This window comes from Amphiprion ocellaris, chromosome 14 (genome assembly GCF_022539595.1).
Source record: "Amphiprion ocellaris isolate individual 3 ecotype Okinawa chromosome 14, ASM2253959v1, whole genome shotgun sequence".
Lineage (NCBI taxonomy): Eukaryota > Metazoa > Chordata > Actinopteri > Pomacentridae > Amphiprion > Amphiprion ocellaris.
This window is the reverse complement of record NC_072779.1, coordinates 19,979,718-20,040,665: the sequence shown is the minus strand read 5'-3', so window position 1 is coordinate 20,040,665 and position 60,948 is coordinate 19,979,718. Positions and strand designations below refer to the sequence as shown.

Sequence of the window (60,948 nt, the reverse complement as noted above, 5' to 3'; positions counted from 1 at the left end):
AAAATATGAATCATATTTCAAAATGGCCGCATTCCGTGGCTCGCCATTTCCCCGTCCTCAGACTTTTGCGGAGCGTTTTGATAACTTTTGATCACCCATGACTGGAGTACATCCTGGCCAAATTTCAGCTCTCTCAGGATTACGCTGTTTGAGTTTATAGATATCAAAAAATGTCCAAAAATGACTCATAATTCAAAATGGCCGACTTCCTGTTGCATTATGGGTAATGATGCAAGAAGCTTTTTTGTGCGTCTTGATGAGTTACATATGTGTACCGAATTTCAGAAGTCTAGGTCAAACACTGTCCGGGGGCTGAATTTTCTTAATTTTCTAGGGGGCGCTATTGAGCCATTTTGGCACGCACGTGTGCCATTTCCCTAAAATATCAAATTTTTCGCCGGTTCTGATGTGTGTGGCGATTTTCATGCGTTTTCGTGTATGTTTAGGGCGTCAAAAAGGCCAATTTCCCGGCAGACGAAGAAAAATAATAATAATAATAATTCTTAGGGTTTCATTAGGTTCCTCACACCACTTCGTGGTGCTCGGACCCTAACAAGTAAACCCTATGTCAGCTGCCTGCTGACAATCACATGATTGCGATCCTACTACAAATCAACCATTGCAGACTAATCGGGACTTATCTGTCGGAAATCACTCAAGGAACAATTGATTAAATTGTGGGGTTTTTCTGAGTCCCATTAATTCCCACCGCCCACTACATATTCATTCAAGTCATTTTGTTTGTGGGTATCTCTATATTAAATGGCCACCTTCTATACTGCTGTGATTTCTGCCACAAATTTTTTCAAGGTTTCAGCTGTGGAAATGATGCAACTGAGCAGCCTTGGCAGAGTACTGTGCTCTCTGAGTGCTTTTGTTGTTACCAATAAAGCAACATACTAGAAGCACATTGTGGAGTTCTAGCTGTTTGAGGTGCTAGTTTTAATTATTGTTATTATTATTTATAAATGTATTTATAGTTAGAAAGGTTAAATAGTTTCCAGGCTAGACGGGTGCAGGCCCCTCCAAAGCAGTATTATAAGTCTGAAACATTTTAAAGACATTTTTAAACTACTCATAGTTGTTTGTGACAACAGGTCTCACAGCTTTGTTGTAATTTTCCACATGTCAGAATGTTTGGAAAACACAAATCAAGTCCTTACCAGTCTTACCTTATATTTTCTGATATAAACCTTATAAAGTCTTAATTTGAAATTGAACTAGTAGCTAAAAATGTCAAATGCCAAATGCATGTGAGGTACAAACTACAATATTTTTCTCTAAAATGTAGTTAGATAGAAGTTTAAAATAGGTTTGAAAATAGTACAAAACCCTCAAAATTGTAATTAAGCACAATCCTTGAAAAAATGTATTTTAAAGTGCAACAATTGAGCTATTAGTTCACTATTAAATTTTAATGATCGCTTGATTTAGTTCAGCTCCATTCCATCTTGTTTATTTCGCGCCAATTCACAGATTATGTCCTCTTAATGCACTTATCTTCAGTTTGAGTCATTTCTGAAGAAAAAATGTCACAATTTTCTGATTCCAGCTTCTTAATTTTGACAGTAAGCTGAATATATTTGGGTCGTGGACAACATAAGACATCAGCATCTTGTGCTTTGAGGGTCAGTGATTTTATGGACCAAACAACTAATCAATTTTCCAAGAAAATGACTGACACATTAACTTATAATGACAATATTAATTAGCTGCTAATAACTAGTAATGAATGTAACTTTGTGACTACACTACTGTTGATCTTCTTGTGTTGTCTGACAAGCTTTAATGTTAATGTTTCTGAACTGACAGCCTAGCATGACAGCCTATTTGTCACTGGTGTATAAGGGAAATAAGTGGAATCATAGATTAAAAAAAAAATTGAATCTGACACTTTTGGATAATTTTGAAGTGACTTTTGATACTCATCAAAGACGATTCATTTTATTTTGAAAGGAAACCTCTGACGTTGTGTTGTTTCATTAGCTTGACGGCTGGCGTTACCGGTAGTCTTTTGCTCTCCGCATAACAATCTGACAGGAAAACACCGAGTTTATGATAAAAACTTAAAATGCAGAGTCAGTGCGCTGCGCCAAACTGTACCAGCGGAAAATCTGAGGTTCAGCCGCTCTTCCGGTTTCCACGTGATCCCGAAAGGTAACTAATGCTAGCAGCGATGCTAAAGCTAAGACAAACAGTAGCTAGTAAGAGACAACAGTTCGCAGATGAAAATACAACAAGGCTGCACGTTTAACAGCTAATTATGACTGAACGTTCAGTGCAGTTTGTAATATTTAAACTGTGCCCCGCCCTTTTTTTTTTTTTTTTTTAAATGTTGCTTTTTACCTTCATTCAAAACTTTGACAGGATCACGTGTCCTAGTGTTTGTAAAAGCCTATCTGGCTCACGGTACGATCGATTTAGGAAATGTTTTGATAAAGCTCGTGTTGTGTCAAAAAATAATTCGTCTGCCAAAACCTGTCTTCCCTGTCTACACGTACAGCTGGGCTTTATCCGAATCGAAAAGTCATGAAAAAATCTTGTATTTTGCCAGCATCCTTATGTCTCTGCTTTATTTGATCTGCTCTGTGCGCAAAACTAGTACCAGTCCAGTTGTTCGTAGCGGTTGAAATAACTTTAAAGAACCAATTCGACTCATAAAATGCAGTTTTACAGAGGTGTCAAACTAATTTTAGTTCAGCCCAATTTGATCTCAGGTGGACTGGACCAGTAAAATCGCAGCATAATAGCTTATAAATAATAAGATCTCCAGATGTTTCCCTTTGTTTCAATGCAATAAAGTACAATCTGAAAAAGTTCACATTAAATGAACTTTTCACAGAACATTGTGAACAACCTGAAATCTTTAAAGAAAAATAAGTGAAATTTCAATATTAAGCCTCGGCCTCATTTGTGTATCACAACTTATGGATCACAGTGTATCTACAAAGTCACAAAACATTTAGTCACAGATATCTGGAACTGAACAATATAGTATTTTATAACTTGTCAAGATCTAGAAATTATTCTGAATTCCCATTCATTTCCACATCTGTGTAGTAATCCTGACACTCCACACCACACCACACAAACTAAAGTGGGAGCTATTAAAGAATAAGGTTAAGTTGTCCCCCTATCTTGTAAATGTAGAAAATTTATACATAAAAATGCATAAAAGTTGTGGCAGTGCATCAATAATAGGGTTGAACTAAACAAAACTCAGTCATACTGATGCTGCTGACTCACATAATATTGCACAATGTTCAATGTCTTTAAATATTTTCACAAGAAGTCTTCATTTTCACCTCTGTAATTTTTACACTTTGCAAAGTCATCCTGCAGGCCGGATTGGACAACCTGGTGGGGCGGTTTTGGCCCATGGACTGAATGTTTGACACCCCTGCTCTATGTATTTGAGTGTTCTGACTGTTTGATCCACATAAAAACAGCTCTAGAGGTCCATAAACAGTGCGAGGCAGCTTTTAGAAGGTGATCACTTTTTGGCAGAGCATCACAGTTACTCACAGACTGAATGTTACTAATGACATTTATTATGGCATCTAACTTACAGTATATACATATAATGAAGGACAAGCTCCAACATCTTCATCAAACCAGAATCTGCTTCAGTGTTCTTTAAAAAGACACGTCCATAACCATTCGTTTGTAAATGCCAATTCTGGAAACCTGAGTGCGTCACTGTCTGTATACATTTGGCTGCTTGGGTGACTTCTGTTAAAAGCTCCTGTATTTATTGATCATTTACAATTTGCGTTAAAAGCTTCTGTTTGCGAGTCAGACTCTTTTCACTACTAATCCATTAGAACTGCGTGTGTTTTCTGAACAGTTTATTGTCCTCTAAAGAGACATCAGTGCACTGGTGATGTCCACACAGATGAGCATGTATCAGTTAGACATTACTGTAGAGCAGGGGCGTCAAACATGCGGTCCGCGGCCTAAAAGCGGAACGCTAGATGGTCCAATCCGGCCCGTGGGATGACTTTGTAAAGTGTAAAAATTACAGAGAAGATATTGACTGCAAATTGCAAATTTGTAAAACTGTAAATTTAAAGTAATTCTCAGATCATGACAAGTTGTTTTGGTCATAAAGTAAAATACTAGATTGCTCATTGTTCTTGTGTCGTTTTGTACCTTGTAATATTTTGTCTTGGTTTTGCTGTTTTTTGTCTTGTTTTTTGTGTGACATTTGTCATTTTGTTTCTCGTTTTTGTCGTTTGCGTCTCCTTTTTGTCTCACTTGTGTCGTTTGTCCATTTTTTGTCGCTTTGTGTCTCGTTCTTGTAATATTTTCTCTTGTTTTTGTTGTTTTCTGTCATTTTTTGTCTGACTTTTGTCGTTTTGATCATAAAGTAAAATAATATATCATTCAGTTCCACATACCTGTGACTAAATGTTTTGTGCCTTTGTAGATAAACTGTGATCTATAAGTTGTGATGCTCAAATGATAAACTGTGGCATGGTGTTTTTGAAATTGAATTTATTTTTCTGAAAAAATTTCAGGTTGTTCATGATGTTTTGTATAAAGATAATTCCTTAAACGTGAACAAATTCTGAATGCACTTTTTTGCACAAGACAATGGGAAAAATTGGAGTTGTGGTTATTTATAGGTTATTATGCTCTGATTTTACTGGTCTGGCCCATTTAACATCAAATTGGACTGAATGTGGCCCCTGAACTAAAATAAGTTTGACACCGCTACTGTAGAGGATTATTTTACATAGTTCACACTTTGAATAGTTTTTCAATGTGTTTGTCACCACACTGCACTTTCAGCGTTACAGGCATTTCAATATCTGCAAATGTACAATACTTTGTTGAACTGATTAACAGTGAACAACAGCTGAACCTCAAAGCCAAAAACAAAATAGTGTTTTTCCTTTCAGGTCCAAGAAGTGGGTTGAAAAATGCCAAAGGCAAGACCTCATAGACAAACCAGCAGAGCAGCTGTACAGATACTACAGACTTTGTGGAAAACATTTTGAAACATCTTTGATTGATACTGTAAGTAATGTTCAAATGTTAAGTTTGTACCGTTTTGGACCAATTTGAAGAGGATGATGTGAGCCCAGACTAAGCTTTATGTAAAGTGCATAAGGAATTAATTCAGTCCTGCATTTTATTTCCCAAACTATTATATAGGACATTGTGTAGTGCCTAGTTAATACATGTATGTTATGTAGGCTTTAATGAAAATTACACATAGGTCATATTTTCTATTGGGTCATCTGCTTTGTTACAGGAATGTGAGAGCACCGTATTGAAGGATGACGCTATACCAACCATTTTTGATGTGCCAAACAAACCTCAGAGTGGACAGATGAAGCGCGGTAAAGAGCCGGTGGGTAAAACAAATCAAAACTGTTTTAAATCAGGGGTGGCACTCTTCACAAATTTTGATAAAGGAGTACGCTTAGATTTTACTGTTAGTGCTTGTGTTTGTTATATGACATTGCCAGAAACTTGATGTAACAATCTGCCAAAAAAAACAAATGAGAAATGAAAAGTGGGAAAAAAGGTTAAAACCATATTAGATGTATTTCCAACACAGACAGAGAGTGTAAAGCTGTCTAATCTGTTCTGTGGCTCACAGGGTGGGCGCTGCTGTGGAGCATTGAAAAGCGTATGACAACAGCAGACTGAAACAAATGCATGAAAGTTACTCTAGTGGCTTACAGTTAAAGTTTATATGTGTCAGTGAGGAACAAAAGAAAGGAGTGTTAAATCTAAAGAGTTATTATGAAGAATAAAAAGAAAAATCGAAGGCTTTACCTCATACACAGTAAAAATTAAGTGTTCATCGCAGATTCAGTGTATTTCATTTTTACTCCACCAAGGAACACGGCAGAGTTATGTGACGATCAGCGTACATTTGTCTGTCCGTCTGTTATTCCGTCTGTGCACATTACTCAAAAATGGACTAACAGATTTGTATGAAATTTTCAGGCAAGGTTAGAAATGACACAAGGACCAAGTGATTAGATTTGGTGGTGATGTGGCTTATAATCTGGATCCACAGATTTGCTTAGGATTTCTGTATCATTGTGAGATAGCTTCACGGCATCACTGTAACTATGACAACAAGTGAACGCTACGTCAGCTGCCTGCTGGTGATCACATGATTGAGATCCTACTACAATTCCACCATTGCGAACTTATCAGGACTTATCCGTCAGCAATGATACAAGGAACAATTGATTAAAATTGTGGGGGTGTTTCTGAGTCCCATCAATTCCCGCTGCCTGCTACATATTTAGGTGACACGATTCCATATCTGTACATAACATAGACATGCAGAACACATGCCTGTTTTCAGCGCAAGGTCATTTTGTTTGTGGGTACATCTATATTATATGGCTACCTTCTATGTCGCTGTGATTTCTGATCATCAGTAACTAATAAACAAATGCTGCATTTCTAAAAAAAAAAATGCTGCATTTCTGACAATGGTATATGCGGGAATGAACAGCCTTGGCGAAGTACTGCGTTCTCTGGTGCTTTTCTTTTTTTTTCCACAATATTTTTATTTTGTTTTTCACAGCAATGGAAACATCTTTACATTGTATAGAAACTTGAATACAAACTGTTTTGCTACTTTTAAAAAAAACAACAACAAAAACAAAAACAAACAAAAAGTAACAGGTGCAGAAGCTGCATGGTCCATCAATCACTCGTCAATCTGAGGGTCTGCTAAATCTTGATCTTTGACATACTTCACAAAGGGTCCCCATATGTTTTCAAAGACCTGCTGCTTGTCTTTCAAAATGTAAGTTATTTTTTCTACAGGGAGATTTGACAGCATCTGTCTCAACCACTGGCTGATACTTGGTCTACTCATTGATTTCCAAAGTAACGCAATACACTTCTTAGCAGTAAGCAAGCTGAGGTCTATAAAAGCTCTTTCATGTTTTTTATATTTGGAATTTTTTGGATACAGTCCCAGGAGGAAAAATTTTGGATTTGTTGGAATTTGTTTTGAAATAATATTTCCGTTGTTTTCCTCACCTCCTCCCAAAATGGGCTTATTTTCCTACATTGCCAGATACAGTGAAAAAAGTTCCCTTCGCATCTATGCATTTTGTGCAGATGTCTGGAATGTTTTTGTCATATTTATTTAATTCAACTGGAGTGATGTAAGTCCTCATTAACCATTTGTAATGAATTAACTTATAGCGTGTGTTTATAGATTTGGTGTGTGCTTCAGCACAGGCCAAACTCCAGTCTCTATGGTGCTTTTCTTGTTCAAAATGTAAACAAATAGGCTAAAAAATTAGGCTCCAGTTTCAGTCCAGTCTATGCATACTGTTTCTTTAGTATCAAAATAATTTGGTAATAGTTGTTTGTACATCTGGTTGCACATAGCAAAAAGGAACTGTTAATAGCTAATTTGGCATACTTAAATTTCCAAAATATGAATAATATACCCTAAATTTGAAATTAGAAGATATTCCCTCTTAATTATGAGGTAGAAAGTCAGAATTATGTGATAGAAGTCTTTTTTTGGGGGAGTGGAATGGCCTTCTGTACAAAATCACATCGCAAGAAAGTTTCCTAAATAAAAAGTTAATAAAAAGCTACCAAATTCAGAACAAAACAATGAAACCAGAATGTATCCTGTGAACCACATATGTATATGGTCTGTATTATAATGGTTAATGTCACCTAATTTGAAATGGTAATGAATAATGCGTATCATTTGTGTGTAATCACATTAAATTTACTTCTCCATTTTTGTAGATCAAAGATAATGAAGTGGAGAGTAAAGGGAGGAAAAGTAAGTAGAAACACTCACACATCTATTACTTGACAGTGTAACAAGAATCTCACAGCCACATTTATCACAAGATGAATCACTTATTGAGGGTCTGTCTTACAAGTGTTTCTTTTTCAGAAGTCAAAAAGTCTCAAGCAGAGACGGCTAAAGAAGATGTCCAGACAGTATCAGAGCAGGACGAATACGAAGAGTATCTCAAGTCATTATTTGAAGTTCTTCTGCTGTTGGGAGAACAAAGCATTCCTCCTCCAGGGCCTGCTCATAATAAAGAAGAAGGTCTCGGGTCCAGCAACTTTCAGGCATTGCTAGAGTATCGCATGAACTGTGGAGATGAAGTCCTGAAGAAGAGGTACGATGTGAATAAGGAGTGCTGCTCCTCTGAGGAGCTCAATCAGCTGATTGAGGTGTGTGAAAAATACATCCGCAGTAAACTGGTGGAGGAAGTTAAACAAAACAGCTTCTTCTCATTACTTACCGATGATCTGGTGAAGATCTCTGGAGGATGGTTCCTCCCTGTCTTTCTCCGGTACGTGGACCAGTCTAACTGCCAGCAGGAGAGGTTTGTCGGGTTCTTGAGCTTTGAAGGACATGGAGACGCCCTGGCAGAGAGGCTGCTGTCTGAAATGACTGACAGATGGGGTTTAAATATGGAACAGTGTAGAGGTCAAGCCCACTCCTGCTCTGCAACACATTTTAGCCAAATAAAAGCATTTGCTTCCAAACTGATGGAGAAGTATCCGAGGGCAGTGCTTACATTGAGGGCTACTCAAACCTTGAACATGTCTTTGGCCAACAGTATGTCTTTGTCAGGAGTTCAGCTTGTCATGTCCACGCTTAAGAAGATCGAGTCTTTCTTCAGTCAGTCCTCTTTGCTGCAGCAGGAGCTTGAGCACGCCATTTCAATTTTCTACCCGGACAAAGAAGAGAAAGCCAATGAACTGAAGGAGATCTGTCAAACCGGCTGGACCAGGAGAGACGATGCATTCGACACGGCAGTGGAAATCTTAGAGGCACTGCTGCTCTGTGTGGACAGCGTGCATGACAACGAGGACATGAGGTGGGACGATCAAGTCACACACGATGCCTTAGAAATTTCAAAAGCTCTGGCTGATTTTGAGTTCATCATGGCGTTGATTGTGCTCAAGAATGTTACGACGCTTACCCGGGCCTTTGGGAAGAACGTACAAGGTAACGCAACAGATGCTCATTTTGCAGCAGCCAGTTTGAAAGCTGTATTGCACTCCCTGAAAGAAGTGTCTGACAACATTGATGTGTATCACGAGTTCTGGAGCGATGAGGCTGTTAATCTTGCCACTGCCATGGAGGTCCCAGTTAAGGTTCCTCGGTCGTTCTTGAGGAAGCATCAGGCAGAATCTGGAGTCGTTCGGCTGGAGAGCTACTACAAGGAGCACCTGTCTGTTCCTGTAGTGAACCACATCTTCAGAGAAATGAATGAGATCTTCAGTGAGGATCACCTGAAGACTCTGAGATGTCTGTCTCTGGTCCCTGCTGTCATAGAGCAGCACAAGTCCACAGAACCTGAAGAGGAGAGCGTGCAGATGTTTAACAGTGACATCCCCAATGCAGGCACCCTCTCTGCTGAGCTGCACTGTTGGTGGGTTAAATGGAGCAAAAAGGGCAAAGGCGAGACATTGCCATCCAGCCTCCATGAAACACTGCAGCTGGCTGATGTGAAGTTCTTCCCCAACATGCTGGCCGTGCTGAGACTTATTGGCGTCCTGCCTACCTTGGCTCTGCAGGACAGCTGTGATGTGGCGTACAGGCGCTTCAGGGTGTACATGGAGAACACGCCTGACACATTTAAATCAAAAAGCCTCGCTCTTCTGAACATGAACTACGACGTTGGGTTTGATCTGGATTCACTGGTTGAGATCTACATGAAGACATACCCTGACAGGGAGGAGGAGCCTTAGTTGTTACATGCTATTTGGGCCTCTGTACAGATGAGGTGTTTCTTACTTTGTAGCCCTCAATGTAAAGTAGGATCTTTTGTTGGCTCTTCTGTTTTTGGTGTAAAAATGTAGAAATGCTGTTATTACAGACATGTCTGAACTGTTCGTTACCCCTCAACTCACTCCAGTAGTCACTTCTCATGATGTTTATGCTGTGTTCGAAATATGTGACATCAGTGAATGAACTCCTTACTGGAGATCCCAGCAGGCTTACTACCTTGTTCTGATGTGAGTTGCTGAAACTGTTTTTTTACTGTGTCACCCATAGATCTGCTGACTTTTAACAAGAAAGTAAGGGGGGGCAGCTATAACTCCCAGTCTGAATGTGTGAATAAAGAGGAAGAATCTTTGAATTGTTACATTTTGTGGTCCTCATTCTATAATGAATATTTTTTTAAGCTTTTCTCAACACAACTCTAAATGGTCATCCAGAAATGTTGTTTTTTATATATATATATATATATATATATATATATATATATATATATATATATATATATATATATATATATATATATATATATATATATATACACATACATATATATAAAAATAAAAGTAGGAATAAAATGTGGTTTTTTAAAGTGGAGATCAGGAGAAATGTACCACTATCCACCTCACATATCATCTATGACTGGAGTCTAAACTTGTGACCAAAGAGCTGAGTCACTGTCTGTCCTAAGGCTCAAATTTCCACTATAGTGTTTGGTGTTAATGAAATCCAATATGACTGAGGACCAACTGCCCTACCTACAGTATTAGATGCAGTTGGCATGTCTCCTCCACTGTATATATCAAACTTGCAGCCAAATTTGTGAGTTATTGAATTGTTTCTTGTTGCTGTCGCCTATGTTGAAGAGGAGGGCCTGTACAATGCTCTGACCCTTTAACTCTTGTGTATTAGGGAGCTGTTGTCATCTGTTGTTTTGCCTCCAGAGCTACACAGTATGTGCTCACTACTGAGGTCTTTAAACGCATTTTATGATTGTGATGCATTAGGCTTCTTTAGGACAGTAAAACCATGACATGATCCAGCAGAATTATTTTTGTTGTTGTATGAATTAAAGCCTTGCCACTGTAATATTTTAAATCACCACAGCAAAAAGAAAAAAGCACCAATGTGATTAAAAACAAAGATAGTTGTTGTGTATCTGCTGTAGGCATCATTCTACACGTTTTTCAGTAGTCAAACTTATTTACACAGCACATAAATTTAACACATTCCATCCACGTAAATGAACACAGACAAATCAATGAATGTGTTACTGAGAAAATTTAATTTAACAGACAAGTCATATTGAATTAGACTAATCAAGTTGTGGGTTCCACTTGGTGTTCACATTTTTTCTACTAAAACATATGGTAGCATGTATAATTTAATGAATGACACAGGATGTGGGCTGATAAATGAATTTAACACACAGACGGGACTGAGCATATAGGATCGGACAGCTTTAAATGGTGTATCCTGGATGTGTGGTAGGCAACAATAAAACACTCAAACGAACTAAATCTGCTTTAACAATGTGTGGAGAATAGGAAGCGGCAAGTCTAAATCAGAGAGTATCCAGTCAGCAAGAGAACACCTGCACTTCCGTGTGTTTCATAGGCTGTACTGCATATTATTGTGTAATGCAAATACTGTATATGATGTCAGGTATGACTTTAGTGAATCTAGATAGTTAATTAAACCAGATATTTCATTCATAGTATTACTGGCGTGGGGGAAAAAAGTTACGGTGTTTCTACAACAGCCACTAAACAGCATGGCTCTAGCCCATTATTACATTGGTTAATTTAAAAAGGGGTTTTTATTAAAATCATATTGATTTGCCATAATGTAACATAAAAAATATTAGCAAAGACTGCTTTACTGGCTAGGCAACAGCAAATAGCCTATTGTTAATTCTCTTTTGCTGTGTCCGGTGACACCCATAGACTGTATGACACCACAGCGGGGTGTGTATTATCTTGACATAGAAGTTCTTTGTCCAGGCCCGCTGGTGCCGCTCTGCCCTCTGCTGGTCAACACTGTGAGCTGCACCGACTAGTTCCTGGTTGATGGGATAACACGCTTTCGGCGACTCTTAGCTCGGCACGGAACATCAACTTTTGAAAGCATGGAATTAGTAGGTTCTTAGTTTGCCAAAGAGACATTAAGCGAAAGTATCCTTGGAAGTCAACTGTGTGGGTTGCAGGTTTGGTCTCAGGCATGACTCTGTAGACTCTCCTGCAGGTTTGCTCACAGTAGCCTTGCCAGCTTGCAACCGCCAGCTAAGCTAGCTAACTTGCTTGCTAGCTACATTGCAGTCCAAAATGACTGACTGCTGCGCCGCAGCCAACTGTGATTACCAGCTGCAGGAATCCGAAAGCATCACTCCACTCTTCAACTTTCCTTTGGATCCGGAGCGGTAAGATCTGCGCTTATTTCATTGAGATGGGGCTCAGAAATGAGCCTCGGAGCATGCAAAATGAATGTGTTAGCTGCTAGCAATGGCGTTAGCTTCACATCATGTTGGCTAATAGTGACACAACTCTGTGGAAAATGGCGCAGACTTACGTTACTCTTGAAAGAAAAGTCCGTGTGAAATACACACTGTTCACTCATTCAGCCTCGGAAACCGACACAGACGTGTGTTATCGACTCTACCAGCTTAGCTTTGTGTTCAGCCATTTCACACGCGAAGAGAAACAATAGTTAAAAACTTTTTTTGTGGTGTAACAAAAATCGCCGTCGGTACACGACACCTACCGTCCCAGTAGTGTGGTAACGTTAGAGGGACTGACGTTAGCTTAGCAGAATTACAACAGCCCTCAGTCAGAGCTGTTTTGTGTTGTTGTTTATTCAACTACGCAGCTTACACTGAAATTCAGCACTGGAGCTCATTGTGTATTGTGTAAATATAAACTTTATTCCCATATCTGAGCTCTGGCGTTTTAACAGGTGATGACACCATGAATAAATGGCAGCTCCTTTTATCCCGGTGTGATCCTGACTCATAACCAGCGCTGTGTTTTCACGTTGACATCTCGGTGTTGTGCCAGCAACTGATTGTCTGCCATATACCTAATGCCGTCAGTGGGAGCAATTATTTAACCTGCTCCGCGCCCTACATTAGAACCAGTCCAGCTGTTTTTACTGATTGAAACGGCTTTAAAGGAACAATTCAACTCGCATAATGCAGTTTTTCACTTGACAAAAAGTGACTGTAACCGTTACATTGGGACTAAAATGTTTTTAATGTGTGTAAATGATTTCACTTATCAGGGTAAATTTTAAAGATTATAGGTCCACAGGATAACTGAAAAAGAAAAGATAATGTCTTTATTTTATATAAATATCTGTAAATCATGTTAATTACAGTCGAAACGTTGGGTCAGTTAATCAGTTACAAGAAACAGTTTTTCTATTATCAAGGACGTAATGTTCTGTGTATGTGCACATTATGACTGATCGAGATAAAAACAGCTGTAGATGTATATAAACCGGGTAATACAGCTTTAACAAGAAGTGCGCCATCAGTTTTTGGCAGATGATTGCTTTTTGGCACAAAACTGGGTGGTAGTGTGCAATGATATGAATGCTGTCTTACTTGAAAACACATTCAGCGGAATTAATTTCAGTTCAGTAAGTGAATGACAGACACAGTTCATCTGGCTGACTCAGGAGGCTGAATCTGAAGAATCAGTACAGGAAATCCTCCAAGCCAAAGGAAAGACTGCCTCCTAACAGATCTAGGTAGTCGCTAAATATTTCATGTACACCTCAGTACCAAGTTTGCCCCCAATCCTTTCCCTCTCTGTGCCTGTTCTAAAGTGACACCCATCTAACACTGGATTAAATTTAGGAAGTAAACGAGTGGGCAAATCAGTTCTGTGCCTGCACCAGTAAAATCATTTGACTGAAACAGAGAGAGAGAAAAGGGGAAGTGTAAGGGACGATAGGATGGAAGCAAAGGGCTATGTTATACTTTAGTCAGCAATCAGCTACAGCTCTATTCATTCTGGTTTTAATCATTGCCACCAGTGTTCAGGGCATGGCTGATAGGTTTGTTTTTTAGGACTGATATCGATTTGGACTATTAGTAATCAAACAGACTGATGTACTGAAATTTACAATTGATGTATATTTGCAGTAAAAATGAAGATCTTGACATCACAATTTAGAATTAAACTCCAACAGAGAGTCTGTTGAAATTTCAAGTCTTGGTTTATTTATGTATTATATACACTACCATTCAAAAGTTTGGGGTCACTTAGAAATGTCCTTATTTCTGAAAGAAAAGCAGTTTTTGTCTATGAAGATAACATTAAATTAATCTGAAATACAGTCTAGACATTGTTAATGTGGTAAATGACTATTCTAACTGGAAACGACTGATTTTTAAGGGGAATATCTACATAGGGATACAGACTCTAATTTCCATCACTCATGTGTTCTAATGCTACATTGTGTTAGCTAATGTTGTTGAAAGGCTAATTGATGATTAGAAAACCCTTGTGCAATTATGTTAGCACATGAAAAAAGTATGAGTTTTCATGGAAAACATGGAGTTGTCTGGGTGACCCCAAATTTTTTTAACAGTAATATATGTTTGACTAAAACGGAGACTTTAAACTTTTATCATTTGTTGTTGAAAGACTGTTACGTCAGATGTGTAACCAAACATAATGCTGTGTCAGTGAGACATTGCTTGAGACTGGCTGCATTAGAGCCAGAGTATCACGGTATAAATGAACCTTTTCAGATAATGATACCAGTCATCAGAAAAATGCTGAGTATTGGATCCGATAATTGGTCAAACCAATTATCGGGTGACCCTAGTTGTGTGGAAAATTATATCATTGGCTGTGTCAAATTGATGTAATTGCTGCAGATGAGACCTCTTTCAATATCACAGTACCGTTTATGTGATTTGAGCAAAAGCAAGCCATTGTCTCTTTGTCTAAAACGCGCATGATCTTGCGTTTTTTTTTGTGTGATGCCTTGAATCAACATTTACTTGCATTTGATTTTCACAAAGTAAGAAAATTGAACTGTGTGGTGGAAAAAAAATGCCATTTCCGATATTAAGCATTTTTCTGATCATTTGTATTGCCGATTCTTAACCAATTTCCACTACAGTAATACATATATTTCTGAATGTGTTACTGAATATCTGTAGTCGCTCCCCTGTGTGCTCAAGAAAACTTACTAAGGCACTGAAAATCAGTTTTGTTGGAATTTGTTATTCTAAATTTTTGCTTCCAGGATTTTCAATTTTACTGTACCTGTGTTTCTCATCCAAATAGAGGTTATTGGTCTCCTTCTATCACCCTGATCAGAGCACATTGGTAAACCTCTGCTTTGCAGTAGTGAGCAGAGCTTGGTGATCTCACCTCCTGTCCGAGCACACAAAACGCTTGAATTTCATGCAGCCCAGCCGGCTCAGTCTTGACTGTCGTTTTCTAGACAACGATGATTCGTAACTGCTAGCTGTGTAACTAGCTTGCGACACGTCAAAACTATATTGGTTGTGCTTTTAGTTTAGCATCTAGGGTCGCACAGGAGGCAGGAACCCAATACCACGTCTCCACCCCCAGTCACTACTGCACAGACTCTGGTTAGAAATTATGCCATCAGCGCTCATTTCCACAGGATTTTAACTTCACTTCTGTGGAGCTGTCATGTCGTCCATCCTTATGCAGAGCCTATGGGTGGCTGGTACATCACATTGAGCAAGGCTAAAATTTCAGTGAACTGTTTCACACTCAAAAATAAGAAGAGTTCTCAATGCTTTGAGAGCTCCAATTTCTGTTTGTGTCATTATTTAGCATTTTTGCTATTGTCCACATAAATCCCTAAGTCTTTGAACGTGGCCCCAAAAACTGATGCCTTTTCCTCCTGTATTTTGTAGCTGCCAACAATGGTTGAGCAACTGTCACCGTCAAGATTTGGCATCGGAACCTCCTGAGCAGTTGCATAAGCTGTACAGACTTTGTGCAAAGCACTTTGAGCCCTCAATGATCTGTTACCAGGTAAGAAACAAATCTGTTGCTCATTACCTTTTCTGTTTGTTAACCTATTAATAGGAATTGTTTTGCTTTCTTTTGATTGTTATTATTGTAGCATTGGGCAATACTACAGACTATTTCTTTTGCTGCTTTCACATCTGCAAGGATATATTAATTTCCCAGTTTATTAGGTACACCTGAACTATCTGATGAAACATACACACAGAAAAAAAATTGTGCAGTCACCATAGTGCAGTCAAATAAAACTACAAAGAAAATCCTACAGAGCTGTATCAACACCGCTTTCAGACACCATCAACAACAACTGAATATCTCTAAGCTAGAGGTAAACAAAAATTGGTGTGTGTACACAAGGAAAAATAAAAACTCTGCAGTAATGACATTAGGCAGCTTTCCACTGCAGAAACTTGTGGCAGATTTGAGGTGATTCTAATGTTTACAGGAATGGCCATGTTATTGGCCCTTTCAGACTTTCTGTTAATTCCAACAGTGGGATCCAAAAGTTGTGGCCACAACTTTAATTCAGAATGCGCCAAAGCAATGACAAATAGCAGTTACTAGAAGTAACTCCAGTTCTATAGAACAATGCAGGGTTCGTTATGTTAGCCTGTGTAGCGAATTTTACGTTGTTGATGGCAATGTTAGAAGAGGACTACTTCTTGATGAAGACATTGAAAGGGCAAACAGAATGGGGCTTGTTTTACCTCTGAGTTTAACCAACCAAGTCCCAAATCCTGCCAGCAGTTTTTTCAGCACTGCTCAGAAGACCTACGCTGGGTAGTAGGTCTAAGGGAGTGTTTGGAACACATTCAAAGATTCAGGCCGCAAGTTCCAGCAGTGAAAAACCTGCCTATTGATTAGACTGTGTTGGTGTAAAATTCCATCCATTATCTACACACCGCTTAATCCTCAATAAGGGTGGTGGAGGGGCTGGAGTCTATCCCAGCTGACTTAAGGTGAAGGCAGGGGACACCCTGGACAGGTCACCAGTCTATCACGGGACTACATATAGAGACAAACAATCACATTCACATCTAAGGACATTTTAGAATTATCAATTAACCTGAGCATGTTTTTGGATTGTGGGAGGAAGCCGGAGTACCAGGAGGAAACCCACGCATGCACAGGGAGAACATGCAAACTCCAAGCAGAAAGATCTTGGGAAGGTTGGGACGTGACCCAGGGGTCTTCTAGCTGCAAATTCAATAAAGAAAAAAATATTTGTAATCAAGTATCACAGTGTTTATAGTGGTTTTATATTACGACAGTTTAAACAAGAAAAGCACTGCGAGAGCACAGTACTCCGCTGAGGCTGCTCAGTCGTACCATTTCCAATGGCTGAAATCTTGACAAAAGTTGTGTCAGAAATCACGACACTGTAGAATGTGGCTATTTAGTATAGATGTACCCACAAACAAAATTAACTTGCGCTGAGCACAGGCATGTGTTATGCATTTGTACGTTATCTGCGCATACCGAATCGCATGACCTAAATATGTAGCGGGTGACAGGAATTGATTGGACTCGAAACACCCCCACAATTTAATCAATTGTTCCTTGTATCATTTGGAACGGATCACTTGTCCTTGTGTCATTTCTGACCTTCCCTGAAAATTTCATCCAGATCTGTTAGTCTGTTTTTGAGTAATGTTGCTAACAGACAGACAAACAGACAAACCAACGCTGATTGTCACATTACTCCTTGGCGGAGTAATAAAATAGATTTCTAAATCCTTGTATGACATATATGTATAGGGAGGAAAGTAAAAGAGTGATCTGCTTTTAATTTTCAGAGCGCCTCCGGTTGTGTCTTAAAGGAAGATGCTGTTCCAACAATATTTGACTTGACATCTGTGAATAATCAGTCAAGCTGCAACAGGAAAAGAGCTAGAGACCAAGTAAGTGTTTATTCAGTGCTTAATATTACACTTGTTTTTATATCAAACTTTAAAAACCTCTAGAAATGCAAACCTGTAATTACGCTTTCACTCTACCTAGTCAGGAGAAGAAGCAACTGCTGTGAAGAAAACAAAAGGTACAGTAAATGGTTTTATTTATTCTTTTAAAAAATCTGGATTTTTTTCTCATTGGTTTAGTGTATGTTAAAATATGTTGCAAATGTTGAGTAACTGACCGAGTTAGCAGTTTTTCAAATCACCTCAACCTTTCAATCAGTACATATTCTTTCATCTCAGAAAATGCAGCAGCTGAAGTGCCAGAGGAGACAAAAGAAGCATCTGGAGAGAACAGTGCAACAACTGAACTGCAAAAAGACAACCAAACCCAAGAGGATGTAGCCAGCTCCAAAGCAAAAGAGACTCTGAAAGTCTATTTTAAGGAAATCCTGGCACTGACTGGATTCAGCATCAATGGCGCAAACATCAACACTGATGAGCCGATTGGAGGTGCCAGGGGTCAGCAGACTCTCAATCGTATCTGTGTGGAGAAAATTGACAAGAAGGAAATTCTGCAGTTTAGTGAAGACCTCATGCGGGAGGAGATCCAAAACAGCCTCAGACAAGCACGATTCTTTTCCATTTTGCTTCAGGATGTGACGAGCATAGAGGGAAAGGAGCAGATCCCAGTGTTCATCAGGTCTGTCACAGTAGCTGGGTTTCCACAAAAGCATCTGGTTGGGTTTTTACCGTGCGACATGGATGCAGAGAATTTGTTCTACATGCTTCTCTCCGAGCTGCGAAATAAGTGGGGGCTGAGGATGGAGCATTGCAGAGGACTCACTTATCTGGTGAGTGGAAGTATGTGTCAGAAAATGCGAGATCTCACCTGCAGGATTCTGCAAGAGTTTCCACAAGTAGTTCTGTCACCAAGTGACCCATATGCCTTCAACATATGGATCATTCGCTGCATGCCTGTGCCCTCAATCCAGAAGGTTGCAGACACTGTCGAGGAGGTGGCCTCATTACTCAGGAGAATCCCAGAGCTGTGCAAGCGATTGGAAGGAAAGATCCAGATGGCATATGGACATATAAAAGGGGAAGTGGACAGGATCAAGGCAGCTACCAGTGGGAATTGGGAGTATGGCACTGACGCCTTTCAGACCATGTTAGATATTTTGGAGCCATTCCTGAACTGCATCAATGAGATAATTTCAAAGGTAGATGAAGATACTGCTGAACAGATGGCCAAGCTCAAGCCAATTTTGAAGAATTTCAATTTCATCATCACGCTTGTTGTTCTAAAGAACACCTTGTGTTGTGTGAGCATACTAAACTCAAGTCTCAGGGGAATCATTAGCATCAGCAGTACCTTGCAGTACACAATTTCCAATGCCTTAAAACTGGTAAGCAAATACCAACAGGAGCTTGCAATATTCCACAGGAAATGGTTTTCAGATGCAGTTGGCCGAGCAAAGAAGCTTGGAGTGGAGGTCACTAAACCGGAGACAGATCCTGGAAACACAACTGAGACACCACTGGAGGACTTCTACAGAGAAACTCTGAGCCGGCCTATCTTGCAGTATCTTGTTGCAGAGGTGAAGAGAGTGTTCAGCACAGAGATGGTGAGGATTCTCCGATGGTTGTCATTAGTGCCATCTTACATGGCTGACCACAATTTCAGCATCCGCAGAGATAAAGTAGCAGACGCCAACTTGAACAACCTTGCTCGGCCTGACACGTTCTACGAAGAGCTTGGTTGTTGGGAAGTGAAGTGGAGGCATGCAAGTAAACGCAGAATCCTACCAACCACAGTGTTTGCAACACTCAAGATTCCAGACATTGGGTTTTACCCAAATGTGCAGAGTTTGCTGAGGGTGTTAGGAACTGTTCCTTGTGTAAATGCAGAGGCAGATGTGTATGGCCAATACCATATGGTACTGGAGCGGTGCCACTCCTACCTGAGAGCCACACCAGAGGACCAAAGACAATGCAGCATGGCATATATCTACGTGAACCAGGATGTGCACTTCAGTGTTGAACAAATGGTGGAGTCCTATGTCCAGAAGCATCCAGACATCCTGCAGTTGCTGCAAATGGTGAGTAGACTTTCATAAACCAAACACCACAGAAATTTTATAACCTACCATTTTTCCTAAAATGACATTGGATTGTGTGGTTGTTTGTGTATGTTATAGGATGATGACACCAAGGAAAAGCCCTCACAAGGTTAGAGGATTTACAAGTTATTTATTTTTCATTCTAGCATGCTGCGGTTGTGGTTAATCATACCTCTACTGCAACAAAAATATACAGTCAAATTAAATGTAATATGAAAGTAAATGCAGCTGTATACACAAAGATAAGCATCATACCAGATCATGGCTACATTACAAATATGTTTTGGAACTGAATAACTCTTGAATGTCAAATAACGTTTAATGATATTTTTGTTAGACTGCATGTGCAGTCTTGGTTATTTACCACTGTGTTTAACTGTAATCTCATCAACAACCATTCCCATCTTTCATTTCAGTGGTAGCCCATGGAAACCATGCTGAAAAGGACACTGAAGAAGAATTACAGTTCATAAACCTAGAGATGGATGCTGAGAGGCTTGTAGAGATGAAGTGTGCAGAGACCGATAGAGAAGCTCTTAAATCTGCTTTGCAGGCTGCAGTGACAGCTGCATACAGCAGTCAAAGCAGGCTTCACAGTGACGCTTGTCCTTCTCAAGATGGAGAGGTCGAATATGTGACCAAGTCTGAAATGAAAGAAGTTCTCACTGTGTGTGAGAGTGCTGTCAGGGAGGGAATCCTCATGGAAGTGGGAAGTTCATTCTTCTCCTTGTTCATTGACCGTGTTGTGAAACTTGGGGAGAAAGACTATCTTCCACTCTTCCTTAGATTTGTAGACAGTTTTGATGTCATGCGACTGGAGTTGATGGGGTTTCTTGAAGCAGATCTTGATTGTGATGTCATGGTACAACGTCTCATGGAAATAGTAACAGTGGAGTGGCATCTTGATTTGAATAACTGCAGAGGTCAAGCATACCTAGGTTCTGGTGACGTTTCCTACAAGTTGAAAGCCTTTGCCTGCAAAGTCCAGGAGAAGCATCCTCTTGCTATAAGCACACACTGTTCTTCTTACTCTTTTAACACTTGGTGGTCAAAATCCATCCCAGTGCCTGCTGTTAAAAGAGCCCTGGATACATTTGAAGAGGTGTTGATGTTTTTTGGCAGCAGTGCTGCTCTTGAAAAACAGCTAGACCATGTGATAGACTTTGGTCTGAGAGAGAGCTATGAAAAGGTCCAAGAGTTACAAGGAAAGTTCTGTACACTTTGGCAAGAAAAGCATGATTCTTATGAGGTGTTTGTGCAGATGTTGGAGCCTCTGGTTGAATGTCTGGAGAAAATCAAAAACAACCCCCAAAGATGGAAAGCTGTTGTGTCTGAACAAGCGGGAGCACTGCTCCGCAAAGTAATGGAGTTTGATTTCATCATTGCCATGGTGGTCTTGAAGAATGCATCTTCCTTTACCAGAGAGCTGAGTGCTGGTATTCAGAAGGACCAGTTCAGTGCTGCATCCCAGCTATGCCAAATCAGTGGTATCGTGGCCACTCTGAACAGAGTGAAAACAAATATGAAGGTGTTTCACCAGAACTGGTTTGATGAGGCATGTGCGATGGCTCAGAGTCTACGAGTGCAGATTGAAGTGCCTGAAAACTCTTTGCCAAGGGATGGCATGATAAAGCCAGTCGGTTTTTACAAAGATGGCTTAAGTGTGCCTCTAGTTGACAACCTTATAAATGCTGTGAAGGATCATTTTTCAGAAGACCACAAAGAAGCTCTGAATTTCCTCTCCCTGGTCCCATGCTCAGTCACAGTTAGTTACATGTTTGAGAGCTTGAAGTCAAAGCCTCCGCTTTATAGCAGTGATCTCCCTGATGCTGACAACTTCTTCACAGAGCTGTGCTGTTGGAGAGTAACGTGGAAGACCAAAGTGGCATCCGTTACAATCCCAAGTTCAATATTTCACACGTTGCGTTTGCCACTCATGCAGTACTTTGGGAACATCAATGCACTGCTGAGGATTATGTCTGTACTACCCAGCACAGAACTAGAGGACTGTGGTGTTGTAATGCGCCACAAGAAGTTCCAAGACTACCTGAGAAGCACAAATCCCAAAGACAGGTCACCGTGCTTAGCTATGCTGCAGGTGGGCACAGACTTCAGCAGAGACCTGGACCGCATGGTGTCCCAGTGTTTGAAGGTTACGCCACAAGCTTTGGAGGGCATCTGTCTGGTAAGTGCTTGTATTTTTCTAAATAGAAATAACAGTGCGTTGCATTTATGTTTTGTTAATTCATTTGTTATATTCTATTAATCATATAAACATCAGAATAATTTTATATACATTTGTGTTTTTGCAGGACAAGGAATCCAAGAGTTTCAACAAGAACTCAGAAAATAATATGGAAGGTATGGTCATTGACATCATTTTTTATTTTTATCATGCTCTGTTTTTTCATTGTTTTAATGTTTGTCATAACCACTTTTGTTTTCCCCGTTTTATCCCTTGATGTATTTAGTTGATTGTATGAAGGAGGAAGCTGAGGAGCCCAAAGTACATCAATCTCCTGACAAGATGGAAGACCAAGAGATGAAACCAGCAGATGAGAATGGGCACACGGGGGATAATCGTCAAAGTCTGGCTACGGTTTTCAGGCTGGCTGCAGTACTGGGGAAAAAGAACAGCAGTCTCTGTGACCTCTCAGACGAAGAGAGAGAGCTTTTTGTCCAGGAGATCAGGATGTGCCACTGGTTTGGAAGTGTGAGCAAAAGCACGCCTTCTATAGGTGATGAGGAAATGGTGAAACTCCTCATAAATGGAATCAGAGATGTGATCGTCAAAGAAATACAGGAATCTCCGTTCTTCTCACTTATCACAGACAAACCTGTTGAAATTGCCGACAAGACCCATATACCAGTTTTTGTCAGGTATGTTGGAGAATCTGCTCCAAAAGTAGAGCTCATGGGTTTCTTACCATTTGATGAAAGTTGTCATGTTGATAGACAAGCGAATAACCTTGCAAAGATTCTCACTGAGGACTGGGGTTTACCGATGTCGCAGTGCCGAGGACAGGCCTTCATGCACTTGGGCTCAGGTTATCAAAGTCTGAAGAAAATGTCTTTGGATTTCCTCAAGAGTTATCCACTCTGTATTGTAACACCCAGTGAGTCTTGCGGCCTTGCCCATTGGCTGGCAGGAAGTGTGCCTTGCCCCTCAGTAGCGAAAATGCTGGATATCACAGAAGACCTGCTGCTGTTCTTTGATGAATCTCCTTGTCTGGAGGGACAGTTGGCACAGGCTGTTGATGGGCTTTTGAATATGCCAAGAGAAGCTCTGGAGGAAATTCCAGAAACATGTTGCTCGAGGTGGAAAAAGAGAGAGGACTTCTTTGACATACTTGTTGACACATTAGAGGGCATTCTTAGCTGCCTCGATGCTGTAAGCTCCAGTGCCACAGGTGCCAAGTCAATGCATGCTCAAGTTCTCTCTACAGCTCTGAGAAATATGGATTTCATTGTCACCCTTGTGATTTTGAAGAATGCTTGTGCTCCTCTTCGTAACTGTAGCACTGTCTTCCGCTGTGGAAACCCTGCTGATATTCTCTGTGAAGTGGAAAAAATCCCCTCGATCATAGAGACGCTTAACAAAATGTTAGAAAATGTGAGCACTGTGCACACCACTTGGTTTGAGCAGGCATTCCAGCTAGCAACTAAGGTTGCACCTGAACAAGTGTGCTTCTCAGAGGACGCCAACAGCTATGAATCTCCTGAGATATATTACAGAGAAAATCTCAGTGTTCCTCTCCTACAGAGTCTTGTTGATGAAATGAAGTACAGCTTCTCAGACAGCCACTTAAAGGCCCTGTCAGTCCTGTCGCTGCTTCCTTCATGCAATCCACAACCGATACTGTCCGAGTCCACAGACAAGCCTTTCAGTCTCTACCTTGCGGATCTTCCTGAGCCTGAGGCAGCCGAGCAGGAAATCAACACCTGGGCTTCTGTCTGGAGAGAGAAATACCAGGATGTCGCTCCTCCAACATCTATTGCTGAAACACTAGTCCATCCTGAGTCCAAAAGCCACCCAGCTGTTGCGCTGCTGCTTAGGCTAGTAGCTGTCCTGCCTAGTGTCAGTATGGAGTGTGACCTGATGAAGACCACTCTGAACTCAATGAGGGATCTGTTTAGGAACACTGTATGCAAAGGCAGCCGAATGGATCATGTGATGCTCCTCTCTCACTGCACAACGCTACAGAGGCTGCCAGAGGCCATTGAGAAGTGTATGGAGGTTGATCCAGAGAGCAGTCCATGTCTGTCTCAGGTAAATTCAATGCAACTTCCTTTGGATCACACTAGAGCCACAGCAATTGGTCATCCTCATTTAAAGTAAAATGTGTGTGGTTCCAATTTCCCAAATGGCAATAGTTTTGATTGTGAAATGAGTAGATTGGGCATCACACTGTTGATCAGACAAGAAAACGTCATGTTGGACTCTGAAAAAATCTAATAGGAATTATTTACAATTTGCAGACAGCCCAAACAACTAATGACTTTAAAGGGAAATTAATGAATAGTTTAATGCCTAGTTCATACTATCTTTAACCATGATGCTGTATAGGAAACCAAAATTATATTGTTTTACATTGGAATCAGTCCTACATAACTTAAATTGTTGTACATGTTTTTCAGGTGATGGGAACTGTACAAAGACTTAAGTTGGACAGAGGTAAGTACATTCATGGCAGCTTGATAAAAACATCACTGTTTATAGTTCTGGTTATGACAAGACAACAAGAAAGTAATTATCAAAGGTAATATATTTACCTCTGTGTCTGTTATCAGCAGGAATTGATGTGACAGAATCACACCTCCCCACTGATGGAGAGGTGAAGTCAGCTGACACTGAAGTGATACTGGAGGTCATTCAAGGACCAAGAACAGCAGTGTCTTTCTATGAGCCACAACTGCGTGAACAAATCCTCAAGGAACTCTGGGACTCTCAGTTCTTCACAGTTATAACTGAGCAAACGGTTGAAATTGACAGTGAGCTCTATGTCCCACTGTGCATCAGGTACTTAAACAAAGAGGACATCCAGTGTGAGGAAACGCTGGCTTTCATCCCTTTCGTTGAAGACCCAGCTGTCCTTGCAGATGCTATTGAAACTGCCCTGTCTGAGAAGTGGGGACTCAACATGGAGTACTGTAGAGGACAGGCCTTGCTGAGTGTTGGGGAAGTAGGAGCTCAGATGAGGGCTGTAAGTTTATCTATAGCTAACAAATATCCGCAAGCTGTTAGAACTGTCACCTCAGCTTTGTCTCTTAATGTTTGGCTGGCTAAATCTTCTGATGTTGAAGAAGCTGCTGACGGAGCAGCCCTTATAGGCAAACTGTTGCATTGGCTCACAGAGGATGCAGAACGTCAGAACACATTGGAAGACATGATCATTCATTTGTTCCAGCACGATGAAGGAAAGGGCAACGAGTTGAGGGACAAGCTGATCAAGAACTGGGACAAGAGTCATGACATGCACGAGGTGATGGTAGAGATTTTAGAAGCAGTCATGCTCTGTTTGAATGAGCTGAAAGGGGATGGAAGTACTTCACACCAGCAGCAGGCATCACAGTTCTTTGATGCCATCAGAAACTTTGAGTTCATCCTATCAACAGTGGTGCAAAAGAACGTCTTGAGGGTAACTAAAAAGCTAAGTCAGTCTCTCCAGGGCAAACCCTTAGATATGCTGCTTGCTGTGAATAAGTTGCCTGATCTGAAAGCATCCCTCAGTACACTGAAGAGCGACATTGACACCCATCACAAGGCCTGGTTTGAGGAAGCCGTCTCCCTGTCTTCTAAACTCCATGTCACAATGTTGCATTCAGTGCTCCTTGAGCCGCTGAGTGTGTTTTACAAGGAATCAGTGAGCATGAAGGCAGTAGAGCACTCAATAGCAGAAATTGACGATCTCTTCACAGAGAAGGTGTTGGATACCTTGAGGTGCCTGGAGATTGTGCCTTATGCAATGTCCAAAGTAGAAACCAGCATTCTTAGTGGTCTTGTGTACCGCCTATACAAGGAGGACTTGCCAGATCAGGGCTCCCTTCACTCTGAGATGAAGTCATGGAAGGAGAAATGGTTGGATCCTCTGGCAGGATATCTCCCAACTACTGTGCTCGATACACTCAAGACATCACAGATAAGAAGTTTTAGTAACATTGAGACTCTTCTCAGACTTCAGGTCATCTTGCCGTTTTCAAGAAGGGAGAGCAACTTCAGGCAGGGAAAAAGAAGCTTACAGGAGTTTGTTCAGCAGGAGAAGAGATCCCTCACTGAACTCCATCCTCTGTAAGAGTTGCAGGTCTTCCGTCACTACTAGCAGATCTGAGCAATGCGTTTGCGAGTCAGTGCGATGTCACCACCACTATACTGAGCAACTAATGTGTTCAAACCTTACTGAGGTCCCGAGTTATGAACTTAAGATTTGTCTGTACATTATTGATCTAAATACTTTGAGATTTCCTTCGGTTGTTATCCTGCAAAGCCCTATCTTATGCTTTGTTTTTTTTATTCTGTAGTTTGTACAGTTGTACTGCCCAATGGGACCAATATTTTGGCAAAAACAATGGCAATGCTCCACTGACGGTTATCAATGCTTGTGTGCCTTGATGCAAAACTAATAATTCACCCCATGTATCATGATATTACAGATGTTTGAAAATGTCCCATTGGCGTTTGAAACAACTCTATTTTTGTCATTACCAGAAATGATCAGACTGACTTCTGTATCACTGTCTTCAGTTGATTCTAATTATTAAACTGCACCCTTACCTTTCCTGGGCACAAATAGAAATGGTTAGTTCCATCATGTCTTCTGATGATTTCCCATGTTTCCTGTCTCTTTGCAGGAATGAATTTGCTGTAAACGTATCTTTGAAAGAATGTTTCCTTAATAGGAAAACCTTCATATATATTTGTCAAAAAAGTAATAAAATGCTCCAAAAAGATATTTTGACTTTTGGACTGTTGAGTTATATGGCAGAGAACTTTTGAGTGTTGCTAAATCTGATGTCATGTCTGTAAGGTAACAGAAGATGGCGCAGTGAGACTGTAATTTGCCTTGAGAGGAATTGACTCAATCTGGGAAGAAGTTGCACTCCAAACAGGTAACTATACCTGTAGGGTTTGAGAATAAAATGCATTTCTTAAGCCTCCTAGGATGAGATTTAACAGCAGCTATTAACCACGAAAACTGTTCTCCAAAAATTCGACATTCCCACTGATACTATGTTGGTAAATGAAACTACACAGCCACAGATGCCATACATGATGGCACTGGATACTTCGATACATACAGTAGCTGTGATTTGGTTATGCCTAATTTCAAGCCTACTCTCTTCTCAAAGTGAAAAGTCACAATCCAGGAAGCAAGAGTTAATGATTGCACTTGATGGTGTATTGAATGTAATGTCTTGCATAATTCCCTTACTGATCAACAAGGATGTGGGTTTAAAGGGAGGGTTATTAAGGTCACACAACCACTAAATAATCTCTAGATCTCAGCTAAATATTTGCTTTAAAATTGCTGGTTGTAGTCAAGTAATGTAATGCCACTGCAATGCTGGGTAAGTGAGGTAGACAGGTTTGACATGTATTCACCAGTGATGCAAGTCATCGCTTTTGAGCTCCATTGTTGCCATTGTGGTTTGGTTAATATGTAATTTCGAAGAAAAAGTGCATTCTGTGAGCTTTTCTTGTCAATTATTTGCAATGGATTCCCATCTGGTGTAGAAGAATTTACAAGAGGAATTTCTATAATAATTCCCTCGACTGACAAAGAGGCAATATGCTGTAGATGTTATCATTCAAGGCTTTACTGAAGCCCACAGTTAGTCATTTTTTATATAGAACTATTGAACAATGATCGTATTATTCTGAATGTTAATATTAAGTTGCATCGCACAATATTTGTCTCTTCTGGTTTGCTCCAGTTTTCCTTAAGGTAAGACACTAAAGACAAAACATTTTTTGTGCACTGGTCACTTTTGAAGTTTGTGATATTTTGCTTCTCTAATGTCTTCTTTCAGATGAGTGGAAAGAAAACATCCAAAATACACATTTATGTCTTTATTTTACTATCCTTTGTCTATTTGCTCCTGTAGATTTCAATTACAATACATGTCTTTAAAGGCTGTGTTCTCAAAATGAGTTTTTTTCTCTGACTGACCTGGAAATCTCCACACAGTACTTTCTGTTATTGAGTGACAAAAAGATATTCAAAATCTTTGTTGACTGTCAAATAACTGAAAGTAAAATTAGAAATTTATCCAATGTTTAGATTTCCATGAAATAAATATTCTTAGATATATAATGCCACATTTGCATGTTAAAAATAACATTCCAAAAAATGTGTCATACACAAAAAAAACATACTATGATTTTAGCCTGTTTACATGTAGTGTTTCCCCTTAAAAATAACAGATGACAATTCTTAAATGACTAAAGCTTCAGTGACACAATATTCCAGGATTATTTAAGTACTTTTAAGTTAATGACCTGATCTCAGTTTAAACAAACACAAAGTTTATTCAGACCTAATTTCCTCTGAAATATCCAGGTTTCAGGAATAGTTAAAACCTGCTATTTGCATACGTTTTGTTTGTTTTCTTGAAGGCATGCTATCTTTTAACACTGATAACCCCACTGAGGGCACTTTTTAAATTGACATGTATTCTTCCTGTGAGCTGTAACAGCAGATGCCTCCCTAACAAAGCCCTGATTGTCGATGCTCAGCTCAGTGTGAAAGGAGCATCTCCGTGTCCCCTCTCAGCTGCTGAGCAAACGGATCTGCCTCCGCTGTGGGCCGCCGGCCGCAGGGTCCACAGGCCTCACAGCAGCACCGGAGCACAGCGGCAACGCCATCTCTGCACATTCTGCCCGGAGCAATACGCCTCCTGCAAGCTGGGTCTTATTTATGTGCACTTTGAATGTCCAAGTGGATGTTAAGGTGCAGCCAGAGTGTTTGAGCATGAAGAACACATCCTCCGTCTCTAAGCAAAACAAGGTATTGCCATAATTGACCCGTGCACCAGGTTTCCTGCTGGAAGTCAAGGTTCTGGACTGATGTAAGACCCGTGGCACTCTGTAATCATGTCCATACACAGGCATGATTTAACTACACTCTGGAGGGGAAGACAGAGGGCTTAAGTGGATTTTAGTTCAAGGTTACCTTACAGGGAAAATTGGCAGCACAGGCCACAATTCAGATCCTCCCAGTACTACTAGTCAAGTAAAACTTTTGGTTTGAATTATTCAGATGTCAGCTTGTTGATTGTACTCTTGAAGAGCACTTCATTTTTATTGTAAACCTACAGGATGAGAAGCAGTAGGTGAAGGATTGTCCTTGCGTACGCCTCAGCACAGTAAGAGATTATCCGATCATGAGGCAGTGAATAACATTTATTTTATGATTGCTCACACGCTTTATTGGACTCTGGGATGACTCCTGACTCCATGATGTTTTTGGAGACCGACGGTCATGCAGTTTGGAATTTTAAACACTTCTTTTAATCCTTACAGAAGTAAGCTTTAACCATTTATCAGGAGGCTTTAGTGCTCTTACGCCTCCAGCAGTCACAATCTAAAGGGCGATATTCATAAGAACCAGATGTATCTGCACAATTTATCTATTGTACTGTTTAGAGGCCTGCTGCCAGGCTGGTGCCTGTCCTTGGGATTCCTCTGTCGCTTTCGACTTGTGTTTACCAGGAGGTGCGGGTGGAGAGACGTTTGTGAATGAATGGAGCATCCCAGACTGCTGAAGTCATCACTCCACCCACATGGTTCACCTCAAACCCCTCTGTCCTCAACACCTTTTGCTCCCCTTCAGCAACACCTCTTCAGATGCACTGACATGGCGTCATACACTGTGATAGAGGACTTGTGTAAGACGGCGCTGCCGCCCTTCATGCTGGAAGAAGTGTCTCTTTTTAAAGGGAAAATCAAGCTAAAAATAGAATCCCCATATGTTAATTTTTAAGGGCTCTATAGTTGTGTTTTAATTTATCACTTGGACCTTGGCTGAGAGTCAGGCTGCAGTGGTGACATAGCCTGCAGCTGCTCCATAGACAGTAAATAATGGAACAAATCCCAAGACATTCTGATGGATTATAGACACATCTTCTAATTCACAGCTGTACATGTACATTCAAATATAACTCACTTTGATGACAAAAAGTGTGGAAAAAGTTCTACTTTTCTGATGACATCAAGTTATGGCATGATATTTTTATTTCTGTTAACAGTTTGTGTTAAAGCGACTTATTCTAAAGTGTACTAAAACTTGATTTTACAGTGAATTTTCCCTTTCAAGTGAGCACACTTGCATGTCATGGACTCATTTAACTCTAATTTATTATTTTCTGGTGATATGACAGCACTCGCTCTTTTGACTGGTTAACCCCTAATGCTGGCAACTTTTGTGCTTTCAACTCAGAGTCAAGCAGCCATGGTGATTTTGCTGTTCAGCCATGACCGTGCAGCTTTGGTGGACTCCTGGTCAGACTCCAGAATCATCGTGGTGAACTGCAGTCTTGAGGACCACATGACGTGTTCAAAAGTGGCACCCATCTGTTACTTGAAAGGGCTCCGTCCTCAAAGCACAATACAGACAGAGGCTGTAAACAAATGGTATTTAAAAGACGTGGGCCAAATCTCGTCCTGCGGGGCGCAGATTGGACGTAGCTTGTTGTTTCTGTGGCGATCCCCACTGTGAGGTGTGGCAGCTTTCACAGGAGGGACACCAGAGGGTGATGGGATTCTCACCTGGCTGACGTGGAGCTGTCACTGTCCCTCCACAGGTCCAATCTGAATCGTTTCACCCGTTAGAGGATGCTGCTGATAGAACAGAATGTTCTTGTTATTTATTAATATTCAGCTGGCAGCAGAGCCCTGTGCCGCTCAGTGTTTTGTTGAAGAGGCAAAATGAAAACTAACCATTACATTTGTTAATAGCTTCCATTTGAAAAATCTCTTTTAACTTTTTTGTTTCTTTGCATTTGTGATGGCTGTTAATCAAACTCCTGGATTTAATTTTGATTTGAAAATTATCTATGGTCAGAGGAATTTGGCTGATAATAAAGAACAGGCAGAGATGAGCGTACCTCATCAGAGAGTTAAACCCCTATTAGTTTATCATTGTGGTTTTGCATGTTGCTGTCATTTTATCAAACACTGACAAAATGAAAGGGGCCACATTTAAGAAATAAAAGCAAGGCAGTGAGATTAAATTATTCTGTTCTTTTCCCGAGTGCGTAATGAAAGTTTGACATCAAAACATAACTACCAACTGTGCTTTATTGTCTTTTTTTCATTCTCCCTTTTAAATCATCTTGAAATATTTATAACAATGCAGGGATTATTTTGTAGTTATCATGAAACCTTTTCATTTGCAAACTGAGAAACAGATACGCACATTTCCATTGCACTGTTTGTCAGAGCACGGTTTAGTTTTGTAACCTGCAGGAGCATGGGAGTATTTTCCAAGGGCATAATAGTAACTCTGCACCCATTCAGTCGCTGATCCTCCTGGGTGAAAGTTGAGTGTCCTTATTCCCTCCCCCAGTGAGCCTCCTGATTCGTGATATTGGCTTGATCCTCTTGAGATTCGGAGGACAATGGCCCAGCGCTGGGAGGCTTCACCATACATTAACACTGTATTCAGGCAGAGCAGAGTTAACTCCGTCCTCCATTCATCATGTTTGGAAAATCTTTCCTAAAACATGACACTTTGGCAATAGTTCTGCAGCACGATAATTGTGAAATATAACTTTCACCAAACACTAATTACAGTGTCTATTTATATGCACTGACAATGTGAGTTTTTGAAGTATTACACTGGGTTTTACTGATATCCCCTTATCTTAAAAGTCTTATCCCATTTACAGGTTGACTCCTTTGAATATAAATTTCAAGCTGAGACTCAAACCACATCTGGGTTCAGCAATAGCGTGTTATAAATGCCCATTCCGGAGACTTGGAACTGTAATTATTTTAGGTATTTTGTTAGACACATTGCTGCTTGCTCAGAAGTAATCTGCATGTCTAAAGCTGATTATAGTGACAGTTAAAAAATACAGCTCAAGTGTAACATTATCTCCTTGAAGCTGGTTTTCATCCCAGATGTAGATTATCTATCATAAGTCAGCTCTGATTCTGTTATATGACATGACTTATTTCATTATCATGAACTCCAGTGGCTCTCTTATCCCCCCTCGTCAGAAGGTGTCCTCCCCCTCTGTGCAGCTTGGAGGGCGAGATGTGAAGATCAAGGGGCTGCGTGTTGATCCTAGCTCAGGAATGGAGAGCCTGTGTGTAAAGAGCCTGTCTGTAGACGGGCCCGGTCCTGCTGGAAGCTCCACAACTCCCACACATGCACCCACCCTGTGCCCATTCACAGTTGACTGCCATGTAAAACACATTGGAACTGGGATCGCAGCCCCACGTACTGTAAATAAGATACGTACATGTGCAGCTATTATATAGAGAACTCTGCTTGGCAAACAGATTTGGACACAGGATCAGGGTGTTCCCAGTGGAAGAAGGCTTGTTGTGTGCTCCAGAGGCTGCATGACAACACCTGGCCTGCTGGTCCCACTGGAGCAGCCAGCAGTGCACCAGTCCAGCCCTGTTACCTATACCAGCCCCAAGGTCAAGGTCTGGACAACAGCTCAGTGTTGCCTTTTGTCTGGAGGTGCAGTGGATTCTGAGGGAAACTATACATTACTTTCCCACAGCTGGCTCGGCAACATATCACTTACAGTGTAGGTAATATTTAAGGAAAACAGCCAGTACAGGAAAACTCTGTGTAACTTTAGGATCCTTTTATTTGACTTTAAGAACACATGTTGGATAGCATTTTGTGTGTATGTGTGTGTATCTGGAATATCATGTTGCACTGTGTTATAGTATATAGATCATAGCTATTATATGGATTCCATATTAATAAATAAAATGTGTTTTAGTGTCACAGTGAATTCAGAGCAGCATCTACCCTTTCATTTTAGAGAAAAACTGTTTCATTTCAGGGTGTGTCTGTGACGCAGACACTTCATTTAAGCATTACTAAAAGAAACATTTTCTGTAAGGGCAATTTTCTTCCAAACAAAAGAATAATCAAGCATACATTCACCACAGCTGCGTCCTTGTTTTGTTTTTGTTTGTAGTGAGCGCAAAAGAAAATCATGCAACATGCGCCTTAAGTAAAACGTAGTTTCTGAGTAGATTTTGATGAAAAGCATGGGACACGAACACTTTCAGTAATTATATTAAAACACTTCCTTCAGTCCGCATGTTTCTGCAAGGCATGGACTTTTGAAATCAGCAAATTCAGAACATCTCTTGTTTGATTTTGGTGTTTGGAACCAAAACGCCACTTTTGTACAATCAGTTTGAGTCACTTTATAAAATCAGTTACAAAACATGAATATCTTATGGCCTTTTAACTCTTATCATTATAAATGATAGTAATTGTTGCATAGCTAAATCCAATAAAGAACTACTTCTACAAAATAAAAACATTACTTTTGTAGATTGCCCTGTAAAAAAAGCAGCGTGACTCTTTACAATAGAATAGATAAATATAGATAATATATAAATAGCTGCTGCTGGACAGTGCACTAATAACAAGCTAAATGAAATAACAATAAATAATACAATCAAAAGTATATATATATAGCAAGACTATATTAAGAATTACAACATATGCAAAAGAGGTACAATATATACAATACAGTGTGGGAGGTAAATGAAATCAAATAAAAACCATAAAATAGAATGGATATGGGCAGGAGATTGCACATAAGCAGCATTAGAATCATTAAAAGTGACACTGAAGAAGAAGATAACTGAGGGGCAATTTGTTTTCAATCTAATCCAAAAACATAATTTACTCTGATTTGATGTTGCAGAGCTCAATAATACCTTCACAGTATTAGTGGTGAAAGGAGAACCCTGGTTATTATGGAGCTCGATAGGGAACTTTGAACCTTAGGAATTTATAATGGAATTTTATGGGATAATGATACCAGAGAAACTGTAAAAAATGCCTTTTAAATAAGGTCATTGTAAGGACTATTCATCATCACAGACACACTGTAAGTCACTGCGGCTCCCAACGGGGATATTACGGGACTGTTCGGGAGTATTTCCACTCGGATATCAATCCAGCTACATTGCATTATATCCCCAGTCGTGCTGCTCTGGTCCCGGCGCTGCCTGCTTTCTTATGCTAATGCTGTTCTGACATCAGCAGTGAGATCAAAGCAGGGCAGGGGTACTTTTAGAGCTGAGTCTGCCCCCACTCACACTCACTCACTCACTCGCTCTCCTCCACTCCGCGACCTCCCTCTCTCTCTCACAGAACTCACACTGACCGACACACCATGCGTACCTGTCCGGAGCTACTCTACCAACCCGTGCTGGATTTTACGCATTCATCTGGCTGATAGCGACACAGACAGCAGCTCTCTGAAAGGATCTACTGAGATTTTCTCTTTTCTTTTTGGTCTTCTTTCTCCTGTTGGTTTATTGAACAGAGGAAGCGGAGCGCCGCGGCAAAGGTGAGGAGAAGTTTGGTTTGGCTGCAGCCCTGACGGCGCGCTGCGTAAAAGTCTAGGATCGGAGGAACAGGAGTTGTTGCTCTTTTGTGCTGGAATAACAATATTGAAAGAAATTTACATAGAATAATTTAAGACAGGAAAAAACGCGTGATTGCTGTTTAAGTCCACATAATTATGATTATTAAGCGTTTTAATTTTCGGGTTAAAATCACAACTTCAGCGCATCAGATTCGGACACTTTTGCCTTCAGAGTGACTTTAAACATTTGTCTGACTTGCAAACAGTGGTGTTGCAATATTAATATATTTATGATAAAATGTCAGTCCGACTCTGCATGTTAGACTGCACCAATCCGAGTCCACTGATCGTTTGGAAACATGACCGAGCTTATCTAGTTTGAGTCTTTATCGGCAAACAGGAGCTGCCATTAGAGCCACTTAAGCCAAACACAAAGCAGTAAATCTGTTGGAGCTGCAGATAGGAGTGTGTGAGCAAACACAGCGGCAAAACACTCACATTCTGTTTAAGTCACAATAAATAACTTCTTTTTTTTTTTTTTTTAGTATTTTACCCTAGAGTTCAGCCTCTGTGGTGCTTGTAAAACGGTGACAGTGCTTTCAGCTGGGCTCACTTGACTGATTAATATCACACAGTTTCGAGCAAAGTTTCGGCCAATCAGCGCCGAGGAGGAGCTGCTTTCTAACAGGCACATTATCAGCTACCTGCGGTGTGAAGGAGCTCACTTTAAGCCGCCTTCAAAGACGCGTTTTATCTGCACAGATCTGATAAAGCTCCTGATGCGCTGCCCGCAAACTACCGCCTTCATCCGCGCTCATCCGAAATTCTTTCCATTTTTTTTTCCAGCTGAGGTGAAACTGAATTACAGGCGCTTTCAAACGGACTACTTTGTGGAGGGAAATAGGCCATCCTCGGCTGAATGAGTCTGCCCCAAAGTTTAGCAGAAACTGGTGTGATTGTATAACCTGTAACCTAAATATTTCATCCCCGTAAAGCTCATCCAAATGTAATATCCAAAATATAACGGTAAGAACCCAAATCTATCACATCTGATGTAATGACTAATTTAGATCACAAAACAACATAAAGTAGAAAACATTTGTGTCTGCCTACAGATACAGAATGAGTGACTAAACAGTCAAGTAAAATGTGCTTTTTGAAGGTTTTACTGCAATTACTTTTGTCTCCAGTCTGTTTATTTGCTTGCAAATAGAGGCTTTAGTGTTGTATCAATGTGGATTTTATTTCGCGCATGTTTGAACGGATGTAACACTGTAAGAGAAGAGTTCAGCAACTATTTCTGAGGAAGCTTATTTGAGTTATTTTCTCTTTGTTATTTAATGTGTGAGATTGTTGGCCTAGGATTGGGATGCGATTACTGAATCAAGAATTCAGATTTTTCTTTCATTCTTTTAACAAATTGAAAGTGCGGCTTGGCCTGTTTTTAAATGAGGTCTCGACGTTGTAAGGTTTTCAGAGCTCACACAAAAACTTACACTGGATTATTCACCCAACCGCAAAAAAAAATCGTTCAGTTCTTCAAATGTTACATCTGGCCCGCCGTAGCACAGCTGAGTCATTGATATTATTTCTATGATTTAATACAGGATCTTGCAGAGGAGGCCGTGCCATGAGAGCTGACCTTTGAGTCTGAGCCAAGAAGCCCACCAGCCCTTCCTATCTGTGTCCTGTGTGAACCGGAGCCACTGTCCAACCATGAGGAGCAGCTCTCATGCCCTGCCTCTTGGTGTGCTCACGGCTCTGCTGCTGTCTCAGGTCTGCTCCGGCATCAAATGGCTGTAAGTATTCTGAGGAGTGCTGCCGTCTCATTCTTTTGCCATTTTTACACTGCTTTGCATTTGAACGGTGTCAAAGCAGACGACGTCATAAAGATACACGGTATTGCGTGGCTCTTCGCTGCCTGTTTTATGGAGTGGTGGACCCATGGCAGCTTTAAAACGGGCCCCAACATTCTTCAAGTTGCTCCTGATCAAGGGAGAGACTGTGTTCTGTACATGTTCATCTGATGGAGGGGACGGCAGATTAGCTGGCGCTTCTTAAGAGCCAAAAGTGCTTTGTTTTTTTAATTTTAAAGTAAAAAGAGGGGGTGTGTGAGTTTCAGTTCACAGATCGAATTTATCTCCTGCCATATTATAATAAGAGAAAGAACCGAAAATAAAATCGGGATGACAAGGCGTCATGGTGGCACAGACAGCGCCACTGATGTCACTGCTTTCCCTGTGTAGTCTAGTGAGGCCTCAAATCCTAAAAACAGCGGCTGTAGTAGGAAATCGAGATGCTGCAAATGTTGACAAAAATGTTGACTGCTCATACGGAGTACCACACTGTTTTTTATGGCAGCGTAAACGCAAACAATAATTTTCACCATAATTCTGGAAAGTCCATAAAATTCCCAGGTCGCTATTTTTTTGAATTTGTGTATGTTTCAGTTGAGTGTTTAGTATTCCTATAAACCGCTGGCGGTTTTCTTCTCAGTTTGCGTGTTATGGTGTGTATTTGTTTTATCCCCTGTGCTGATCACTGGGAAAACATACCTTTCCACATTGCGGCTTCTTATCGGAATGAGAGGTCGTAATACTCGCAGTGGGAACACTTGAGCAGATGTGCCCATGAAAGCTGGGATGGCATGTGCTAAATCTAGGTATGAAGTCTTACAGTCTTGATAATTCACAGCGGTGCAATACAAAACAGATGAGGCTGTAAACACCTGTGAGTGCTGGGTTACTACGAGCCCAGTGGAGTCACAGCTTATCATTGGGCACCAACTGGCGGCCCCTCAGCCCCTAATGCAAAACAGGCCAAGGTGCAGGCGGCGTAGCCTGGTTCTCACGAACTCTGAACACAGTGCAAAATACTGAAAGCAGAGATCAGAGCTAAACTGCTTCGCCTGTGGTTTATCTATTTAGTTAATCCCTAGTAATTTCAAATTGTTGAAATCAAAGTGTTCACCTTTTAATAGTTGGAAACAAATGATTCACGTCAAACTGAGGCCACCGAGGGGAACGTTCCCTGTGGTGGAAAATTCAGATGCTGATGGATCTATGCACTTTTTCATCTGACTGTGGACCAGAATTTAGTAAGGATTTTGTTTTTTATTTTTTGGCATATCTTGAGGCCTCTTCTGTGCTTTAACAAAAGAAAAGTTTTGTGCCAAGAACGTGTCACTTGTATTTTATAAATCCGCAGCTGACTTTCCTTTGGGATTTTTACTGTGATAAGATGGCTCTTTGCTGCAACGCACGCCAAAATATTTCCCAGCCTGAAGCATTATCTGTTTCGGTTTTTCAATCTTTTGTTAAAATGTGATGTCTTTCACGGGCTTGAAATGCGCATACACTACAACCCCGAATTTCTAAAACAGGGACTGCAAATAAAACTCCCAGCATACTTTGTTTTTCTGTAAACATGACAATTTCACAAGTCGTGAAACAAAAATACATTATTACGCAATCAGCACTGTTGCCGTCACCGCCATAATTAAGGGAATATGGGCTGTATAATGTTTACTGACCTAAAGCTTCTTGCCCTCTTGCAGAGCACTATCACACACTCCTGCATCTTTACACATCAACCAGACCCAGCACTGTAAGCAGCTGCCCGGCATGGTGTCCTCACAAGCTCAGCTGTGCCGCAGCAACTTGGAGCTCATGCAAACCATCATCCAGGCTGCCCGAGAAGTCAAGAAAACGTGTCAGAAGACCTTCACTGACATGCGCTGGAACTGCTCCTCCATCGACATTCCCGTTGATGCCCCGAAGTATCGGCCAGACCTTGACCGAGGTATACTAATGGACAGTTTATTTATGCGTACATGTTAGCAGGACTGCTGTCTAAAGAACTCTGATGCAGAAATATGCTGCTTTCACAAATGATTTCTGGTTTAGGATGATATGTTCTCATTTTTCCACTTTTCTGCTGCCAGCCAAATTATTCCATCATTTATTTCTGAGGAGCCCTCGCCAGGGACTTATACTGAAGCTGTTAAGTGACATCACCCCTCTGCTCTGCTCCAACATATGTACTTTCTGTATGTTATAATAATTGGTTTGTAATTTCTCGAATCCACAGCATTTTCAGATTGCACGCCTGTTTGCATTGCAGTCTGACTTAGCTTTTTCCTTTGCCAATATGACCTTGAATTAGACAGAAGCAGTTGCTGGGTTGTGGGTGGGGATGGGGGGTTGCTCCCCAAAAAGGACATGGCTGCTATTTGCCAAATGAACAGTCTGCACTGAACAGGAAATGGCTCATCTCTGTCCAGGGATGGCTTTGATCTAACCAGCCCACGGTCATACATGATTTCTTCCCTTACTTCCAATTGCTCCTCGGCTTTTCACATATGTGCTTTCTATGTGCACACATCACTACCAATTACATCAACGCTCGCTCTGCATTACAACATTAGCAGTGATGTTTGATAGATACGTTTTGTGCCCTGGGTCAGTTGTTTTTTTTTCTCAGAGACAGAAGACAGGCAGAGAGCGAAATGGAGAAATAGGACAGATGGACAGCAGAGGAGCTGATTATGAAACAGAAGTAATTTGAGAACTTTGAGTGGATGTTTTGATTTTTTCATTCAGTGTAATAATTTTTCATCACTGGAATCCACTGTAACCAACATCTGTTAAAGCTGACCTCATTCATCGCCACGCTAGCACTTTCGCATACATTACAATAAGTGATAGTAGTAGAGCAGCAGCTTGTCTAAATAAAATGAAAACTTTCAGCTTTTGGCAGGATATAAAGCACACACATCCAACTACTCAAAAACTGGTAGCATTCTGCATTATGTAAATACCATTTCATATATTACATTTTTGAATCGGCAAGTATTTTCCTACTAACAGCTGCTAAAGCTGAATTGTCACTTACCTGATTAGTTGTAATATCCTTCAAGCAAAACTGATAAATGTTGGCTATTCCCCAGCCTCTAAATTGTGAGGATTTGCTACTTTTACTTGTCTTATGTGATAGTACACTGGGTCTTTTAGATTTTCAGACAAACTTAGGCATCTGATGGCATTACATAGGGCTTCAGGCACTTCACCATATTTTGTATTAATTTAGTAGACGTAATAAACCAAACAATACATCAAAAAAAAGATCTGCAAATTAATCGTCAGAGAAGATAATTGTTAGTTTCGGTCCTAATAACTGTTTTTAACCAGTGAATGTAATTTGTGCTTCACTTTTATCTTCGAACTCAGGAGACAGTTATCAGTGAATAGCCTTGATGTCTGTTAGTTTACAAGGCCAAGGCCTAAAGACTCTGGCATATTTCCTTTGTACCTGCAGTGTGTAATTAGGGTTTCACTATCTGTTTTCATCAGGAACAAGGGAGGCTGCATTTGTCTACGCCCTCTCCGCGGCAACCATCAGCCACACCATAGCACGGGCATGCACGACTGGGGATTTGCGGCTGTGCTCGTGTGGCCCTATTCCTGCCGAGATCCCGGAGCCTGGCTATCGCTGGGGAGGCTGCGCTGACAACCTGCACTACGGTTTGATCATGGGCTCCAAGTTCTCTGATGCTCCAATGAAGATGAAGCGTTCCGGGTCCCATGCCAACAAACTGATGCACCTGCACAACAGTGAAGTTGGAAGACAGGTGGGCAGTCTGGACGGATTGTTGGCAGTCTTAAAACAAAATGAAAAATATATCGGTTTGGTGCCATATTTAACAGTCTCATATAGTAAGTTAATCTCCATGTCCTCTGACTTCATTCCTAGGCGCTGAGAGATGCACTGGTGATGAAGTGTAAATGCCATGGTGTGTCTGGATCATGTTCAATAAGGACCTGCTGGAGAGGCTTGCAAGACCTGAGGGAAATCGCCATGGACCTGAAGACCAAGTACCTGTCGGCCACCAAAGTGGTCCACCGGCCCATGGGGACACGCAAGCAGCTGGTACCCAAAGACATTGACATCAGGCCGGTGAGGGAGAACGAGCTGGTCTACCTGCAGAGCTCCCCGGATTTCTGCACCAAGAATGAAAAACAAGGCTCTGTTGGCACACAGGACAGGTGAGACAGCCAGTCACACACTCTTTCACTCTAACTGCATGACAAAGAGGGGGATATTGTGTAGTGATGGTATTTCCCTATTGTTTGAATGTAGATTTAATAGCATGACTCAATCAATTCTGGACCAAAAAAAGGAAATGACCAATCCTGAATGTCTGCTCATCCAGGATGTTGACTCAAGTGGAGTGCTGGTCTTCCTGGTGGCACTGTTTAGTTTACAGGCTGGCTGATAACGACCAGTGGCCCCTGAGAGTGCTTCGTCTGTGGCTTGTCTGAGCATGTGCCGCTGAAAAGGCCACTGTGACTGGAGTCCTTGTCCTGCTATCTGCAACAATTACAAATGCGGTTATTCTTAGGACGGAGTGCACTCAAGCTGATATTGATTTGAGAGGGCCACACAAACAGGGAAATACTTAATAGTCCCCCAAAGATAAAGGTTTACTTGCACCATTCCACTTCAGTGTTTTAGTTGGGATGGTTGTGCTTTGTGACAAGTTGCCAGGCAGTAAGGAGCCCATATGTCTGAGGGTCGGACTCATGCTGAGATCTGGCTAACCAATAATCAGATAAATGCGTCACAAATATGCAGTGGTATCTCATTGAATTTCCCACATATGGATAACTGTATTCCAGAGAAAGATAGGCCATGAGCTTTATTATTTTGGTTTGAATTACATGGCTTTAGCGGCTCATTTTAAGGGTGGCAGAAGGGGTTGTTGAAGTCTCTCTGGTAATATAAAAAATTAATTTCATATAATTTTGCCGGCCTTACCCCACTGATCATCTGTCAGCTCATTAATCCACACACATAACACTTCACAAGAATACGCGTAGTTTTGTGTGTCCAGCACAACAAACTACAGAATGCAGTCTTGGTTGTGTGAAGTCACAGTGGATAAAAAAAAAAAGGCACCAAATGGCGCATGATGTTTGTTATAAATGTTGCACATCATATGACTGTCATATCATGTGTCCCTCTGCCTTGTGCCACTGTACAGATAAGCGGAAGATATGCTTTATGTCACGAACACTCACTGTGCCCGAATCACCATCTGCAGCTTGATAACGCAGCAGTCGCACAGCCACAACAATAGCTCTGCTGCCAAATCACCATTTGCTGTCTTTGCACGAATGTATGATGTCTAAGCATGACATTTGCGAATGTGAGTGTGCATGCGAGGTATCGATTATTACCATTTGTATCGGAGAGATTCTCTGCTTCCCCACATCAAAACATTCACTCGCATAGTCGCAACACCGTCTGCTTTGCCACTACATTCTTACTAGTCATTTCTTGCTCACCGGTGGCCACTGGATTTTGTCAGCTTTTTTTACACTTGAATTGTCCTGGCTCATGTCTGTTTTGTCAGCTCTGACCCTTAAACCACACCAGACAGCAGTTTTTCTGACTAACAAGAGAATCTGGGGCAGGAAAGTGATTTTTAGCAGCAGTCCCTAATGCATAAAGTGTGATCACTGGTCCAAAAGCGTGTCATGTCCCTGTGCTTTGGTCTTAAATTGCATTAGTGTCTCTTCCTTAAACCAGCAGATGTGACCTATAGAATGTGTACTACTTTCCTCTTGCTCCACTTGCAGCACAGAAGTGATATAACAAGATCCTGCTCTTGACAAAACATAACTGTGTGGGGGTTTCTGTCTATTTGCCAGCTCCCACCGTTGTAATAAACCTGTCTTACATTCTCAATGACTCTTGTCCCTCCTCCTCCTCCTCCTGCTTCACTCCTCCTCCTACTTCACAGCCATCAGCTCAGCGGCTCTCTCACCCAACTGGTCATTAACACTCTGCCATCATAAAACAAAGCAATTATGTGTAAAGGGCGAGCTAAAGAGAGGGAGGGCGGCCCTGTGTATTCAGTGTGATTTATGGCAGGGCTATTCTCTGCACATTCAAGATGCCCCTGGCTTCTGAAATAAGAGGCACCCACCGCCCAAAGACAACGAAACAAAAAGAAAATGGAAGAAAAAAGTGTCTGGGAGAGGGAGCGAACAAAAGGTGAAAGCACATCGGTCGGTCAAGCCCTTTTAAAGGACTATTGTAGACTCTTGACAGGTTGCAAAATTATGCAAAAATGTTTTAAAATGAAGCTGTAAATTTAATTGTCTTGAGCAGGAAAGCAAGCTGGAACCTCGTCAGCTTTCATGGCTGTCGTTTGGTACAAAGTTTTGCCTCCTTTTTCTTTACCATGGTTGGGAAAATGCATTAGTTCAACACCAAACGGAATGAAAGACAAGCTTCATGTCTTCTGTATTTTTTTAGGCAGTGCAACAAAACCTCGGCTGGCAGTGACAGCTGTGACCTGATGTGCTGTGGCCGCGGCTACAACCCGTACACGGAGAAGCTGGTGGAGCGCTGCCACTGCAAGTACCACTGGTGCTGCTACGTAACCTGCAAGAAATGCGAGCGGATCGTGGAGAGATACGTTTGCAAATGAGTCCCTGCCGGCCCCACCAGCGGTCCTCCACTTTGTACCCAGCCACCCAAGGCTACAGATTAACCAAAGCACTACAATAGCAAGGCTTACTTTTGTTTTAAGCTTTAGCATGCGTATCTCAACGAGAAGTGGTCTATTCTTGTCAGTATCCTTTTTGTATCAAATCTCCAAACTGCCCGTTGAGCGTCTAAGCTTTTTTTGCTTCACAAACGTGGATGTGGAGAGTGTGATGACAATGCCGGTCGGTTCATGTGAAGATCGCCGTCCTCCTGGGTATTTTTCTTTTTCTTGTTAATGATTATACATCCCCTCCAACAGGGATACTGAAAGTCTATTTTATTATATCTCTAATAAAAAGAAATAATATTGGATGTAATGCTGGAGAGGGAGTGTCTACTCTCCTGAGCAGACAAAGACTTATGGTTGACTTCATTCCACGGAAATCGAAGGGTTCTCATGGATCCACACTTTTTTTTTTTTTTTAGGTACTATTATAACTTTTTTCCTCATCAGCCATGGACAGCCGAGGAAAAAGGAACACAAAGGGAACTTCGAGTACTTCTCAATCATGGAGCATTTTTGTGGTTGATGTATTGGACTCTCAACATGTGTCCTGTGTGGATCATGGTATGCCTGCATCCCTGTGGAATGAGAGAAGAAATCTAAGGACTTTGTGAAATGGTGCATTATCTCCTTTTTGTCTGACATGCAGGCAGTTCAAAATATATTCTATTTTTCAGAGCATATGAGCTGAACTCATGGATTTTGTAAACCACTTTTGTGTGGATGTACATACTGTTATTTTGTATACTGAAATAAAGAAAGAAGTATTTATAAAATAATTAAATGATCTTCATCATCATCTTTACACGAATATTGCACGTTTTTCTTCGTTTCTGTAAACTGCACTTTTGATGAAATTGTCTGGCTCATTTTACAGAATTTTGGCAAAGAGAAATTCATAACCTTCCAGACTAATTATTTCCAAATTATGCAACATTTTGTGTAATTGACTTGAAATCCAAGTGTTATAAAATGCCCGTTAACCACAGCTTATAATACACTGTGATTGTAAATCAGCTCGGCACAGTCAGTAATGAGTTGCAGAGTTCAACCTGACAGCCTATAGGGAGCACTCTCTGAATTACCCAAACCCTGGGAAAATGTTTGTTTGGACATTCCACCTCCTCACAAAAGGCCATTGCAAAGGGGCTTTTGTCACTTTTACCACAGCTTTAACACTCAAACACTCATCTGTCTGAGACCCAGACCTCCAATAGACAAACATCAAATTTAAAAAGACAAATCTAATTTACTTTGAGCATATAGCTAGACTGTTGGACTGTTATGTTGGGCTGTTGGCGTGTTGGAGGGAACAGACTTGGCACTGTGTCGAGCCGAGATATTGCCCTCTGACCAGCCTCGTGTTGGTTAAAGTGGTTCTCATGATTTTACACTGACAGAAATAGCTGGGGAAGCTGTAGAGCTCATGCCGTGAGCTCACATGATACATCGCAGCGCCAGCCTGCACAATCTGCACACCCACCGGAGCTGTAGCAATTCCTGACCCCAGCTTGTGGATGCACACAAAAACTACCAAAACAACCCTGTTTACACTGGAAAACTAAGGCTGAGGGGAGTGTTGTCGCCCGTCATTTAGTTTTTAGTACATATTTATGTAGCTGGACTTGTTTCACAGCTGACATTTTTATGTAAATCATTTTGGCTACAAACACTGGTTACGAAGAATTGATTGGCCACATCTATTTATGGTAATGTGGAGAACTGTGACTTCAGATCCAAAGGGAAGATTCGGGCCACACAAACTTTTTGAGATGATGGTAACAATGAGACTGAGTAACTTAACAATGACGTCTTATAAAGATTTGATCAGTGAATGTTGTTGTGTGGGAACCATATAAAATGATCACAACTAAAACCTAAGCGTGGCATTACAGTCATTTCATCACGCCACTAAAGATTAGATACGTCTCTGTCTGACCTGTTTAAATGTGGAAAAGCTGGGCCTGGCCAACTGACCCTCTAAGCAGCCATTGTTATCATTAAGCCGTGCAGCTATTCAGCTGACCTTCGAGTAACCCTTCTAAAATATCTCACTTGGGGATAGTCTACATAAAAAACATTTCATGTAGGGCCTGAATGTGCTGCCACAATGCGAGGACATTCAGAGAGGACACTGTACTGTGGTCTTTTGGTTTGGGGGCAGGGAGGATCTGCTGTGTGCAGGTGAGCGGCGGCTCTGCTCTGGATGCACACAGTCCTGTCCGTCGACAGCCCCAAGGACTCTTCAGTCGCTGGCATTCCTCAGCCTGGCATTTGGAGAGAATAGGTTATGAGTCCACACACTGCTGTCTGTCACTGAGTTCACCACTCCAGAAATGTGAAGCCTCACCTGCTGATTGAGGACTTACACTGTCCTCACTCAAAACAGACTTGGCTCAGCGGATGAAAAAGAGCTCATGAGGACACCAAAGTGCCTGAGTTTGTTAGTGTAACGCACAACTTAATGGATGATACTCTTCACACTTTTGATACATGTCTGTAAAAACAGCACATGCTTTAAAATAGTACCTTTCAAACTTGTCAAATATTCTCTGGAATGTTTACATGTTTGATAAAGCTGAGCTCTTGACCTTTAATTCACTAAATACACAATTGTGCTTTTGCAAATGTTTAAATGAAGTTGAGAAACTGTCCTGGAATTTGTCACACACCAAAACAATACAAAAGTATCACGACTAAACCTAAGCATGACATCATATTTAATCGTGCCTCTAAAGATTAGATAGGCCTCGTCTGACCAGCTTCAATGAGGAAATAGTGGAACTGGCCAACTGACCCTCTGAGCAACCATTGTTATCATTAAGGCGTGCAGCTATTCAGCTGACCTTCGTCTAACCCTTCTAAAATATCTCACTTGGGCATAGTCCACATAATAAAACATTTCATGTAACCCCTGAATGTGCTATCACAATCCAAACCTGTTGTTATTCATTTGCTTCACATTATTTCATTTTTCTATCTGTCAACACAGAGTTGTGGTGGAGCGGAAGGGTGACTGTGTGAGTATTTTGGCCATGAATGGGCTTCCTTTTTGGCTAGGATCAGGTAGAAAACAGCTTTAGAGCAGCCCTCATCCGGGCTATTAAGAACTTTTGTGTCTGAAGCAAAGACAAAACAAAAGTAAAGACAAAAAACGGAACTAATCGCTGCTACAGTTTATGTTTCTTTTCAGTCTTTCTGTTTCTGTCAGAGTATCTAAGTATCTCTCCGTGGTTGGTGTGACCCCATTCGCTCTGTGGGAATTGCCTGGTAATAGAGAAGGAAAAGAGGACTTTAATAGAGAGCAGTGAAAATATCGGGTTAATGTCAGTCCGGACAATATAATGCCAATTGCCTTTGTGCAGCCCGCAGTCTAGATAACTAGCTGTGAAAGAGGGAGACAAAGAATTTGGCCTGAGCGGTAAAGGCTTTCAGATGTACTGACCCGTACTGTAAATGGACTTTTGTGGACTCCACCCCCACCCTCACCCTCCAGCCTTTAAATAGGAACCCAGCAGTATGTGCTGTTAAAGGGCGTTTTTTTTGTTTGTGAGCGTGTGTGTGTGTGTGTGTGTGCGACGTGTGTGTGCATGCGCGTGTGTGTCCTCAGGCATGTTGCTGGGAGATAGCAGATCATGCAAAGCATGCACCTTTCTAGATAATGACAAACCAGTGGAAGGCTGAGAAACTGTGCTACCACCAGGAGTTTGTGGTGTTGTGGAAACTAATTTGGCCAAAGACCTTTAAGTAAAATCTCAGTGGAAAAATTAACATTTAGTGATTTTAATCCTGCATCCCCTATTATTTAATTTTAGAACTGTTTAATGCCATTTACAGCTTGTTTCATTTATTGTATTTTCCATCTTCGCCTCTGTATGTCCAGGTCAATGTATCTATTGTTTTAGTGTTCTTTCATCTTTAGTGAATATTTGACACATTACTATGTATACTTGTATGTTGTTACTAAGAGAAGAAACTCAGCCAAAAAAGCTTTACCTTAACTTTAAATAACTCTTTCAGATTACGTCCTGCTGAAGAAAAACCCTGGAACAGATGTAGTATTCACAACAAAAACAAAGTCAGTTATATCTACTCTAAATATTTTTTAATGAATCTGAGTAAGACAATCCACATGCAAGCAAAGTTGAAGAAACATAAAATGTTTGCCAACATCGGACTGCAATATGACAGTTTAATGGGCTTTCTTTGAACCTTTTTTCTGTTTAAAATAAGGGACTTTTTAGTATTTCTAACAGTATGGTTTGACATTTTAAACAGAAGCAGAGCTGCAGCGCAGACTATTTTTCTGTTATGAGTCAAGGAAATCACAGTAAGTCTGCAATTTAATACAGCACACAAATCAAAATAGTAGATATGCAACTAAGGCTAGCACATTAAGCCAACCAAGCTTCAAAGCTGAACTTTGCAGCAATGCACATTATGTACAATAAAACATTTCTATTATACGGTTACTGTAATGTTTTAAAATCAAATTTGCAGGTTTTGAGTTTTACACCTTACATAAAAGTAGAAGCACATTAGTTTATAGAAGTAAACAACATGCCACATTGTTTAGCATAATAACAAAATTGTTGTAATCTTAAGGTTAAATTGCACTTTTAAATGCAGGAACAGATAAATTTATACTTCTATAATCACAACATAGAGACTATTATTCAGTGCAGAGCCTCAGTATAAGCTACCAAAGACAGGATAGATGAAAAGAGCAGTGAAGTAGGAAAGAGCGAGACTGAATTAATATGAATAAAAGAAACAGCGAGCTAAGTATGCTGGGAAAAGTAAACATTGGTCCATGTAATCACAGTAAATCTGTCCAGGGGGCCGCCAGAGCAAGCTGTGCCCTCAATCGGGGAGTCAACAAACCCAGAGAAAAAACCTGTTAACTAACTAACATTGCTTAGAAGGGTTAAAGAGGGTAGCGGCACGGCTTTATTCAAAGAACATCAGTGAAACACCGCCATGTTTACCCAGTGTCTGGCTGAGTTAAAGTATGTAAACTTCAGCATATAATTCAAAGAGAGAATTCAGGGTCACAAATGTAGAGATGACTTCAATTTTAACAGGTTGTTGCCTGATGTATCGGTGCGGTTGTATCCGGAGAATATGGTTGATGATAGTTTAGCCACAGCTGAATGAAACCTCCCCCTGTTTAAGGCCAGTGAGAGGGCCACTGATGAAAAACATTCACCTAGCCAGCAGCATTCAGATCTGCTGTGATGATCTGATAAACGGAGCAGCCCGGCCCCCCACATCTACCACAGATCAGTTAAGGCATCAGGCCAATTGCCTTTGCAAGGCATTTCACCGCCGTGCATGAAATATTTTTCCCTAGTAATATCCTAATCTAACACGCAGCTGTCACAATGAGTTGACTAATGTCATGTATGAACATCAAAAGACTTTAGTGAATAGCAGACATGAGAAATGACGGGACTTTAAAGAAAACACGAGAACAAAAAAGGAATGTTATGCAAAAATGTGTTCCTATTAACTGGTAAGTTTTGTATTGCTTTTCCATCTGAAACAGTGAGATGATATTCATTGTTCGTTCATTTATTCTGGTTTTATTATTTCTATGAACCGAGGAGGGACATTTTTTTTTATTATTACATCGTTAAAAAAAATTAGAAACATTTGGAATAAACGAAGTGTCCCACTCTGCGCTGATTTGTGGATCTTCATTTGAAGCACAGCATGTCTGCTCCTTTGTTTCCGTGTCCAGATTTAGAAAATAAATGCACAAGTGGATATTGTTGGGAAAGGACTTTGTTTGTCATATATATTGATGTATTGAAAACAGATGTCGGTCTTGTTTATTTCCAGCAAATATTCCGCTCTCATTGTGACTGTGGCCCAAAGGTTAAATGTGAGAATAATTCTTCTTTGAGGTTTTTATTTTGCGTCAGTAAATTCAGCTTTGGTGAAGTATTTTGTTAACCCGGGCAACTTAGTCTGAACACTAAAACATGAGGACAAGTTCAGGCCTAAGTGCTAAAATTGCACCTTCACTTCCTTCGACAGCTACGGTTGTTGAGCGGTTAAATTTGCACACAGTTGTAGCTTAAAAGAGATAGGCCATATGAGCTCAGTGCACAACTCAAATCTCCCCAGATCTGGTTAAATGCCGCTGTTCTCTGAAGTTGTCCAAATGAATGGCTAAGGTATAAAATTCAGACATTTCATCTCTTGCTGCAACTCAAGCGCATCGCAGTAAATCAATCTTGAGTCCTCGCAAATCTTTCAACTTGGGTTCTCATTTAAAAGAACCATTTTTATAGGAAGAAAAAGCAATAGATGTGACGAGGGAATCAACTTTATACACACGCATATTTATTTCAGTCTCCCCTTTATTTGTAACATAAGGGTAATTTTGAGTGGTAGCCAGATTACCCCCTCGCTTTAATTGCTTCCATATTTCTCAGTCTGAGTGAGGTAATACCATTTATTTGGCAAAAGACTGAGTGGGAAGGGCAGCCAGCACAGCCATTATGTGTGATTAGCACTGTTTGCTGCACTGAGTTGATTTGTGAAATGTCTGATTGGTGACACACTTTGTGGGAAAAGAGTACATTTTTTCTCTACTTAAGAATACCAAATTGGAAACTATGTGCCACCATCAATCATCAATAATCTGCTACTGAAATTAAAACAGGTGCTGAAAGACCAAAATGGTACAAATATATTTTGGCTGACAGCTTTTTTCCCCCCAAGTACTCACTATTTCCCAACATGAATGTATTCATGAAAAAAAAAGGTTATCAACACTTGTAGTTAGTTTTGATTGTAAAATCTTTTGCAATCATTCCAGAAACCTGGAAAACAGCAGGTAAATTTAAATAGATTCAGGGTATGTTTACTTTATATCATTCTGTTAATATTAGTTTAAATCTTTTCAATTTGTTATAACATATAAAAGGCGAGTAGCTCAAAGTGCTCTTGTCTGTTATGATAACATCATAACAAACTTCAGCAGGTTAATTCTGAAGATGTAAAAGCACAGCCGTGTCAAGACACCAAAGTCCAGGGGGAGCATTGGTGTCCAAGGGGCAATAAACACTTGGTGAGGGAATAGGTTCTATATTTGTATGTTTATTGTATATATTTATATGTGTGTTTACGATGTTACCATAACCAACAGAAATAATGGCTATAATTATGAAAACAAGACCAAAGATGTACTAAACCAGAATTATCCTCTAATGTAGCAACAAAAACATGTCCTTAGTAATAACCAGCATTTTACTAATCACCAGGGGGAAATTTCTGCAAGACTAAGCTGCACTTCTTTTTTTCCCCCAAAACGACGGCAATGTCTAAAAAACTACATTCCAACTTTTCCTTTGTTTTTGTTAATGTCAAGTTGTTGTAGGTAGTGCTCTGAGCAAAGATAACCTTGTAGAAACACATCTGCTGTGCTGTCTGTGACCTAGAGACCTCAGCCACAGGCCGCAGGTCTATTATATTATACCTGCAGTCTGACGCAGCCTGATTTACTGGCCTCTTTTAGACCTGGAATGGACTCAACCCTCGGCTGGGCTGTTAAATCTGCACAGTGATGTAGTCAACAGGGGAGCTGCACTTCTGCTACACTCAGCCTCAACTCCTCCACATCCAGATACAGCTAGTAGCTTATTTCATCCACACATATACACTGATAATCTCAAATCAATAAATACTCCTCGAAGACTCTCATTAAACCTGTACCAAAGACCCTGTGGCCACACAGCTAAAAATGCAAGTGTGAATACATTCAAGATGCATCAAGGATCCCTTCACAGGTTAAATACACATGAAATTGAACTGTTGGTAAAGTAGGAAAGCATAGTGTTTCCTGTCTGTATTACACATATATATAATGAGAACAGAAGTGTGTTCAAAATTGTATTCAAAGAAACTTAATTCCAGGTCAGGAACTAACAATGGATGCTGAACACTAAACAAATGATTAAGCTCAACAACAAAAATCAACGCAAAAGTTTGCAGCCTTTTTGAGTGATGACAAATTCTAATAAAATTATGTTCAACAAACAAAACTATACTGAGACAGAGGAATTCCCAATTACCAGTTACTTAATAATTGGTAGCAAAAAAATCACAAGAATTCAGGATATCTGCCATTTGAATTATTTTTTTATTTTTTTTTTGCCACAGGTTGAATTTTGTTTAAAATCAATTAATGCAAAAATTTCAGTTTAAATCACACACAGTAGTAATGTGCTATAAATATCAATATTACTAAGCAACACAGTAAAACAAAGTTTGTGACTTAAAAGGTTTATCTAAATCAGTAAATTACAGTTTTTATATTGCAACGATGCATTTTATTACATATTGGTAACAGTTCTGCAGAAGTACTTTTTGAGAGTATACTTAGAGCAACAGTGAACTGAAGGACAATAAACTCTTCGGGTACAAGACAAAATCAATGCCAGCTTACTGCTTTAAACCAGCAATCAAGAAACATTATGGAAAGGATGCCAGTTTTTTCCTGTTTCATTGGCTGGGAACTCAGACGCAGTTGCCGTTTTTGAGTCGTGTTAAAGTTAGATGTGTCTGCAACCCACCCCAAATATGATAGTAATACTGTTTTTCAGATATACACAGCCTCTGGCACATAATATATTCTTATTAGCACAGACTATTCTGTTCTATGTCATTCAATAGTGTGCTGTTTAGCTCACTCTGATCAGAGAATATGTTTACAAGCAGACTATCCTTCGCACACATTACAGTAAGATTCTCTGCAACTGTAGTGAAACTGAATATATTCTGTACATAGAATGAGTAGGTGAGGAAAGACTAATCTTTATTTGAAGAGGAATAACTCAAGAGCCATTACAAGGAGCAAGTAGGTGTGAAGGGTTAAAGCAATTAGCGCACATCTCTGTCACATCCTGCTGGGGAGCACATTTCAGATGTTCTGCCAGTAGACCCATTCACTGCTCATTTCTCCTGTTGCCCCTCTCGTGGCCCTGCTGTGGCCTGCACATTTCCAACTCTTTCTAAATAGTCAAGTCCTAATATTTACTTCTCGCTTTCAAGCCCAGGCAGAGCAGGAGCTGGGCGCAGTCTGTCGGTGCAGGAGAGTGGAGGTGGCAGGAACTGATGCCCTCATTAATTCTACAGAGGGAAACAAACATTTGTCCTTTCAGGGCCTTGTGTGACTTTGTGGAGGGGTGCAGCTGTAGACAGACAGGAGCAGTCTTGTTTGTAGGATTCATGTTTGAACTCTGAAGCTGTGTGTGTGTGTGTGTGTGTGTGTGTGTGTGTGTGTGTGTGTGTGTGTGTGTGTGTGTGTGTGTGTGTGTGTGTGTGTGTGTGTGTGTGTGTGTGTGTGTGTGTGTGGATTCATGAGTATAAGTGAATGACCTGAGCTTGCCTGTTAACACAACAAAAGAACTCGGTGCAGCTGAGACCAGCAGCAGAGCCTGTATCGTTTTGTGTGCAAAATATACCGCGTATTGCGTACATGTTAATAAAAATTAAGCCATCTCAGTGTTTAGCATGCAAATCAGTAAGCTATATCCTAAAAGTTGCATTTTTTTTAACTTTGTAATAATAAGGCTGAGCGTCACTTTTAAAAAATCCACCATAGATTCCAGTCTTGTACTGTCTGTCCTTGCTTTCTCTTATGTTTCTTGCAGTCGCTAACGAGAACAGTGTGACCTCCCTGAGGCACTGCTATTTTTTTTCACAGTATAAGGACAAATAACAATGAATAGGAATGAAATTCCACAGCCATTCACGTAGCTAATGCAGCAATGGAGCTGCATTTAATGTTTATCCTATTCCGGGTAGATGATAAGGAAACTTTTTCTCTCTCTTTCAACACCACAATGGTGCAAAGCTATCTAATTAACACTGTCTCTAAGTGAAGGTATGTGTACGCAATTGTCCAGCTTGTTGTGTCTGTTATTCCAGTATTCCATCCTTGCTCCCATCACCCCATTAATTTTGATAGATTGAGATGATGATGTATGACAGGTTGTTTCCTCTGGCTGACCACTTTTTCTTTTCTCTATCTCTCTCCTCTGTAGTGGAAATAGATTATTTCTGGGGAAGTTGGACAGTGCATTCCAACACGAATCTGTTCCCTAAAGAATTTACATTGCAATCCTTGCTCTGCAGTGCACCATCGCTCACAGCTGTGCTGCTTCAGCAGCCGTGATCATAGATTCAAATCACAGACTCTTGGCCTGTCACATAACCTTTTTGATGGCAAGGTTTATGACAAACACTGAAATCAGCAGCTCTATTTTCCATGAGAAGTCAAATTTGTAAAGGGATACATCAAAAATATCCATCACGACAGAGAAGCTGAGTTACTTTGTCTATGGAAAGGTTCATAGACAGAAACCCTTTCACACAGGGACTGTGTTATAATGCCACTAAGAAGACTTCAGTGAGCCGCCATTTCTTGCCTTTGCTTGTTCAGACTGAACCACAAAAGCTGGTGTAATGTTGCTCCGGTGTGTGCTTTCATGTAGTATGGATCTGGAATCAGAGGCATGACATACAACACAACAATATTGGCGTCTAGTGTGGTGTGTTCCACCATGACAGCTCTCCCTTTCACACAGACGTCGATTTGGTTGTGGGAGTTTTTCTAAGCTGCTGGTCTCAGCCCATTCTGTCCTAACAGCTTAAACACAGAACGGCGAAGCAGGATAATGGCCCTTGGTGCTTGTGTATGTGAAAGGTGATAGGGAAAAAAAGCAGCTCCCCAGAAATTTAAATAGTTTTAAATGACAATCTTAAAACTTTTCAAAATTAAATGAGCATGAAAAAGAATGCTCTTTTCTTTAGTTTTTTTCAGTTTCTCTAATCTGAAATGAGATTTACCCTACCCTCTCTATCAGTAGGTTTCTTGAAGTGTACCTCCAACAGCTGTCAAGGTAGACCCATCACTTCTTAAGTACTTTTGACAGAGAGGACACAGAGAACTTCAAAGTGATGGATGACCTCTTCAGCACAGAGATCCTCACACTTTTCCTCAGCTTGCCAACTGGGGATTAGCACTACAGCCTCGGCTGCTGGCCCCAAATCCCCTTTTAAAATCCTCCGCTAACCTCAGCGGCTCCCCACCACTGTCCTCCAAAAACCAAGCCTCCATCTCACCCCTCCGACCCGGCATCGGCCTCCGGCATTCCTCACCGCATCACATGGCCCTGGAGCTCAGCCGGTGTAGCCAAGGCCGAGAGATTGGAGTACCAGCGCGGTGCCAACATTCCAGCCTGGCGGGCGTTTTGTTGGAGGGATTTCCTGTAGGCTTTCATGCCAGCGTGGTACAATTACTGCTGCTCAACAATCACTGGCTGTGACAGGTGGACACAGGGCCAGGGGTGAAGCATCAATCTAGCTTTGGAGTGGAGGTGCCACTTTGCTCACTGAGAGGCCATTTATATTTGCATACGATTGTTATAGAATGTAACTAAACAAATCAAATAGAGAAACTAGGACTCATGCCCTTAGGGGCTTTTAAGGGCCCTATTAATGTTTTCTTTTACAACAAAGGTTATGTCTTCTTATCAGTTTGATGGTCTAAAGTTGCGCTGCACTTTGACCACACAAGAGCCATATTGGATTTAAATTAGATCATGTTTAGTGCAGATTAAATCAGCCTAGCTCCTCAACTAGGTGCAGCTGTGTGTCCAGCTTTATTTTGGCTAGGGTACTCGAAGAGGCTTTGATGAGAACTGTGGAATGAATCTCTGAATCATTCATCCCTGCATTATTTCCCAGATAGGCCTTTGGTCTATCAGATTGACTTAGCCAGACTTTTAATCGAGGTATTTATATTCTTAACCTTGGCAGTTTTTTGGGTGTGTGTTGGTGTGAGAGGTGTTTGATAGAATGAAAACTGTTAAAAGTTTGCATTTTGCATGTGCACTTTGAGCTGTCTGTGTCACACACACTTTTTATCGGCTGGTTTCTATTGAGGTGAAGGTCAGAGCACAGATGCTACTTAAATGGCTTTAATAGAGGCTGATTAACAAAGGACAAATGGAGGACTGGAGATCATTTGGAAGGCTGAAAAAAGAATAGAAATCCTGCTCTCCATTCATGCATATTTTTTTCTCAGCTCTCAATCATGTCATCCTCTTTCATCTGAAAATAAAGTGAGTAAACCTTTTGTTCACCCTATATTTCCCTCTTTAACTCTTTCAGCTGCTTTTGCTGTCAGTACGTATTTGTTACATTTTTTTAAATTAGATTCAAACATCTGTATCCAATTTCGTTATACACTGTATAATGACAACAAAGCATATTCTATTCTAACATCTTGTAAAAGGAAATTATTCTTCTTTAACAGCATGTCAGTTATTTTTGCAGGAGCCAAATAGATTCTGGGAAGAAGTATGTCCAAACAAGACCAGGGTTACTGAGGCACTTGCATTGTGGCGGTGCTGGGATACGAGAGATTATTTGCAATGACACTTTTAGTCCGAAGCTAAATTCTTGGTTGGAGGGTGTAGCGGAAGAAATTATCTGTCTGTGCTGCCACCAGATGGGAAAAAGAGATGCTTTGGCCTTGAAGCTGAGAGGGGCTCATGAGATGGTCCCCACATGAAAGCCCATGTCTGGGTCTTTGCTTTAATCACTGCTGGCCTTGGCTGGAAGGAACCATTTCTTGTCTGTACGTTTGGAAGCTTAAGCTGCATCTTTGTTTTCTACTTTTATGCTGATAAATATTTGGCTGTAGCTACTTTTAGTGCAACCCGCTCTTCATATGTGACGTGGCAGACATGTTCATATGGGAGGGTTGAAACTGACCTGACTGAATGGAGGACAAACTGACAAAACGACGAAACACCTGTTGATCTTTAGTTATTGGAGAGGCACTGATCCTTTTGATGGCAGTATCCGATTATAAAGAAATTCCACATTAGCTGGACCGCACTTGTTTACATTTAGATGTTGCTCTAACTGGAAGCTATAGTCATTCTGCTAGAATCAATTACCACGTTCAGAGCTGCGGCTGCTGCTAATAAAAGCTCAATGAGTGAGAAAGCACCCTGGTTCTACATGGAGTGATGTGCCAGGGAATCAAACTAGCGTACTTCCTCCTTCTCCACATGCCTGAGCAATGTGTCTGAGCAGCCATCGCCTGCACATATGATTTATGAGTACCTATGCACCATGCTCCCTTTGCCTGAATTTGCACAGCCCAGAGGACAATGTTATTAAACAAATCAAGGTGAAAAAACTGAACATTAGTCTCGAGGCCTTGAGAAAACTCTTACTTGTTTTAGGAGAATTCGCGTTTTTACATTAGTGGTTTTCTTACATTAATATCTTTCCCCTCTCCACGTCTCTGAGTGTTTCTCTTGTGGCTCTTTGTGCTCAGCCTTTTTCTTTCTCTGAACGCTCTACTGACCTTGCACTTTCCTTGTTTCCCTCAGCGCTGGGTTGCAGCAGCTGGTCTGGCAGCACTGGCCTCTGACTTGCCTCCATGGGGCCGTGATCATTTCCTGTGCGCCCCTCTGCCCTTTCTCTTGCTGACAGTGGCTCTAATCCCTCTGGCTGCACTCTGCCTGCCAGCAGTGGGAAGCATTATTTCTAAAATGGAAATCTTTACCTGATGGACAGAATTTTTCCTTCAGTCACGTTCCTCCAAGAATTAAATGAAAACCTTGCAACACAGCAGGAGCTTTTAGTGCAAGTAAAAGTTAAATGCAGTGTAGTAAAAATTTCTATCATAACCAAATAAAATTAACAAGAACCATTTGGATGTCAATGAACAGTCTAAATAATGTCACAATTAGTTTCATTGTCTTGACATTAAGACACACTGAAACTGGCAAAAAACTGGTGACACTGACTTTGATAAAGGAAGATATATGTTGCCAATATTGGTGCTAACACACCTACTACTGCTTATGAGGAAGAATATGTTGTATTACTTTAATTCATCCTAAAACTAAATGTATTTGCAATGCCAAGTTGCTTCCCTTTGCAAATGCTTTTTACCTCACTGACAGACAGCAGTGTGTGGCTACTAGAAGTATTAAATCAGAACTTGTGGAAACTGCAGTGTCCCACAATGCTCTGCCTTTTCTTACACCAATTAACCCTAATATAGCTCTTAGTCCAAGATCTTCATTAGAGTCAAAAATACTCATTTTGACATTCTTGTCATCTCTGCTATGTGGAGAAAGAATCAGAGTACAATTGTTGGGGAATTTAGATCGATGAGGAGCTGGGTATGTCTAAACTGCTGACCAAATTACAACGAAAACTGGTTTCTTTTACCAGCATAAATCATGTTTACGACAACATTGTAGAAAAACTTATTTGCTTATTTACTTTTCTGTCAGTGTTGGATTAGGGTGCATGCCTCAGCTGTGACTCTTAACCTCTTAGAAACTTTTCATTTCTTTGCATCAAAATTTATTATTGATGATAGTTATAATACTCATCACTGAGTGACTTGCTAAGGTTGGGTGGTCTTCCCTCTCTGTAAGGCCTGACAGACATTAGCTTTATTTATTTAGAAGGCCGTTATTGTTTTGTGCCCTCTTATACTTTTTCATTGCCGTCTTTCAATGTCATTCCTTATCATACATGGTCAAATGACTGGATTAGACTACAGGTGCTGCTTTTCCTAAGTTAGGAAATGTGCACCTGCAACCTGGAAAAACCTGCAGAAGAATCAAAGCTTTATTAAGTTTTTGCTATATTATATTTGTTTTTATTATTTTACTTACTCTGCCTCCTAATATTTTGTTTGTTTCTATTATCTAGTTTCTCATTTGTGTGTCTAAATCTTTTATTTTTTTACTTGGCAACACTCAAATGTCTTCTGAGTCTAAATAAAGGCTCAATACATGAATGAATGAAAATAATGATTTTACATGGATAACATACGTTGATCTTACAAAATATAAAGCATGGTTTCAGACACAATTGGATATAACTATCCATACCTTGTTTTTTGTCTGTTTTCCTCTGCTATCCTTTTCTCTGTCTCCATGCCAAGAGAGTGAAAACCCTACATTGTGCAATTATTAATTAGACAAATAAATAAATAAATAAATAAATAAATAAAATGATAATCAATTAAAACAAACAAACAAACAAACAAACAAACAAAGTAAATCTAAAAGAATATACTTATAAAAATCAATAGGTTCCCATCATGGGGACTGAGGGAATCCTTTATTTATTGGGTTTTTGTGCATGTATTTGTATCTAAATTTGTCAGGTTAATCTCCATAGCTGGCTTTAACATTAGCCGTAACATTTAAATTTGTTACATATTATTATTTTTATTATTATTATTGTTATTATTATTATTATTATTATTATTATTATTATTATTATTATTATTATTATTATTATTATTATTATTATTATTATTAATAATATTAATAATAATAATAATAATAATAATAATAATAATAATAATAATAATAATAATAATAATAATAATAATAATAATAATAATAATTTGCATAGCACTTTTCAAAAACAAAGTTACAAATGACTTTACAATCAAACAACTGTCAAATTAGGCAGAAAATTAAATCGAATTCAAACAAATAAATCAGATCTTATACATGCAATATAAACAATAATAATAAACAGTTTAGTCAAGTTTTTAAATGTTTTTTCCCCCATATTTCTTCAAAGCACATTCAATAACAGCTGTTGCATCAAAGTAACCTTCAGGAAAAGGCATTGTGATTGGCATTGCCAAAGTAACCTAACAAGTGTAAATGCTGTGGTCAAGAGCCTGTAGTGTTATTTATGGTATAATTTTACATAATTTGAATTTTAGGAATTAAATCCAACAAAACTATTATTTTCATAGAATTTAATATTTGTTTTCTATTTTGTATTTGTTACAAGTCCAAATGCATTGTCACAGAAAGGAAAAACATATAAACAACAACGATCAACTATATTTCCATGAGCAATGACATTGTGGTGATTATAATAATAGTAATAATAATAATAATAATAATAAACAGAGCAATTACAATATTTTTTTCATTTAAAATAGTTATGTAATACAAACAGATCAGTTACAATTCATATTGTTGTATTGTTCATTTCAGTTTGTAACATTTTCTGTAGTTCCAAAGAAACAAATACAATCCAGATTAAATAACAGCAGTGAGTTGGAAAACTGCGCGCTCACCTGTTTCCATGGAGCGCGCACTCGCCTGTCTCACGCGCATTCCTTCCCTAATTGTGTGGGTTCATCCGGTTTTCACTGTCACCGCCAATATAGGCCCGACACATCTGCAGAGAAACAGTAGCACATGTTGTGTTTTCATTATGGAAAGACACAAACTGCCACTTAAAATGTTTAAATTCAATTTCACTGTAAGCTAATTCAGTTAGCTGCTGCTCAGAGATGCATAAAGTGAACATAACTGGCTAGACCACTCACCACGGAGCTAGTTTGGCAGCACAACTTTTTAAAATAGCCTAGTAACGCTCACTTTCCTCTCACTCGGCACTAAACCCGCTGCTGCTTCCACTAAATAAGTCGGACAGGTCACTGAGCAGTAGTTTACCTGCTGCAGCTCTGTGGAAAAAACGGTGAAAAGCGCTTGCCATGCGCAGGAGAGAATGAACGAGTGCGCAGCTGGTGCAGCTTTCAGGAGCTCATTCAAACAGAGGCTGCTCACACTAAATTACACTCTATATGCCTGAAGCTGTAAATATATGGTCACAAAAATAACACTGTTTAAAAAAAAAAAAATCATATTTCACAGCTTAAATGTGTGATTTGTCCACTGCTCCTGATTATGAGCTGGAATAAGATCATTAAAATCTCATATGGCAGGAATAATCTGTCTGCACGCACATACATTGAGATAAACAACCATTGTAATTTATAATAACAGCTATTTCTCCCATTCTGCTTTTACCCTATAATATTAAAACAAGTAACAAATTGAGATGTTGTTACGGACAGTAATCTGAGCACTCCTGTGGTTGCTTGGTTCCCCACATGCCCATGGAAATAACTGCACACTTCTGGGAACGTAGAACCTTGGCAGATGCCAGAAGCTGCACAGTGACGAACGCATATATGTGGAGAGGATGCTTGAATGCCATGTAAGTGAAGTGTGAGTGTGTGTGTGTGTGTGGGAGAGAGTGTCAGGCCAGGACAGTCTGTAACCATCAACACACTGGAAGCACTCCTCTCATTTAGATCTAATACACAAAATGCCACACATTAGTGGAGACAAATTACACACAGCTTTGTGTCTTTCTTTTCATGTGCGTCCTCAGTGATCAGTCTGACTGAGTCTTTGGATATTATTGCATTTATTATGCTGGTTTGATGGCAGACCATTCTGACATTATCTGCATCTGCAGCACTACCGTTTTTTTTCTTTGGTCCTAATTTTAAATTATCCTTTATGTCGTGGAGCACAAAAGCCCACAACATTCGGCGAGTACTGTGGAAGAAAAACAGTTTCTTTTCATCACCAATTACAAGCCTGCTTCAGACATGGAGCTACTCCACATAGCTCCAAAGCCACTTCATAGCTGGAGCGTTCTCAAACCTGGCCAGAGATTGTAGGAAAAACGTCTGTCTGGTCTTTCCTTGTTTGCTGCATAAAACCTTGATAGAAGCCATTTCAAATCAATTATATGTGCAAAATGGACACAGCACCTTAGAAGGGCTTATACACAGCTAGTTCTATTTTAAAGGCTTAACTTGTAAAACCCACTTAGTAACAGAGCATAGACCAAGAACACTGTGCATGTGGAATGGTTTTATAACCACCAGTTAAAAATGTGTAAAAATAATGGAGAGACTGATAATGGACTGGAGCAGCTGTGTTTTTCTTTGTCATGGTTATTTTAAGGTACTTAAAACTGTTAATTAATCATGATCCTGATGTAGGTTACTGTGTCTTTATTGTTAGACAAAGCTTTTTTCAGCCATTATACAAAAAAGTACTGAATTTATTATGTTTATTTATTAGGATTTATATTATTAATATATCATGTGATACGATTTGAAACA

The 60,948-nt window shown here is 40.3% G+C and overlaps 3 protein-coding genes across 5 annotated transcripts; all 3 read left to right on the top strand.

Annotated features, from left to right (window-relative positions):
- Positions 1 to 1,992: 1,992 nt before the first annotated feature.
- On the top strand, positions 1,993 to 10,124 carry thap12a (THAP domain containing 12a). Its single transcript, XM_023281863.3, has 5 exons — positions 1,993 to 2,157; positions 4,905 to 5,022; positions 5,261 to 5,359; positions 7,756 to 7,792; positions 7,910 to 10,124. Exons 1-5 carry the CDS (start codon positions 2,072 to 2,074, stop codon positions 9,724 to 9,726), a joined length of 2,157 nt encoding a protein of 718 aa, XP_023137631.1. The 5' UTR covers positions 1,993 to 2,071; the 3' UTR covers positions 9,727 to 10,124.
- A 1,682-nt stretch (positions 10,125 to 11,806) lies between these two features.
- si:dkey-250d21.1 (uncharacterized) lies at positions 11,807 to 26,743 on the top strand. Of its 2 annotated transcripts, none has more exons than XM_023281853.3 (11): positions 11,807 to 12,176; positions 15,663 to 15,783; positions 17,574 to 17,678; positions 17,779 to 17,815; positions 17,976 to 19,774; positions 19,874 to 19,904; positions 20,212 to 21,980; positions 22,108 to 22,156; positions 22,267 to 24,065; positions 24,434 to 24,470; positions 24,590 to 26,743. In XM_023281853.3, exons 1-11 carry the CDS (start codon positions 12,082 to 12,084, stop codon positions 26,086 to 26,088), a joined length of 7,341 nt encoding a protein of 2,446 aa, XP_023137621.2. In that variant the 5' UTR covers positions 11,807 to 12,081; the 3' UTR covers positions 26,089 to 26,743. The 2 variants fall into 2 exon arrangements, with proteins under 2 accessions (XP_023137621.2, XP_023137620.2); XM_023281852.3 differs by having other exon boundaries at positions 24,587 to 26,743.
- A 7,352-nt stretch (positions 26,744 to 34,095) lies between these two features.
- wnt11 (wingless-type MMTV integration site family, member 11) lies at positions 34,096 to 43,743 on the top strand. Of its 2 annotated transcripts, none has more exons than XM_023281858.3 (6): positions 34,096 to 34,354; positions 35,980 to 36,171; positions 37,929 to 38,173; positions 39,724 to 40,001; positions 40,124 to 40,416; positions 42,695 to 43,743. In XM_023281858.3, the coding sequence occupies exons 2-6, from the start codon at positions 36,089 to 36,091 to the stop codon at positions 42,867 to 42,869; spliced, it is 1,074 nt and encodes a 357-aa protein (XP_023137626.1). In that variant the 5' UTR covers positions 34,096 to 34,354; positions 35,980 to 36,088; the 3' UTR covers positions 42,870 to 43,743. The 2 variants fall into 2 exon arrangements, with proteins under 2 accessions (XP_023137626.1, XP_023137625.1); XM_023281857.3 differs by lacking the exon at positions 34,096 to 34,354 and adding an exon at positions 35,127 to 35,398.
- The last annotated feature ends 17,205 nt before the right edge of the window (positions 43,744 to 60,948 follow it).

What these genes read in the sequence shown, in the direction of transcription:
- wnt11 (XM_023281858.3), top strand. Translation starts at nt 36,089, where the DNA reads ATGAGGAGCAGCTCTCATGCCCTGCCTCTTGGTGTGCTCACGGCTCTG. An exon ending in TGCTCCGGCATCAAATGGCT is followed by an intron (nt 36,172 to 37,928) that starts GTAAGTATTCTG and finishes GCCCTCTTGCAG; the next exon opens with AGCACTATCACACACTCCTG. An exon ending in TCTGTTGGCACACAGGACAG is followed by an intron (nt 40,417 to 42,694) that starts GTGAGACAGCCA and finishes GTATTTTTTTAG; the next exon opens with GCAGTGCAACAAAACCTCGG.
- si:dkey-250d21.1 (XM_023281852.3), top strand. Translation starts at nt 12,082, where the DNA reads ATGACTGACTGCTGCGCCGCAGCCAACTGTGATTACCAGCTGCAGGAA. An exon ending in TTTCCTTTGGATCCGGAGCG is followed by an intron (nt 12,177 to 15,662) that starts GTAAGATCTGCG and finishes TGTATTTTGTAG; the next exon opens with CTGCCAACAATGGTTGAGCA. An exon ending in TCCTGCAGTTGCTGCAAATG is followed by an intron (nt 19,775 to 19,873) that starts GTGAGTAGACTT and finishes TGTATGTTATAG; the next exon opens with GATGATGACACCAAGGAAAA.
- thap12a (XM_023281863.3), top strand. Translation starts at nt 2,072, where the DNA reads ATGCAGAGTCAGTGCGCTGCGCCAAACTGTACCAGCGGAAAATCTGAG. An exon ending in TTTCCACGTGATCCCGAAAG is followed by an intron (nt 2,158 to 4,904) that starts GTAACTAATGCT and finishes TTTTCCTTTCAG; the next exon opens with GTCCAAGAAGTGGGTTGAAA. An exon ending in AAACATCTTTGATTGATACT is followed by an intron (nt 5,023 to 5,260) that starts GTAAGTAATGTT and finishes GCTTTGTTACAG; the next exon opens with GAATGTGAGAGCACCGTATT.